The 70,103-nt window shown below is 38.3% G+C and overlaps 1 long non-coding RNA gene across 1 annotated transcript; it reads left to right on the top strand.

The window, feature by feature from the left end:
• Positions 1-9,612: 9,612 nt before the first annotated feature.
• On the top strand, positions 9,613-17,820 carry LOC310889514. Its single transcript, XR_014576596.1, has 3 exons — positions 9,613-10,346; positions 16,173-16,252; positions 16,768-17,820. It is a non-coding gene; the product is annotated as an uncharacterized lncRNA (long non-coding RNA).
• Positions 17,821-70,103: the final 52,283 nt, after the last annotated feature.

Genomic DNA, 70,103 nt, shown 5'->3' with positions numbered 1-70,103 from the left:
TTTCTTTCTTTCTTTCTTTCTTTCTTTTTCTCTCTTTCTTTCTCTCTCTCTTTCTCTCTTTCTTTCTCTCTTTCTCTTTCTCTCTTTTTTCTCTCTTTCTTTCTTTTCCTTCCTTCCTTCCATCCTTCCTTCCTTCCTTCCTTCCTTCCTTCCTTCCTTCCTTCCTTCCTTCCTTCCTTCCTTCCTTCCTTCCTTCCTTCCTTCCTTCCCACCCTCCCACCCTCCCTCCCTCCCTCCATCTCTCCCTCCCTTCCTTCCTTCCTTCCTTCCTTCCTTCCTTCCTTCCTTCCTTCCCTCCTTCTTTCCTTCCTTCCTTCCTTCCTTCCTTCCTTCCTTCCTTCCTTCCTTCCTTCCTTCCTTCCTTCCTTCCTTCCTTCCTTCCTTCCTTCCTTCCTTCCTTCCTTCCTTCCTTCCTTCCTTCCTTCCTTCCTTCCTTCCTTCCTTCCTTCCTTCCTTCTTCCTTCTTTCTTTCTTTCTTTCTTTCTTTCTTTCTTTCTTTCTTTCTTTCTTTCTTTCTTTCTTTCTTTCTTTCTCTCTCTCTCTCTCTCTCTCTTTCTCTCCTTTCTTTCTCTTTCTCTTTCTTTCTCTTTCTTTCTCTCTCTCTCTTTCTTTCTCTCTTTTTCTCTCTTTCCCTCTTTCTCTCTCTCTTTCTCTTTCTTCCTTTCTTCTTTCTTTCTCTTTCTTTCTGTTTTCTTTCTTTCCTTTCTTTCTTTCTTTCTTTCTTTGTCTTTCTTTGTTTCGTTTGTTCGTTCTTTGTTTCGTTCGTTCGTTCGTTCGTTCTTTTGTTCATTCTTTTGTTATTTCGTTCTTTTCTTTCTTTTCTTTCTTTTCTTTCTTTCTGTCTTTCAGAATGCCTTCTGAAGAGATTCCAATGTAGGCATTTTGTTTCATTAGTAATAAAATTTAATCTTTTGTTCCCAGTCCTTAATTTTCCTCATTTTTATTTACTCTGAAATCTTGTAACTCTTTTTTTTTTTTTTTACGTATCTTTTACACTGTTATTTTATGGGATCTTCTTTGCAAGACTTTTTTTGTGTTGAAATACACCAAATATACAAGTAAAAAGTATAGATTATGCACAGAAAATGCATTTTAAATAAAATCATTATATGCTCTTTGGCACACACATCATAGGAATATGCGGGCAGATAGTCACACTTTAGATTTTATCATAGAGCAGATGAAAAAGTCTTTTTGTTTTTTTTTTGGTCTTATTTTGTGCTTCGTTTTATTTTTATGTGTTTCTGAATAGAAAAATAGTGAAAATAGAATATTTATGATTAGAATATTTTCTCCACACCTTTTGGACTTTGTTTTAATGCAGTGTTACTAAGAACAGCTACGTTTTCAGCATACTGTAGCTCAAAAAATGCACCCATACTTGGATGGCAATATTTTTCATGTTACACAATGAAAGTTAATGGGACTTTTATCCAAAAACAAACAAACAAACAAACAAATAAAAAACAACAAACTAACCAAACAGAAAACCTTTATATACAAAAATTTCACTCAGATAGTGAAATTTGGCACCAGACGATGATAATAGAAAAATTTGTATTGAAGTAGGTTTTAGATTTCTGTTACAATGTTTTCCTACTCTGAATGGAATTCTAATATGTATTCATGAATACTTATAATATAAGCGTGGTTTTGAGTCTAGAAGTTCTTAATTGACAGAGAAATAAATAAATAAATAAATCTATTTCATTTTCACCTTTGTTGGCAATTTCACTTGTGTTCTCCCGTTATGGAACAGTATACTTTTTTACAGCAGTTAGCATAGACACTGGTCAGCATTACTTCTCTTTCCAGACAAATAGGCAGTGTACTCTATACTTAACATTACATCAGAATTTATATTAAAATACAGCTGGTAGCCAATGGCTGGTGAATTTGAACATCAGTTTGTGGGTTTTTAATGTTCCACTCTCTAACTGAAAGCTAGAACCTTGCTCTACTAGTAGACTCGGCTTATATTTTTACTACTTTAGATAATCTTTTAAAAATAAATCATTCTAGGTTACCAATTCAGTGTAAAAGATGATATACTTATGAAAAGAACATTAGTAACTCAATCAGGAGATTTTTATCAGTGTTTATTTATTTATTTATTTTGATCCTTTTTAACATTATTCCAAGGAGTTTGTTATAATTTCAGTTTTCTGTGTGACAGAAGAAAAATAGTATTTTAAAGACTCGTCTTTTTTCCATTCCCTAATTCTCAGTAGTGGCATCTTCTGCAGGTCTTACTTACTATTTTTCCATAGATGGAGATTTTTGAAATAGCCTGAATAAATGCAGTTTGACATATTGTTCCTAAGTAACTTGCAAAGACACTTGATCTTATTTCCCATAGATAAAACAACCTTGTGATAAAGGGCGTGAAAAACAAGATATCAGCCACCATAACACTGTTCATCAAGAATAGCGTGTACAGTGTAAGTTTTTGAGCATTGTGTACAGTGCTGGGTGCCACAATAGAAGAAGAATATAAAACTAGTACAGAGTGTCTAAAGGAGCACAACAAAGATGCTGAAGGGCCTGGAGGGAAAGACATATGAAGAGCAGCTGAAGTCACTTGGTTTGCTCACCCCAGAGAAGAGGAGGATGAGGGGAGGCCTCATGGCGGCCTACAGCTCCCTCACGAGGGGAGCGGAGGGGCAGGCACTGAGCTCTGCTCTCTAGGCACAGCAACAGGACCTGAGGGAACAGCATGGAGCTGGGACAGGGGAGGGTCAGGCTGTGTGTTAGGAAAAGGTTCTTCACCAAGAAGGTGGTCAGGCACTAGAACATGCTCCCCAGGGCATTGGTCAAGCCACTGAGCATGATGGAATTGAAGAAGCATTTGGACAATGTTCTGAGACATATGATTTGATTTTTGAGTGATCCTGTGTGGTGCCAGGAGTCAGATTTGATGATACCTCCAATGTGGGTTATTCTATTCTATAATTCTATGGTTCTATAAGAAGATAGCAAAAAGCAAAATTAGCTTCATCAGCAGGTTCTTTCTCAAGACGTGCATCATATTGAGGCCTATATACCTACTCAAAGATGGATCTTGAAACAACTCTAGAAATCATCTAAAGAAGAGAGGAAGAAAATTCTGAAATCTATTAACCTTTCTGTAGATCTATGGCCTTTCACATAACCAAAGTAATTTTTTTGTCATGTTTTCAACACCAACGAGAAAAGATGAAGCAGGAGATAGCTAAGGCTATATTATGCTTTATACATTGGAGCTAAATTTAATTTTACATCTTAGAACAACCCTAAAATATTCTTCTTTTGTTCATAAATGTTGAATCTTTTGAATCATGTTGGAGAGGAAAATGGGACTGATTCAGAGCAGGTGTAAGTTAGAGGAAGTTCAGATATTATCTAGGTAATGAAGACCATATATTCCCTGAACAGACCCTTGTGTCAACTTGAGATCACTGTATGTTTTTGAGTTTTGGAAGCATTCCTGACTACCAGAGGGTGATGAAGCTATGCTATCCTAATGCTGAATATTCTTATACACTACTGAAATTCAGTTTTAAAGGTCTAGCCTGAAAAAATCGAACCTGGTAGAGATGGCGTTTAACAAAATCAAGTGAAATGTTTGTCTGACACATGCATATGTACTTTTGGGTTAATTTTACACACTTCCCAGGAATGATTCTGGATTTGGATCAGCACAACTGACAGTTAAACACATCCTTAAATCTCTCTGATGTTTAATGTTGTGGCAAATGAATGCTCAAAGCAGATGATTAACAACATATTCAGCAATCATTTGAACGCTATTTTGAGAACAGTGATGACAAAAATGACAGGACATGCACATCCATTGCAAAGCATTCTGATGTGAGTTACAGTGGTGAATACACTGATATCTCCAAAGTCAGTAAGGAAAACCAGAAATGTCAAATCAGTCTACCCCAGAACTGCTTTGCTGATGTTCTTATCTTTATTTGTGTGACAGATAGCAAGACCTGGGAACTGACCATGGTTTTTAAACTTGACTTCTGAATCAGCTATGAAGAGCAGTACCTTTAATAACTGAACTTCAACATTCTGAATACACAGATATTAGAAATAATTTTATAGAATATGAAACAGTGACAATTTTTGAGAGTATTATTACCCAAAATCTGAATGCAGATTCTTACAATTAATCTTTTTAAATGAAGAACTACTTTAAAATATTACTTTGATTGTTGTCAATAAGCCTGTGGATAGGCCTGTGTAGCTAATTGTCTCATATCACTAAGGGTGCTGTTAAAATCTCTTCCACGTATTGCCTACTGAGTTGTATTAGTGTAACTCTGAAAGACTCATTTTGGATACATAACTTATAAATGTAGTTAACAAGTGAAGAATGAGTCCAAAATGGGGTTATGGAGTTGTATTATTCCGAAATGAGTGTGATTCCTTTTTTTTTTTTTTTTTTTTTCTTTTTCTCCTCCATAAGCTACATTCCAAATCCAGGCTCTGATTTCACTGAAGACCAACAGAGTGATGTCTGTTTCTGGCTGGTTCTTGTCTAAGACTTCTGTATTCCATACAGAGTATGTTAGATTTATTGCTAGTGTATTGTATTGTCACAGAGTAGACTGAAATACAGCAGGAAGGAAATGTAGTCCATTTTGGTTTCACATGCAAAATCTTAATTAAATGAAAATATTGGCACATGCAGTTCTCACATAGACCTGAATAAATATGAAATAAGCCAGTGATTTTGATAATGTTAAATGAAATGTATGCTAGACAGAAAAAAGCTTTCAAAGTCACATGATTTTTTTTTTGTAAGTACTCCCATAACACCAAAAACTATTTGAGAACTTATCTGATATCCTGTATACAAGTAGACTGCATTTGAACAATACATATTTTATTGTATTGCACAAGTATTCTACTGCAGTATGTTTTCAGCACATTAAAATAAATTACATATAAATTGAAGAGACACCATGCTAACAAAAGAGTTAAAAAAAAAAAATAGGAGGAGAAGAAAAGGCAAAATGAAAGATATGTGCAAAGTTAAGAGGAGAGAGAAGAGAAAACAGCTGTAGAAGTGAGCAATACTTAAGTGAGGGGTTATAATATGTATCTTTCATTCTAAACAATGCCTTTTTCTCCACTTTTTTTTTTTAGATGAATGGGCTGGAAATATCACACCTAAGTCAATTAAGAGTAAGATACCCCTTTACTTTGTTCATCCTGAATCAAAGCTCCTAAGCAAGTATAAATGTATTGTATAGTGAATACAGAGGTCAGTGAGGAAGGCATAAAGTCTTTTCATCAGAGAAAAATGGTGATTTAAAGCTTAAGCTCTTTCAAAGGCTCTTGGGGAAAAAAAAATAACACTCCACTAAAGGTAGAACAGAATGAATACCCAAACAGTCTCCCTCTCATTATTCATCACAATTAAATAATCAGAGATACACTGTCTTGACTGGCTAGAGCATATTTTCTATGTTGTTTTGGTTTTGGAAGAGCTAGTTAATCAGAGCTTTTTATCTTTCAGTTCCAGAAGCTTATAGACTCTTATCGACCATGTGAATTCACAATGAAATAAGATGAAAAATCTGGTTTAAACCTACAGTTAAAGACAATATTGATTATTTAGTCTAATGTCAGGATTTTCAATCTTCTATCTAAATTTTCTTGACCTGAGACAGTATAGGTAACTTCTTAATCTAGTTTTCACATGCAGTGGAATGACAATGTTTAGATTTTTACAGCAATGAGAAATCAAATTAAAATATTGAACCCTAATACGCAAATGGGAGACTATTTGGGGAAACAAAGTGGTGTCAGACAAACCTACTTTTCCATTTTGTTACTAGATACTAGATACCTTGTTAGGTCATTGCTGTTTTTCTTATATTCTGGTGTTGCATTAAAAAACATTCACTTTCAATATCTCAGAGCCTTTTCCTCTCACATTTAATCACCTTCCAGAAGTCTGGTAACAAAATTAGGCATCATATTTGGTCACATGACAGCTGTTCTATAGTGGGGGATGCTGACAGATGGATCACAGCTCCCATTAACTGGAAATACTTCTCCCTTGGTGTTCCAGGCATGTGTTCCTCAAAAAACATTAATAATAGAGAGGAAAGGTCATTCCTCACTGTACCTTCTCCTGCTACTAGGGACACATCTGGGTTAGCTGGAGATGGGAAAAAGGAGTAAATCCAACTGAATACTTAGTTATTCTACCTGTCCACTTATTTCTGTAGCTGATGGTGGAAACCAAGAGATGGGGCTTAGATGCTTAGCCATCATTAAGCTTAGATGCTTAAGTTCCTCTGACATGCTCATGTTGATTCAAATTCAGGACTGCTTTTTCCTTTCTAGTTTTCCGACTACAACCTCTTTTTTTTTCAATAACATATTTCTTTCTTTTCTATTATTTCTATTCTGGAGGTAGGAATGGTCTTCCCTCATAGCTCCAGATACTTGTAAATAGTCAGACCCCTCACTGGTATTTGCTCAACCATTTTTCATAGAACCATAGAATGGTTATTTTCCATCAAGGTTCTTCTAAAGCATAGAATCATAGCATCATAAAGGTTGGAAAAGACCTCCAAGATCGTCTGGTCCAACCCCCTACCACTCTCTACCATCCCTCTACCACCAATATTACCCACTAAACCATGTCCCTAAGCACCATGTAAAGCTGGTAAGTGAACTACTTCAGGTTCTTTCTTCTCTTTGTATCTTATAGTTGTTGAAGGTTTTCAGGCATTAACCTCTAGACTTTTACTAGGACTTTCCCACCTATTTTTCAAAGACCTCATATCATTGATGTGTGTATAGTACAATAAGTACCAGCCTTATAGTTAAAACACAAAACAAATATTAAATTATGAGGGAACTCATAATTTCAGTATGTCAGTGATGTCAAATTGCTCATCTCCTTCACAAAAAAGTGAATAATTTTATCTTCCAGGTTTTCCATGCTTAGCTGGCAGCAAACATATTTAAACAGATTCTCTGCACTGGGTTGTCTATAAAAATTAATTTTTGTACCTGTTATATATGAAATCCACCAGATAAGTGTCTTGGAGAGATAACCTTTCTGTTCTGTTATTTAAGTCTGCAGGGGAAGAACTTTATTATTTTGTCAAAAAAATTTACTGAAAACTTTTCAACTCTAATTTCATATGTATATATAAATGTGTGTGTGCATATGCATACATGCATGCAGACTGGTCTTCACAGGGGGATTCAATGAGTTTATTTTAATAATTTATTAATTTGATAGTTGTCTGGGTCATCATAAGATTTCAAGCTACATATTATTCTTTTACTGCATTTGTGGCACTATTTCAGCCATTAGAGACAATGTCTTCACTACAGAGTTCTACTTTTGAATCATTTCCTTTCAGATAAACCTTTATAAATAATGGAGTTTTTGGATGAGTACCAAACCATTACCTTTTTTTTTTTTCTTCCCAATTATTATTATTATTATTATTAACTGAACTTGAATTATTCCTGCATATGCAAAATAAATGAAAAGTCAGTTCACAGGAAAGGGAGGATATAGCCACCACTGCTACTGAAGTCTCTCTACACATTAGCTTTGCAGCCATACAAAAAAACATGTTTAGGACACAAACTTTGCTACTTTTACTGTATGTAAAATGTTTAGTTATTGGGATAGAGGGAAAGAGAATGATTTGAAAATCACATTACTCAAAACATCCCTAAATAACATCCTAAGTGTACTAATACTTCATTTGTAGTTGACAAATGTGATGGGTTATCCCAGGTAGGCAGCTAAGCCTCACACAAGTGTTCACTCACTCCACACCCAGTAGGATGGTGGAGAGAATCAGGCAAAATCAAGGAAACTTGTTAAATGGGATAAAGACAGTTTAATACATGAAGAAAAGAAAAAGAAAAAAAAGTACCCAAATGATGCAAAAGCAATCACCACCAGCAGACCAATACTCAGCAACTGGTCCTCAAGCAAAGGCAACTTTCGGACACCCTGTCAATCTTTTTCACTGAGTATGACTTTATATGATATGGAATATGTCTTTGTTCACTTTAGTTCAGGTGTCCTGTCAGACCCTCCTCCCAGGTTTTTGCCCATGCCCTGCCTAATTGCAGGTAGGGACAGAATGAGAAACAGAGATGGCCCTGGTGTTGTGCAAGCAACACCTGTGCTGTTTTGTTCAGCAACGGCCAAAACATTGGTGAGTTACAACACTGTTTTGGTCACAAATATAAAACACAATAGCATCTTACAACTCAAATCATGGGTTATTTTCAGCCAAGGTTAAATCTCCTTGAGGTAGACATTGGATTTCCCCATCCATTTTATCCAGCAAGTGACAGTTTCTAGAACAAAAGCAATCATGACCAGTTTGACTTTTCCCAAAGAAGGTGTAAACACATTGATTTTCCTCAACAGTTGCTTATGCATGCTATAGGGACTTCATTTTCTTCCACAGTATGTAAGGCTTTTGTCTGGGCAGGTCCAGGTCAGTTAGCAGATTCTCTAATGTTAACTAGCCAAATAACTTCTGCTGAATTTGCATTCCAATGCTTTAATATCCCAGAACATATTGCTATCTGTATATTTTTTAACAGTCCATTGTATCTTCAGTCTTCCCAGATACTGTTGTGTGATGAGTGCAGTGACACACATAATCAAGACCATGTTCCTTGCCTCAGATGTCTATGAGATTATTTCTGAAATGAGTTCCATTGTCTGACTCAATTATTTTGGGGTGTCATGTTGCCACAAAACTTGTTTTTCAAGGCCCAAGATGATGTTTTAGACAGTGGTATGAATCACAGGTAGTCCATGCAGTATTCACTTTCACTATTGTGAGCAAATGATTTTGCCTTGGCATGTTTGTGGTAGTGAAATGTAGGTAGTCTGTCAAGCCTCCCCATACTGATATCTCAGTCATCATCCTCCGTGCCAAAGAGACTTTACCCACTTGGCTTGATTGATGGTCAAGTCCACCACTTGAACATTATGTAGCATCTCTTCTTAGGAGTCTTGATTTGTCATGGACCCACTGAGCTATGAATAAACATTGGTGTGTTATCAAGACTGCTTTAGTCACCAGACTAAAACAGCACTATGCAAGTTGATTAAGAAGAATATCTCTGTCCCAGCTAAACCTAGTAAAACAATGCTTTGATATGAGCTGTAGTATATTTCTTATGCCTAACAATAACAACTCAGTTGCTAAGAACACCAAAAGACAAATGTTAAAACTTTTTCCATGAAGACTTAATTCAGGGACAGTATTCAAATTATATGCCCAGTTCAATTTTCTATAACTAGACCACATCAGCAGTAGATTTGTTACGCTTTGTCTTGACATTATTTTCTTGTACCATGGCGTGGAGTATTCTGTAGTATTTTTTACATCACTGTAGATTATTATGACATAATTTATTAAAGCTCCTGAAGAAATAAAACTATTTTTAAAGGGTTGTATGCAATTTTTGCCCATATAAGTTACTGCTTGAGTACTGTGTTCAGTTTGGGGACCCTCACCACAAGAAAGACATTGAGGCCCTGGAGCATGTCCAGAGAAGCACGATGGAGCCGGTGAAGGGCCTGGAACACAAGTCCTATGAGAAGTGGCTGAGGGAACTAGGGTTGTTTAGTCTGGAGAAGAGGAGGCTCAGGGAAGACTTTATGGCTCTCTACAATGACCTGAAAGGAGGTTGTGGCCACATGGAGGTTGGCCTCCCAGGTAGAAAGAGAGATTGGCCTCAAGTTGCACTGGGAGATGTTCAGGTTGGAAATTAGGAAAAAAAAATCCCAGAAAGAGCGTTTAGGCATTGGAACAGGATGCCCAGGGAAGTGGTGGAGTCACCATCACTGGAGGTGGTTAAGAATAGGGTAGATGTGTTACTCAGGGACATGGTTTTGTGGGCAATATCAGTGGTAAGTGGACGGCTGGACTAGGTGACCTTTGAGGTCTTTTCCGACATTAATGATTCTATGATTCTATGATTCTGTGGTCTCAGCTGATATATTCATGTATATTTCCTCCCTGACTGTTCTTCATTACAAGAATCTGGACTCCCAGCTGTAGCTTCAAACCTCACTATTTTTATTAGACATCCAATTAGTACTGCATTAGAATGTATAAGAGATTCAGCAGGGCATTAGTTGCAATGACCTCACATGCTCATGAACACATTTAACAAGGGACACAGGCTCTGGAGAATTGAGGCAGCATCCCACGAGATTCATTGTTCTCTTCCTGACCTTTCAGAACCCCAACTTATTTGCCACAGCATGCAAGGAAGACCTTCCAATGCAGATACCACGGAAAGGATGAGCCCTTTGCATCTGACATGTCTACTCCTAGGTAAAAGAGAAATTGCTTCAGTCACTATATTTGTTCGTCTTGATGCAAGAACAGGCAGAGTTTACCTTGAGGCAAAATAAGATGTCCTGACTGATAACAGCACATGTATGTGGTGAAGTTACACATGCAAAGCCAGTTGTCTTTTGTCACTGAAGTATGTGAGCTACACTCACGCCTGCTTTATCTACTGCCCTGAAATCTGAAATTCAAAAACAAACAAAAAAAAAGTAGAAAAAAGTCACCTCTGAGAAAAAGAAGGAAATTTTGATTGTAAATGTAAATTATAACAGCAATGGATTTAAGTAATTGATTTGAGATCTTAATTGATGAATTGTGTGTGTGAAATAGAGAACTTTAAAAGTAGTGAGAAAAATGAGGACCTAATGGTAAAAGAAGTAAGAAGGCATCTTTTCAGGGTTTAATTATTATTTTTAAAAATTTTTATTTTACCTTTTTTTTTTTTTCTGACTACAGTAAAGGAAAAGCCACTTTGATTTCAGAGATTCATAACATGTTATTTTAATAACTACTCATAAATGATTTTTCTTCTTTAATGAAAAAAAAAAACACACCACCATATGTTTTCTTCATAACCATTTGTTCCAAATTGTCCCAGGGAATACACACTTACAAAACCAGAGAATTTTCTATAGTTTAAAAGAAAAATTGAAATGACCTTTTCAATTTTGATAATTTTGATAATTTCAAAAATACTAACTTTATCAGCATTTCTACATTACAAAAGGCATTGCACAACACAATATTCAAAGACACATTTCAAAAATTCTGTGTATATAACCGGAATAGTTGCTTGGTCACTGCAGACGATGTTTTGTGATGACTCTATCATGAATCAGACAGTGATGATGATGATTATTTTTTTGATAATTAGGGTGAGAACTGTGCCCTTTTATGTTCATACAATATCTAAGCCATTTTGGGTGCTACAGAAATAGATTCAGATAGAAATCATTAATAATGTGTGAATACAGACAGATCAGAACTGTAGCCAGAGGCAAAGGAAGATGCAACAGGAGATGATTCCATTCTCCCTACCTCTAACCATTTCCTACTATAGACTTGGTATGCAAGTGAAAAAGTCAGGTTAAATGAAAGAAAAAGCAAAAGAAGCAAAAGCAAAAGCAAAAAAGCAAAAGCAAAAAAGCAAAAGCAAAAGCAGAAAAGCAGAAAAAGGAAAGGAAAGGAAAGGAAAGGAAAGGAAAGGAAAGGAAAGGAAAGGAAAGGAAAGGAAAGGAAAGGAAAGGAAAGGAAAGGAAAGGAAAGGAAAGGAAAGGAAAGGAAAGGAAAGGAAAGGAAAGGAAAGGAAAGGAAAGGAAAGGAAAGGAAAGGAAAGGAAAGGAAAGGAAAGGAAAGGAAAGGAAAGGAAAGGAAAGGAAAGGAAAGGAAAGGAAAGGAAAGGAAAGGAAAGGAAAGGAAAGGAAAGGAAAGGAATAGTGATTGATCTAACATAAGAAAAACTGTGCAAACTTCTTGCTGATCTCTGCTCCTGGGTTCTAACTCTGGTCTTATTATCAGCTGACAATGGGATCAATTCTCTAAACGTATCTGTAAAGTTGAACTTCACTTCCATGCAGAAACTAGATTTAAATCATTATGTCTGCGTGAAAGAATAGGGGTTTACACCTGTCATATTTTGTAAATGTATGTGTCCACTCCCTTCCCTAACTTCAAATTATCATTATTATCTATTATTAATAGTAATAAAAATGTGGGCTGAAGTTTCTTTTGAAGTGCTATAAATTCAGAAAGTTCTGAAATTAGTAGTCACACTGTATATTCTTCCCAAACACATTCTGGTCTTTTTACTTTCCTTGGCATGAAGTCCAAGCTACAAACTTTTAGAGTTTGTTAGCTCTGCTTATTTAACAACAGAAAAAAATTCCTCTTGGAAAGTTCTTGTTTGAACATTATGTTTCATCAGCTATTAAATAATGGATTGACTAATCTGCATTATTAAATGTAAAAAGCCAAATATGAGTGAACAGTAGTCCTAAATGATAGAAATAGACAAAAATGATTCATCTCCTATTGATACTGAAATATTGTTTTGAATGTCCTTTGGAAACAAACAAATAAACATTTCCTTCTATCATGCATTCTTTAGTGAAAAATAAGTACTACTATAACAGAGATAAAGCTGTAATGGAGCTTTTAGCAGCATATAGGCTAGGAGTGCTAAAAATATGAAAAATTTTCAACTTCCAATATGTGGTATCTTTTCAGAAGAGACTCTTTGAGATTATGGCAGCAAAGAGCATCATGAATAACTCATCATTGTTGGTGATATTTTATTTATTATTTAATAGTCCTTGGGGTATTTCCAGTCTTGAATTGACTGAAAATGTCAATTGTATTCCTGTAGGAATGTGTGTCTTGTGTATCACATTGAGTCAGGAACTTCATCTGTCTATTTCTATCTGTATTTCATAAAAAGTGTATTACACATCCACTTGTCTGGTGATAACATTTTTTGCATTGCTTGCAAAATTCCTCTTTCAGGTGTCAAAGTAAGTAGCTTTAGAAAAAGCAGCCAATCTGCTCTGTATTGACCATGTTCTCAAGCTAAGACTATGTTGTTATGTTTGTGTCTGTGTGTGCATGTGCGTTAAAAAAGTTCATTATTATTTTACACACATACTCTTGCTAGATTGTTTCTTGTCTCTCTCCAGTCTACTTAAGCTGACTCTGTGATAATGCAGTGAAATCCTTACACTGAATGAGAAGAGTAAACATTATTAATGTGAAACTAATAGTGGTCAAAATAAACAGAATCTTTGTCATAAAATGACATTTTGTTTAATCTCCCTGAGAATACTTTGTAGTCACATAAACTGTTTGCTTGGCAGACCTGTGTACTAAGACTGAGCATTTCAATGGAGTTAAGGACCTACCACTAGGATTTTATATTCTTTCAGAGAATTTCTGGGGTCTCTCTACAAAAAGTAGGTAGGAATCATTCTAGGAACACATCTCTTTGAGATCCATGTTACTCTGAAGTCATAGAAGAGCTTTCACTTAAGGTACAAGGACAGAACCAATAATCCTTACCTCTGGTACAGTTACAGAATCAGACACTTTAGTCAAAAACAAACAAACAAACAAACAAACAAACAAAAAAATGACAGTGCTGCACAAAACACGAGTTACCTGTACTTTTAAGAGCTGGAATAGTGTTCAGACCTTTCATCAAGGATCTTAATGAAGTAGTATCTTCAGATCACAAAGAAAATGTATCAGCTGGGAAATCAATATACACTGCATATAAAATAACAGAGAGATTTGACATATAAACAGTGAACAATATTCCAACACAATTTATGATAGTTCACATTACTCAGTGAAAAAAAAAAAGACTTACCAAATTAAAAAAGAAAAAAAAGTACAACACATGCTAAGAAAACTAAAAGTTTTAAATTCCATGTTACAATAAATAAATATATTTCCACTGAAACAATATAGAAACTAAGGAGTAGAAATATTGTGGCAAATTGTCCTGGTTCCAGTTAGGACAAAGTTAATTTTTCCTCATAGTAGCTGGTAGGGTGCTATGTTTTGGATTAGGATGAGAAGAGCGCTGATAACATGCTGATGTTTTAATTGTTGCAGAGCAGTGTTTACACCAGGCCAAGGACTTTTCGGCTTCTTGCTCTGTCCTGCCAGCGAGCAGGCTGGGGGTGCAGCAGGAGCTGGGAGGGGACAGACCCAGGACAGCTGACCCAAACTGGCCAAAGGGGTATTCCATACCATCTGACGTCATGCTAAACAATATATAGAGGTGGCTGGCCGGGGTGGGGCGCCAGCTGCTCGGGGATAGGCTGGGCATTGGTCAGCGGGTGGTGAGCAATTGCATTGTGCATCACTTGTTTCTTACACATTATTATTATTGATACTATTATCATTATCACTATTATTATTATTGTTATTATTATATTCCTGTCTTAATAAACTGTCTTTATCTCAACTCACAGGCTTCACTTTCCCGTTTTTCTCCCCCATCCCAGAGAGGGAGGGGGGAGGGTGAGCGAACGGCTGTGTGGTTTTTAGCTGCCAGCCGGGTTAAACCACAAGACAAATACACCAAAATTTGTTCAAATCATGCATCTTCTTCCTCAACCCATCTTCAAACTTTGAACTGCAAGTTCAAATAAAATATAGTTGCCTAGCTGTGCCTGTTTCTAACTTAGTTCCTCTAACATTATTGAAGTACTATAAATCAAAACTAAACATCACCATAATTAATTACAAATAAAATATTTAATTTCATTTAATTTCATTAATTTCATGTATTCTACATTCACTTGTATTTAATCTCAATTCTCTGTGTTTTGTTTCATACTGTAATAGCAGTATGAAAATTCTTGCCTTACTAAAACAAAATGAAGATGAACTCTTATTTACAAATGGGATTCCAATGGAGCTGATTTTCATTTGGTTTGATCATTCCCACCATGGACTTGCTAGTGGTTGAAATACAGAGGATGGAAAAGAGGAAAGACTGCTGCTTTGCAGTGCCCTGCAAACTTACAAATACTAATTGTAGCAGATGTATTTCCAGCTGGAATGAGTCAAGAAGATGCCTCCATTTCTTAATCCTAACCCACTTCAGGATGAAGTCTTCCAGTTTCAGGCTCGGTTTAAAGTAACCCATCTAAATTTATGTTATTAGAGACAAAGAGTACACCCAGCCAATGGGAGCGTGATGTCAATATTGTGAGGGTGATGTCTACCCTCTCAGAGCACAAAAACATTCACAGTCTTCATGGTTTTTTAAGTGGCAGAACCCTGAAAGCAGTTGGGTTTGTAACTGGGGATTTCAGGAACATCAATCCTGCTCTTTGAATTCCTTGAACTTCACTGCAAATTTAGTTGCTTGAGTTTTAGACACAAGAAGCTGTATTTCAGATCTAAATGAAGAAACATTTCTGACCACAGTGAAACTTAGGGAAATTCGAACCTTGATGCTTACCAACTCACAGTCATAACAACAATATCGTCACAAAGATATTTGCAGTCTGCTTCATACTATATTATTTAAATCTTTATCACTGTCTTTTATTACTTATTTTCTGCTTGATCTTGCTTCACAGATACAATGTTGGGAAACATTTTGGTGTATTCTCTTTTACTGCTAAACCATAAAATACCTTCATTCTTTACAACTCTCTCTCTCTGAATACCAAAATCAGCCATTATGGCCATTAGTCAAAATTCGAAGTGTTTTCCTTACATTTTGTGAATATATATATATATATTTGTATGCTGAAGAATGAAAAAGGATATTTCAAACCTTTTGAATATTTACAGAAAATTCTTAAGCTTGTATGTAAAGTATCTGAAAAAAAAATATATTCCGTGGAAGGTGATTTGTAATTGCAGGTTATATGATTTTAGAGTGAAGAAAACATTTTTTTTTTTTTTTTCATGAAAGTTCAAATCAGGGGACTATATGAAGACCTGAAATTTAGCACTTATTTAAGTGCTATTTCAAATTCAATTCACACCTTATTTTGTGTCTGTTTTTCTACCAGTTTTCATTTAAGTGATGATATTTCATTTAGCTATTTATTTCATTTATTTATTTACTTATTGTCTGCCTGTCAAATGGTCTATCTATAAGCCTAACAGTACAGACCTATGAAGAACCCGTTGTTACTGTCTACTCTCCACAATTATATATATATATTTAAATATATGTGCATCTTCAAACTAATATATGCTATTGATTTATATGAATATTGCACTATTACCCATATGTAAAAAAATACTTGTTGGTGCTGTTATCCATTTCCTAATCTTTATTTGCAGGAGTAATTCTCTTTTTGGGCAATTGTATTCACCTCTATTGGATTACACATCTTCTGCAAGATATTTTCTCATTCTAGACTGTAAGTAATTGGGTTCCTCTGACTTTCTGCAGTTTTTTGCACATTCACATTCATGACACGATATTCCACAATAGTTTGCTAGTTTTAGTTGCTGGGATTTTCTTGCTTTCTTTTCACTTAATATTTTCATTATTCATAGATGATTTCAAATCAAGATGTATGTCTGAATTCAAAGAAGTTAAAGAATATTACTCTTGATGAAGAATCCCACAGTTGGAGGAGATCATTCTAAATAAAATAAATACCACTTACACAGTGTTTTATTTTCTTTTACTTAGAATTGCTGGAGTTACCCGTAGTGATAGGAGCTCTCTACAAGATATTCTAGGTTATGCGAAGCACTGCAGCAAGGCATAATATAGTCTTCGTGACATAATTGTCTTTCTGGAAGTCTTTGAACTAAATCTGAAATGAAATCATACTTGCATCGCTTTGTACCTGCATATTGTAATGTCTTATTATAAACACAAATCTCACATATATTCTGTTTCTTTTTTTTTTTTTTTTTTTTCCAGAACAATCTAAGGAACTAGAAACCTATCATAAATTTCTTCTGGAAATGCAACATGAAGATGAGATCAGTCACATCTATATCATATAGTGATCAGTATTAAATGTAATCACACAGACATAATTTTAACAGAATGGTGCTCAATATTTCTCTTATTATGTTAAGGATGTGCCATTACTCTCATGAAAAAGCAATAATAAGTACATTAGTAATGAGTTGTACTGCCAATTGATAAAGATGTTAATTGTTATAATATGTATAAAAGTTCTCTTTCAGTAAGAAAAATATTATTTTTCAAGATAACAAAAACAAAACTTTAAAACCAAGAAATGTGAGCTGGAGCATTAAGCTCAAATACACATTTCTCTGAATGTGATAAATGTAACATTTTTTTATGTCTTTAAGTGTACATTGTCATGTGATTGAGTATACATTTTCTTGTTTGTAAGTACTGGGCTTCTTAATGTTATTTTACATATATATATATATAATTTTTTTTTTTTTGAAGGAAGGGGAAGGGGAGATACACATCCTTCAGAGATAAAAATGATCAATCATATTACCTTCAGCAGAGCAAGTTTAACATAAATATTCAGATATGACCTTCAGATATTTATACCACATAAGCATATATGTATTTGGGCATGTAGGTGCGTTGCCAATTTTAAGATACAACCATACCAGTCAGAAGTACAATAAATAAATGAATGAATAAATAAACAAACAAATAAATATTTAGCAAAAGAAAGTACTCCTGATTAGTTATATGTGCTATTAACAGAACTATCTCAACATCCCTGTTTTATCCTTCTTTATTCCTCCTTCCCCTCAACCTTAGGAACTGTAAAATCAAGATGTTTCATCTTACTTTTGTTATCATTTAAACTTGTTTTCCTTACAGTAAACTTTGTGTGCTTAAGAATGTATTGCTATGTGGAAATGACTACATTAATAGAGTAATGTAGTGTAATAGCTATGTCTATAATCAAAGTCATTAGCGAAAATAGTTTTCCTGTAGACGTGTGCCAGTTTTCCTACAGATTTATGTCCTTTCCCCCTTCAATCCCCTCTTTCTAGCACAGTGCTTCAATATTTTCCAGACTTCCATCTGTCAGTCCTAGTGGTCAAGGCAGGTTACATGATGGGCAAGGCCAGAACTATGTCTGTATTGCCTGGATGGCCATAAAGTAAAGTGAAAAACAAACATGGATTTTCACTCAACTTTCTCTCAAGTAGGGGCATTTCTCTGCAAGTAGGGGTATTGCACTGATTTCCAGTGTGCTGAGAGAGAGAGAGAGAGAGAGAGAGAGAGAGAAATATTTATTAACTTTAAGGCTTCTGCTCCTCTGTCAGTGTTAATTAGCCAGTAGATCAAAAAAAACTCTTCTCACTTTCATTGTATTAAATGGGAATCCCTCTATCATTGCTTTCAGTCTGATATAATTCCACATGTCAGTGAGATGACAATTGATGACAATTGACTTTTTAACTTTAGTTCTTGACTAAGTCTGAAACTCATCTTTTGACATTTGAATACTTTAGGTCTTAACAAATTTTCATCAGCTCTATCAGTGCAGAATAATGTCAATGTTTTCCCTGCCTTTTAGATACCTGTTATAACAACATGGCATAAAAGCTTGTACTGCTACACAAAATTCAAAGACAGCACTAGTCCTGACAATCCATTAGGACTACTAGAGCAGGCATAATAAGGCACTAGGTAAAAGATCAGCCTTATGACTTAAGCCTTTTGCAACCATTTGGTTTATCTTTCTCCTCAGAAATAATACTTAAAATACCAAAAGCCAAGAAAAAAAAACACACACTCATTGATGGGTGGTATTTCTGGTAACTTAAAATGCATAACATGTCTGTAAGTACCAATCCACACAAATAACAGAATTAGAGAATTCCTAAGTTCTGAAATACTGTTGAGCAACTCTTCATTTTCACAAGCGGGGTGTGTGTGTGTGTTTCTCCTTCCTTCCTTCCTTCCTTCCTTCCTTCCTTCCTTCCTTCCTTCCTTCCTTCCTTCCTTCCTTCCTTCCTTCCTTCCTTCCTTCCTTCCTTCCTTCCTTCCTTCCTTCCTTCTCTGTCTCTCTCCAAATCTCCACTACTCAGACAAGAAACTCTTGGCATTTTTCAAAAATTTTGTTCTTAAAAGTATTGGGGGAATATATTTTTAATCGTTAAGAGTCAACCAGAATTAAAGGAAAAAATGTCATATTCATTCTATAAAAGTGACATTTCTACTATTTTACAAAATGAAATGACTTCAAATGAGACTTCGGAAGCTTTTCAAGGCAAATAGTAACCATCTCAGAGCCTAAATACGATGTTGAAAGCCTTTGCTTCTGATGTATAGGAAAAAGTAAAAATTTGTCTCCTTTTTCTTCCACATGGCTCCCTCTAATCTCCTCATCTGGACACAAAGCTTAGGTCACTTAGTCAACGTTTTTATGAAAAAAAAAAAGTAAAAAAGAACATTCATCTCTAATTAAACTTCAAATCTGTTTTCTCTCTTATACGGTGAATGAACCAACACATCATTAATGTGTGTAAAAGGAAACAGCAGGAGGTATGCATATAACCACTTTCTCATCTGATCATGCTATTTACCTATTTTTTTTTTTAACATTAATTTTAATGATAATTCTGTTGTTCCTTATCTTTATTTGGCTCTCTTTGGTTGTCTTTGGCTCTAAGCACAAGCAAATACCTGTCTACAGTAACAAGCAGTATAGTGCTATTATGAAGTGATTTTTACTGAGTGTGGAAAAAGGATGTTGGTACAGAGGAAACCAAAGTTCACACCCATGGGTCTGAATCAATGTTGAGACGAACTACTTTAATATCCAAAGCTCAATAATATAGCTCTTTTTTATTTATTTTTATTTATTTATTTTTATTTTTATTTATTTATTTTTATTTATTTATTTATTATTTATTTATTTTCTGTTATATGTCACTTATGGCCAATCACAATTTACTGGTGTGGCTGGAAATAAAATTCATAGTTTGCTCTCAAATAGTCGTGTTGTCTATAAAAGAGATCACTGGTACAACACAGTACCAAAAAGGCATGTCTTGTACTCTATTAGCCAGTGAGGAATGCATATGTAGACACACACATTTACTGTACTAATTCAATGTCATCAAATCAAGTGCCAATATTTAGTGAATATATTTTATGCAGTGAGAAACATTTTCTTGGTGTTTCTGTAGAGATAACAAGGTTTTCAAGCTGTTAGCAGCTCTCTTTTTTGGTCAATTTAGCATAGGAGAAGTGTTTCCATTTCCTGTATATACATTGTAAGATCAGAAAATAACCACATATGTATGTGCCAAAACTCAGCAAGCAGTTCTGAATTTGTTCTGCCACAGTTACAATAAATCTCAGCAGTTTCTAACAGACTCAGTAATATATTGGGATGGCTGCTTCCCCAAACATTTAATTCATGGCTAAATATTTACTTAACACCTTGCACAAGAAAAAGAGGAAAAAATAAGAAAAAAATAATCCTTGAACTTTCTGAAAATGTTTACAGTATCATTTGCCAGGTTTGTTGCCTTTATAACTCAAGTCCATTTACATGGAAAAGCCCAGTTGGTACAACAAAAGTATGAAACAAAAGCTGGACCATTTGAGAGAGCTTTTCGAAATAGGGTCAAAACCATAAATTGAAAATATACTCTATGGCATGGAGATATGGAGATGAACATACTGTACATGGCTTTTGCAGTGTCTCCAAGGTGGATGGAACATCCTAGAATTAATTACCCACCAGCTAGGTAGCAGTCCTGCTTGAAAACATCTATGAAAATTTATACCTCTTTGTTTTTTTTCTTTTTTCTTTTTTTCTTTCTTTACACAAGAAAAAAATAATTTCTGCTTTCTTCTTACCATGTACTTTCTGATCGTCTATTTGATCAGATTTATGATAATAAATATTTTCTCCATATTGTTATTTGATTTATTATTTGAATATTGCATTTGAATCATTGTTTCTCTAACAAAAACTGTCTTATGTAGTCGTCTTGCCTATGTAGCAAAAGTGTTTAATTCTGGATATATTTTTAAAATTTTTTGTTTATTTTTATTTTTATTTTTTGGTGTTCAGATATATTCAATATCTAAGAGAAAAAAAAATCTTTTTCATTATCATACCTGTTGCATAATTTCGTATTTGGTGTTGGAGGTAGAGAGAGGTTGTTTCTATATGTTATAATTAATAGAGAGAGTACTTCAGCCTAAGCTTTGTACTTATCTTGTCCCTTTGTAGACAAGATCCTGTTACAGAACACAAAGACTGTTATTTGCTGGAAAGTCTGGCATTAACTGATGTTTCTTAATGACAAAACAAATTGCTGACATATAAACTAATCAAATATTTAGCCTCACTACAAAGCAGTAGAAAGTTTGCTTTTACTGAACGCTGGATGGACTATTATTCATTTCTGTACAACAAATTTTTTATGCAACCAAAAAGGTGAAAGAAACAGATGCAGTCACCTCAAAGCAGAAAAAGAAGTCTTTAAATGTTTTTCATTTAGGAGACACATATAACACATACATGAGGAAAAACTCTGTCCACAATAGGAAATGAATAAATTGAAGGGTTCATCAGCTGTTATCATCTTGCACTACTTTGTCTCTCTATGTGATGGAAATGACTAAGTACTGAACTGGAGGATATCTTCTCTTACTCTTGCCTGTAGGTCTCTTGTCTGTTTCTAAAAACGTTGACATTATTAGAAACAGAAATACTACATTTTCCATCCCAGGTTCCTGTAAGCATTATACTCTGTGACTTTTGACTTCAGCAAAGATCTCTTCCTTTTGGTTTACTGGTGAAATACATCACCAGTGCTAGCAGCAAAACAGAACAAATGAAGTACAACAGTAGGCTCAATTTTCTGAGCTTTCTTAGCTGGATGAAATGGCAAACATGACAGTGTGACCCTCCCAATAGCCATAGCAGCAGAAGGAACAGGGGGAGTTCAAATTTATTTGTAATTTTCGTACAATTTTGAACACACAGTATGCCCCATTCCTATCATATTCCTGTCACTCATGGTTTTAACATTGGAGGTCTTATTATGAACACTTTCAGATGACTTGCTGTCTTGATAGAGCAGTGATCAAAGAGATGAACAGACTGTAGCTTGGTAGTGTATTAATAACAGGGAGCTCCAGTCATATGAAGACATGAGAGGACCATTGGGAGCATGGAGGACACTAAAATTTGTCTTTAATTTAGAAAAGTGAATTCATAGAATCAGAGAATCATAGAATCATAGAATATTCCTAGTTGGAAGGGACCAATAAGGATCATCTAGTCCAACTCCTGGCACCACACAGGTCTACACAAAATTTTAGACCATGTGACTAAGTGCACAGTCCAATCGCTTCTTAAATTCAGACAGGCTTGGTGCAGTGACCACTTTCCTGGGGAGCCAGTTGCAGTGTGCGACCACCCTCTCAGTGAAGAACCTCTTCCTGATGTCTAGCCTAAACCTCTCCTGCCTCAGCTTAACACCATTCCCGCGGGTCCTATCACTGGTGATTAAGGAGAATAGGTTGGCGCCTACCCCTCCACTCCCCCTTGCGAGGAAGCTGTAGACCACGATGAGGTCTCCCCTCAGCCTCCTCTTTTCCAGGCTGAACAGGCAAAGTGACCTCAGCCGCTCCTCACACATCTTCCCTTCTAGGCCCTTTACCATCTTTGTCGCCCTCCTCTGGACACTCTCCAACAGTTTTACATCTTTTTTGTACTGTGGTGCCCAGAACTGCACACAGTACTCGAGGTGAGGCCGCACCAGCGCAGAGTAGAGCGGGACAATCACTTCCCTTGACTGACTAGCAATGCCATGCTTGATGCACCCCAGGATACGGTTGGCCCTCCTGGCTGTCAGGGCACACTGCTGGCTCATATTCAACTTGCTGTCAACCACAACCCCCAGAACCGTCTCTGTGGGGCTGCTCTCCAGAATTTCGTCCCCCAGACTGTACGTATAGCCAGGGATGCCCTGTCCCAGGTGCAGGACCGGGCACACATAATTCCTCTCTAAAGAGAGCTTAATTCTCTCTCTGTGTAACCAACACTTTGCCCCACCAGCTTTTGGTGTAATGTTCTTCATTTCCAGTTATATAGAAATGGTAGTGCTTGGAAAGGTAAGCTGCAACACAGAAAGTCTGTAAACCACTGATAAAAGGCCAAAGAAAGTAAACTTGTTCTTCAGCAAACTGCAGAGCCAGAGCTATATGCTAGCACATGATAGGGAAAATAAGTGCCTTTTCAGTAAAAGGCCTGCCACAGTTTACTAGAGATCAAATACTTACCCTTATAGAATCATAGAATCATAGAATATCCTGAGTTGGAAGGGACCCTTAAGGATCATCAAGTCCAACTCTTGATACCGCACAGGTCTACCCAAAAGTTCAGACCATGTGACTAAGTGCACAGTCCAATCGCTTCTTAAATTCAGACAGGCTTGGTGCAGTGACCACTTCCCTGGGGAGCCTGTTCCAGTGTGCAACCACCCTCTCTGTGAAGAACCCCCTCCTGATGTCGAGCCTAAATTTCCCCTGCCTCAGCTTAACCCTGTTCCCGCGGGTCCTGTCACTGGTGTTAATGGAGAAAAGGTCTCCTGCTTCTCGACACCCCCTTACGAGGAAGTTGTAGACTGTGATGAGGTCTCCCCTCAGCCTCCTCTTCTCCAGGCTGAACAGGCCCAGTGACCTCAGCCGTTCCTCGTACGTCTTCCCCTCCAGGCCTTTCACCATCTTCGTAGCCCTCCTCTGTACACTCTCCAACAGTTTCATGTCCTTTTTATACTGTGGTGCCCAGAACTGCACACAGTACTCGAGGTGAGGCCGCACCAGCGCAGAGTAGAGCGGGACAATCACCTCCCTTGACCTACTAGCGATGCCGTGCTTGATGCACCCCAGGACACGGTTGGCCCTCCTGGCCGCCAGGGCACACTGCTGGCTCATATTCAACTTGCTGTCTACCACGACCCCCAGATCCCTCTCTTCTAGGCTGCTCTCCAGCGTCTCATCGCCCAGTCTGTACGTGCAGCCAGGGTTTCCCCGTCCCAGGTGCAGGACCCGGCACTTGCTCTTATTGAACTTCATGCGGTTGGTGATCGCCCAGCTCTCCAACCTATCCAGATCCCTCTGCAAGGCCTTTCCACCCTCATTCGAGTCCACAACTCCTCCAAGTTTGGTGTCATCAGCAAACTTGCTCAAAATACATTCTATTCCTACATCCAGATCGTTTATAAAAATATTGAAAAGTACCGGCCCTAAAATGGAGCCTTGAGGGACCCCACTGGTGACCGCCCGCCAGCCTGACGCAGCCCCATTTACCATAACCCTTTGGGCCCTGCCCGTTAGCCAATTGCTCACCCATCGTATGATGTTTTTATTTAGCTGTATGGTGGACATTTTGTCCAGTAGGATCATATGGGAAACCGTGTCAAAAGCCTTGCTGAAGTCCAAAAAAATCACATCAGCTGGTTTCCCTTGATCCATCATACGGGTGATCTTATCATAAAAGGAAATCAGGTTAGTTAGGCAGGACCTACCCTTCACAAACCCATGCTGGCTGGGACCAATGACTGCTTTGTCCCCCAGGTGAGCCTCAATAAGTTCGAGAACCATCTTCTCCATGATTTTACCAGGCACTGACGTGAGACTGACAGGCCTGTAATTGCTAGGGTCTTCTTTCTGACCCTCCTTGTAAATCGGCACAACATTTGCCAGCTTCCAGTCTACCGGGACCTCTCCAAATTCCCAGGATCGTTGAAAAATAATTGAGAGAGGTTCCGCGATGACGTCCGCCAGCTCTTTCAGCACCCGGGGATGAATCCCATCCGGACCCATGGACTTGTAGGGATCCAGGTGGAGTAGCAAATCCCGCACACGTTCAGGGTCGGTTGGGAGTTTGTCATCCCCACCGTCCCGGTCCTCCAGCTCAGGGCACCCTGGGTCCCGAAGCCCATCATCGGCATTGAAGACAGAGGCAAAGAAGGCGTTAAGCGCCTCTGCTTTGCCTATGTCATTGTCTGTGAGGAGACCTTCCCTATCAAGGAGCGGCCCTATGTATTCTTTAGTTCTCCTTTTTCCATTCACATATCTGAAAAAGCCCTTTTTATTTTCTCTCACAGACCCAGCCAGCTTCAACTCTAGGTGTGTTTTGGCCACACGAATTTTCTGCCTACAAACACGAACAGCATCCCTGTATTCTTTCCATGACACCTGGCCCTCCTTCCAGTAGCGAAACACTCTCTGTTTCCGCCTAATCTCCATTAGAATGTTCCTGGTCAGCCACGCCGGCCTCCTGCCCCGCCTGCCTGACTTGCGATATTTAGGAATTGCCTGATCTTGTGCTTCTAGGAGGCATCGCTTAAAGAATGACCAGCACTGGTGGACATCGAGGCCTTCAAGAGCAGTTTCCCAGGGGACCTTGCTGACTAGTTCCCTGAGCAGCCTGAAGTCCGCTTTCCCCATATCTAGGGATGAGGTTTTGGTGGCACTTTTCCTTCTGTCACCGTAAATTTTGAACTCAACCACTTCATGGTCGCTTTGACCAAGGCGGCCACCAATCACCACATCTCCCACCAGACCCTCTCTGTTTTCTAGCAACAGGTCTAGGAGGGCACCTTTCCTAGTTGGCTCCGTTAGCACCTGCACCAAGAAGTTATCATCTAGGTGCTTCATGAACCTCCTGGACTTGCTCGTGTCAGCCGTGTGGCACTCCCAGTTAACGTCTGGCAAGTTGAAGTCCCCCATAAGGACAAGGGGAGTTAATCTCGAGGCCTCTCTTAGTTCTGTAAAGAATAATTTATCGGCGCTATCGTCCTGGCCAGGCGGTCTGTAATAGACTCCCACAACGACATCCCCTTTATTCGTTCGTCCCTTGATCCTTACCCAGAGGCTCTCAACTTTGCCATTGCCGACCTGAAGTTCCACACAGTCCAGCCCCTGCTTCACATATATCGCCACCCCACCACCTCGCCTACCCTGCCTGTCCCTCCTGAAGAGCCTGTAACCATCTATCGCAACACCCCAGTCACAGGACTCATCCCACCAGGTTTCGCTTATGCCGATGATGTCGTAGTTGCGGGACTGGGCCAGGACTTCTAGCTCATCCATTTTATTCCTCATACTGCGTGCGTTCGTGTAGAAGCACTTCAGGTGCATCTCCTTACACTCAGCACCTTGTGGATCTGCCCGAAGGACCTCACTGGCACCCAGCCCCTCTGATTCTAGCGTACCTTCCCTTAGGTTTTCACCGGCGTGCCTGGTTTTAGCCCCTTCCCCCTTCGACTCTAGTTTAAAGCCCTATCTATCAGCCCTGCCAACTCCTGACCAAAGATCCTTACCCCTCTCCGAGAGAGGCACATCCCATCTGGTGCCATCAGGCCCTGTGTAGCATAGACCTTCCCGTGATCAAAGAACCCAAAGTTCTGCCGGTCACACCAGTCTCGAAGCCACGAGTTTATGTGAACAGCACGCCTTTCAGCTTCGATGCCCCCTATCGGAAGGACAGAGGCAAACACAACCTGCGCCCCTGATCCTCTAAGTAGTCGCCCCAAATCCCTAAAGTCTCTTTTGATCGCCTTCGGACTTCTCGTTGCTACTTCATCGCTACCAGCCTGAAAGACCAGTAGCGGGTAGTAGTCAGTGGGCCGTACCAGGCGCTGGACTTTCTTGGCGAAGTCTCTCACCCGAGCCCCAGGGAGGCAACAGACTTCTCTGCGGGTTGGGTCCGGTCGGCATATCGGTCCCTCTGTCCCTTTCAGAAGGGAGCCCCCCATAACAATAGCCCTTCTTTCTTTTTTGAAGGATGATGTGGCAATGCGATGTGTAGGTCACCTTGTCTTAGGCGCCCCCTCCAGCTGGGACGGGTTTTTATCTACTTTGTCATTCAGATTGTCTTGTTCTGGTCCTTCATATCGATTATTTAAGGGTAGATGAGAAGGTGAGGTGGGCAGAGAGAGGGCCCGCCTACCACCCCGAATAGGCACCTGCCTCCATTCCTCCCCTTGATCTAGGTCTCCTCCCGCTGCCTGGCAGGAGGAGGGAACCTCCGTTTTCTGCATAACAGGAGACGCCTGTGCTGTGGCAGGTTCGTGAGCCTGCCTCAGAGAGGGTAGAGTGCACCTCCACCAGTCAATTTCCATCTCCGATTCCCTGATGCTTCTGAGCCTGTTCACCTCCTCCCGGAGCACTGCTACCTGGCTGAGCAGTTCTTCAACCTGGGCACACCTCCCACAGGCATACCCACCACTGCTGTCGGAGACCGACAGAAGGCTGGGGCACACTCTGCAGCCCAGGACCTGGATGGCTGCGTTTTTCCCGGATCCCTCCGTCTGAGTAGCCACCGTGGTGACCGTGGCTGGAGATGCCGCACGAGATGCGGAGGCCACGGTTTTCTGCCTGGTTGATACCATGGTCAGGTTCTACGCAAGCAGGTTACAAGCACGGAAGGGAGAGGTAGCTGCAACAGAGCGACGATGGGTCCCCGCCCTTCTTGCCCGCCCTTCCTGCCCGCGCTAACTGCCTCGCTAACTGCCGCGTCACTCCCTGTTTGCCGGCCCTGTTCGCCGCGCTCCTGGTCGCTCGCGCTCCCTAAGGGCTGCCTTTGAACAGCCGGGGGGAGGAGCTGTCGCTGACGCTGCTGGCTCCGCCTACGCCTCGTCAGCCTCCCTCACGAGGGATGTTATAAATCACATGATACTGTTATAAAGGTATTTTCATTCTCACTAGGGATTTTGTTGTCACAATATCAGCAACTTAGTCTCACAAAACCAAAAAAAAAAAAAAAAGTTCAGTGTCCTGTATACTTCCAGTGCTGACATTGTCAAGAAGTCTGTGTTAGGCAAACATAGGATCACAGAAATTCTAAGGAAAATGGCATGAAACAAGACCACATGTGATACTAGCAATTTTTGGCAGAAAATTTATTTGTTGTGATTTCAAAAAGAAATGCAGAAAAGCCATAAAAGATATGCTTTATCTTGTGGAAAATATTTCCATTAAAAAAATAAAAAATAATATATATATTATATATATAATATTATATATATATGTAAAGAAATATATATATAATATATATTATATATATATAAAGAAAAGAAAAAAAGAAAGAAAGAAAGAAAGAAAGAAAGAAAGAAAGAAAGAAAGAAAGAAAGAAAGAGAGAAAGAAAAAGAAAAAAATAAGAATCATTACCTGACTACAAACTGTCATTTGTATCATTTGAAGTGAGGTCATTATTTGCTTTAAGTATTCTTTGAAGTGCAAGCAAAGAACCAGGGATGGACCAGAACTTTTCTGGATGAGAAACAGCCTCTCAAATTGCTTTCATTTGTAAACTTCCCATTACCAACAGAACACTTTAAAGCACTACAGCAAACACTTTGCTGTTCCTCGTTAGGATAGTGGTGAGTATCCCTGCCTGTCACATGGGAGACTGGGGTTCGATTCTCTGATGGGGAAGGCCATTTGGCATTGGAATAGGCTGCCAAGGGAAATGGTTGGTTCACCATCCCTGGAGGTCTTTACAAGACATTTAGATGTAGAGCTTAGTGATATGGTTTAGTGGAGGACTCGTTAGTGTTAGGTCAGAGGTTGGACTGGGTGATCTTGGAGGTCTCTTCCAACCTAGATGATTCTGTGATATATAGAAGGGCACGCTGATTAACCTGGGCAATTACATACTCCAACGTCTTTATTGTTGAGATATAGAATAGCCAGGACATTTTCAGTCATAAGCAAATGAAGAAGTTTCTTGCTAATTTACTGTCATTAATAAAGGAATAAGGGAAATGATACTAAAAATCTGTTACTATGCTTACTAAAATTGCTTTCACCTGAATGTGCATAAAAGATAAGTTTGTATTTCCAAAATCAAAAATCAAAGGAAACCCTCAATAAGAACTCCTTGGAGAGATATTTGAGGCTGTTCCGGGAGTACCTAAGCCTGCTGCAGAAGTATTATGTAAAGGGTGCCCCGATTTACAGTCACAAACATCTGACTTTGTTATTAACGTTGGTGTCTGGCCTGGAGTTCATCTACTTTGACTTGGATCTGTATGCTCCACACCTGAATCTGGCCCCATACATGCAAGATTACTGAAAGCCTTGTTACCTGATAGACTATAGATATACCACTATCCATAATCATAGCAGAAAGTGAGCAGCAGATCTCTACTTTAGTGCTGCAAAAAGAATCTGGAGATATGACTTGTGAAACAATCTTCCAAGGGACACAACAAAACTCTTAGGTACCATGTAGGGAACCGTCTCAGAACGCAGTTTACATTACTTACTACTACAGCCTTATCTGCTGTATTATAAATGATCTATCCAGCTATTGTAAGACAATATCAGAATTATTCCTCGTTTGAATGGTAGATTGCATTACAAAAGATAAAGGCTGGAGGGGGAATCATGTTTGTCACTTATATAGTACTGTTCTGAGCCAAAGCTGAGTAAATAAAGCATTGGTTTTGAGAACTTACCAAACCTGAAAGTTTCTAATTTTCCTTCTTCCAGTTTAAAAGGCAAAAGAAAAATGTGATCCAAACCCAACAAATCCTGGCTAGGTCTGAGACTACCAGACCACAGAAGGAACTGTGAAGGTCACCTTTCCAAAGACTGGGATGTGTGTGGTGGGAAATATTTGTGTAAAGGATAGGATATTCCTTTCATCTTCATATAAAGGTCCTAAGCTGTGATACTTAAAGAAAACAGATATTTTTCATGAGCTGGGACGATGTGTTGTCACTCTTAACAAGATGATTTCCTCTATCAGGGAGAATCTCCAAACTGAAATAAATATCAGTGAGGTCCCTAGTTAGAGATTCTTGAATTCCTGGTCAGTCTGCCCTTCCTGTTCGATATCTTTGGTTCTTTCTGGTGTTTTTCATGTTGACTATGTTCTCCATGTTCTCCATGTTCACCTTTCTGTTGTTCTCTGTGTTCGAGAACACATTTTTGTTGTTCTCCATGTTAACCCATCAATAGCTCCTGATCTTCAGAGAGAGAAAGACATGGCTAAAAACTTAGGCAAAACAGCATTAGAAAGGCTATGCTTATAGAATTGTTACAAAAAATGTTGCTGCCATATACTCCCTGAAAAGCGATCCCCTTGCCTGCAATACTGATACTCTGTATTTACGCTGGTGTGATGGAGATCAACTGGCCTGCTCTCTATAGGAAAGGTATACAAACCAAGGCTTGAGAAAATAAATCCCACTCATATCCTGTAACACTGAGCCGTTAAATTAAGTATTCTAGCAAAATACCTTGTCAGATAATTACATTTTCCTACCTGAATTTCCCAGCTAGTTTTAGCTGAATACTGTGTCCTTCCTCATTTCTTGTCAGAAGCTTTCTTACCAAGGCATTGCATGCTTGCATGCTAGCAAAGTCTGTGACTGCCTATATAGTTTCTCTAGGATGACTAGCTGGATGGAAGATTTTCCTTTATTAAATCTACGCATATTTAATCTTTAAAAAGACTTTCTTATAAGGATTTCTTCAGGCTATGTATAATTTTCTCTTTACAGTCTTTTATTGAAAGTTTTTCCATGGACCTGTCACTCTACACTTTAGTCTTTTTACAGGTTCTCTGTGCCACTGGCTGCAATTATCAAGTTCAGAGCAAATGGTTCCCTTTTAAGTCAAATCCAATGCTACTTAATGAACTAGTTGGCAACAAGGCATGCGAAGAACATCGCAGCTACTTGACCTGTCCATGTAACCTGTGTTTCATTCCAATTTTATACTTAGTCTCAAGAACAGAGCTGGTAGGAGTGAGTACAAAGGTCATAGGCCTCCTGCCAAGGTCTTCCTCATTACTTTCCTGCTGTCATCCTATGCCACCACATTTGTTTAGGTGTTTGTTTCAAGGATGCCAACAATCAGCTTTTGTTTGGCAAATATCAGTATTTCACTGTCTTACAGTAGAGAAATACTCTGAACACTCCCAAAACAGACTTCTTTCCTTTCCCCCTTTTAGTCAGACATAGGTTATAACCTATGCCTCCTCCCCACAGCAGCTCTCAAGCACACGAAAACAAATTCAAAAGCCTCAAGCATCCTGTATGAACTTTATCTGACCATCAACAACTGGCATTGCTTCTCCATTCTGAAATAAATCAATTCTCCATTGTGACTTGAAAAATGTACTGCATTTGCCTGTTCTGTCAATTATACATTTCTTTTGGCACTTAAAGTCAGATACCAATCTGAGAGCATGAGATTACTCTACTGATGCTGTTGAGTCACATTAGTAAAACTCATGGCAGACATTTCTGTAAAAAACTTTCCATTGACCTATGTTCATCAGCAGAGAAGAAATAACAGGAACAATACTATCTTGCTGAACTTTAAAGGGATACAGACACAGTATTTTTTGTAATAATTTTATGCCATTGATTTGCTCTCCATCACACATGATACTTTGTAGAATTCCTAAGCACTACATTATGTTTTTGTTTTAATCATTTTTTTTCCACAAAATCAGACATATTGTAAATGTGACTTGTCCTTATATTTTGCATGGGGCATATAACACTTCAAGGGCACCTGCTGGCCCTTGCTGGAACAGACAAAAAACTTGAAGAGCTGCAGAGAATTATGACAGAATGGAGAAAAATACTGCAGTGAACCTGTACAACAAACTAGTTACTTAAGTTGGAATTGATGCTCTCACCACAAAGTTACTTTACAATTTCATGCTGTAGGACACATCAACAACATAGTTTCTGTGGTTAGATTTTGACTGTGTGGTCACCAGCAGCATCAAATACGTAAACTTATTTCTGAGAACAATTGCAAATTGACTTTTTCTTTAGCTGGCCGCAAAGTTTTTTGCATTTATACAGGAAATAATTAAATAAATAAACCCTCTTTTTTAGTACTTCTGAAATGAGAAATATTATAAACTTAACATTAATTAAACAAGAATATCTTAAAGAGAACAAAAAATCTATTTTCTTTCCTTTCTCCATCATCAACATGGGTTTTATTTATCTCTCTGCAGGAGTACACCACTAAGTCATAAATGTGCTTTTATTAATAGAAGTTACATATTTCTTATGCTTATCTGACAAGCATTATTTCTGTTACTTTGCATGGAAGACTTATGACTTATTTAGGTAGGTAAAAAGTCCAGAAATTTTCAGAACCCAGGGAAAGTCCAAGTATGTCTTAAATATTTGCTACAGAGAAAAAAAAAAAAAAAAAAAGGAAAATTAAGGTGTTTCAATAATACAGTACTTAATAAAAAAATCTCATGTCTCTTAACCCCAGAAGCCTAGAACAGTTAAGGTTTGAAGCGACCTTTGGAGATCATGTGGTCTAACCCCTCTTCTCAGTCTGGGACACTTAGAGCAGGTTGCCCAGGATCATGTCCAAGTGGCTTTTGAAGATGTCCATGGAGGTGGAATCCACAAACTCTCCAGGCAACCTGTGCCGGTGCTTTGTCACCCACACATTAAAGAAGTGCTTCCTTATGTTTAGTCAGAACCTCTCGTGTTCTAATTTATGCTCTTTGCCTCTTGTTCTGTCACTGGATACCACTGAGAAGAGCCTGGCTCTATCCTCATTGCACCCTCTCTTCCTGTATTTATATTTATACCATGGTCACCATGATCATTCAAAGGTTATTGACAGTGGCCTCACAATAACATCTGCTAGCTCCCTCAGCACTTGTGGATGCATTCTTCTAGGGCCAATGGACTTCCAAATGTCTAGTTTTGCTAAAATATTTCCTGATCTGATCCTCTTCCACCAAGAGTATGTCTTTCTTGCTCCAGAGTTTCCACCTGTTCTCTGGGACCATGGATTCCTGAAGGCTGGTTTTGCTGGTAAAGACTGATGAAAAAAAGGCATTCAGTACCTTGGTCTTTCTACTCTCCTGTGTAACCAGGTCTCCTGTTTCGTTGAGCTTTGGGCCCACAGTTTTCCAAGACTTTCTTTTGTAACCAGTGTAATTGTAGAAGACCTCCTTGTTGTGTTTGACATCCCTGGTCAGATTCAATTTAGTTTGGACTGTAGCTTTCCTAACTTCATCCCTGTGTGCTTGGGCAATCCCACATTGATTCTTTCCTTCGGTTTTTCTCCTTGTGTTCAAGCATGCTGTTGTAGGAACTCAGAGATGCTCAAAATGGCTCACAGAAAAGAAGAGGCAGAGTTAAAAGCCCACGAGAAGAACAAGGGTTGAAGTACATTGAATTATATAGCAAAGAACTTACACAGTTCCTGCTAAAGCCTCTCATTTATTTCTGTGGCTTTGAACCAGTCTTCACAAACTGCATAAAATAATATTTACTTATGCTAGTCTTTTAGCTTTTGGATTAGGTGTTCAAAAGGGACTCTTAAAAATGAACTCTTCTTAAACTTGTTCAAAACCCTTGGTTTCAATCTTTATTAGTTCAACTTGTGGTAGGCTCACCGGGGTTAAAGGGTTTAAATAACTAAATGATATTTCAAAACTACTGAGGAAAGTATCTTTCACTCTTCAAAAAGATAGACTTCCTGATTATTTTTATTTATTTATTTATAAACCTGATGTAAAAGAAAAACATTTTATTGGGCAGATCTTTGTGGGAAATATATATAGACTAAAATACAAGCTAATAGCTTTGTAACACTGTAATCCTTAGGGGAAATTACATTTAGTTTTGTGTTTTAATGGAAACTTTGCTTTGAAGATACAATTTAGTCAGTCAAACACCAACAACATCTGTCACTGTTGCTAGCAACTGATCTCTTAATCATGAGCAATTCATTTCAAAATGGCTACAGGCTTTAGAACAACATGAATCTTCTCAGAAGTCCCTTTGTAATACTACCATTTGAACCCCCCACCCCCCCCACCCCACCCCCCAACCTCTCCCTGAAAAACTGCAGACTGCAGAGATCAGGCCCAGGAAAATCAAATCACACTGTGCTTTACAGCCAATAACACACTCCACCAAGAGGAGGGTGACAGACTGGTTTCAGCTACTCTGTCTCTGTTGGAGTTCTGGCATCTTTTGATATCTTTGTCTTCCAGTGTAGATTTACTACATTGTTGGAACTAATTTCTGCCTCCCCCCACACCTTTTTTTTTTTTTTTTAAATGCAGTTTGTCTTGAGGCTCTTGCTCCATGTGTTTTATTATTATAATTCTTGGATTGCTGGCACCTGCTTTCTGCCCATAGTTTTAAAGCTGTGTATTCTGGCCTCAGTTTCCTCTGGAGGCTGGATTATCAGCTGCTTGGCAGAGGTGGCTCTATCTAGGCATGTGGCACAGGTACTGTTTTTGCTGCATGGGGATCTGTACTTTTGATAGCTCTGCTTTGTCAGTAATCCCTGGCAGTGCCCGTTCACTTCAGTGACATGTTAGGAAGACATCTTCAATGGTTAAATGAAAGAACCTCTCTGTTTTACCTGCCAAAGCCTGCCTGCACCCCTGGTCACATTGCTTTGTTTCTTCAGTTCTTCTTGGCATATAAAAACAAACCAGGCTTTCAGTAAATAATTTGCTTCTCTTCAGTGGAGACTAGAGTGCTGACTCCCCAGCTCTCCTTAGCTAAAATCTTTCCCTTTCTCAGTTTGGAAGTGCCCAACTGTCATCTCCCTCCACCCCTACGTATCCTGTGTGGTTACAGAAGCTTGCCTCAGGCACAACATGCCTTACAATGCTAAGTATTGCAGGGCCACCAGCATTGCAAAACTGCTGAGAGGTGGGACAATTGGCACTATACTGTGTGTCTCCTCAAGGACACCAAAATGAACATCGATTCATGAGTCCTCTGTCTCCTGTACAGGCTACCAGAAACATCTGAGATAACTTACTATGAAAAGCAGTCTGCTTTTCTCTTTTGAAACACTTAGGAAGATCCATTTTTCAATAGAAGCTATCAGAGCTCTCATTAACACTATACAGGTAAAGAAAATAAAGGTGAAAAGAATTACTATCATTTTCACAAAAATGTAGAACGAATGCGGTAAAGCAATAATTAGCAGTGGCAGAAACTAGACTCACACAAAATTATTATTATTATTATAAATGTATTGCATTAAATTGAAATCTTCTTTCACTTTGGAAGCTTACAGTTTTTATATATGATGAGGTTAGGCTTTGCTGGTTCATTTTTTCTTATTGAGCACAATTTTTTTTAATTTTTTTTTTTTGTTAAATGTCAAGAAAGGCAAGTCCAACAGTTTGCTAAGTTGCAAATGTGCAAGTGAAGGAGGCATCAAAGTCTGCAAAGGAGCCTGAGAAAAAATATGCTTCCAGTTCTCCAGCAAATGGTAAATACTGTGGTTGTTTTACTTGGGTGAGCAGCGGAGTTCCACCACGGCCGCTCTCTCACTACCCCTGCTGAAAGGGGAAGAGGGAGAAAATACAGCAAAAAGGGCTCAAGGGTTGAGATAAGGATGATTTAATTAAAGGGAAAAGGAAGAGGAATAATAAAAAAAAAAGGCCATGCAGAAGCACAGACAGAGCAAAGCAGTTACTCTACTTCCCGTCAATGAGTTATGTTCGGCCACATCCTGGGAAGCAGGGACTCAATATGCTTAGTGGTTGTTTGGGAGGAGAGATGCTTCCACAACCAGAGCCCCCACTCCCCCTTTCCCACCTTTTATAGATGAGTGTGACACCACATGGTATGAAATATCCCTTTGGTCAGTTTGGGTCAGCTGCCTTGGTGATGTCCCCTCCCCATCTCTTGCTCACCCCTAGCCTGCTGGCTCTTGGGGGGTTAGAGGGAGTCCTGATGCGGTGCCAGTATTGTGCAGCAATAGACACAACACTGGTATGATACCAGTGCTGTTCCAGCTAAAAGTGTACAACACAGCACTGTATGGGCTGCAGGGAAAGTTAACTCCATCCCAGCGAGACCCAGCACAGAGGAAGGAGCGATCTACCAAGTAAAATGCTTCTTATTTTACAGCTTTTTTTTTTTTTTTGTTAACCAACAGAAGTGCCTCGGAAGTATATATTACAACTACTTATGGTTTCCATACATTCTCAGTATATCTAAAGCAAATTTATAGAAAAACAGAACAGCCTTCATATTTGGAAGTAAATTTGGAAGAGATCACTAGGAAAGATTATTGTCATATACATAGTACATTTTTTTTTTTTTTCAAAAAAAGTTTGCTACCTAGACATGTACAGGATGAATTGTTATATTATTATATATTATTATTATATATTATTATTATATTAATTTTATATCCATAGGTGTGCCATATATGCCTAGTGCATACAAAAGAAGTGTCAGAAACACATGCTCCTCAGGAACATGCGATGGCTAATACAAACTCCAACGTCTTTAGATTCACTCATGTTTTGCCAGACTGAACTTGTGTCCTTTGTTTAAACCCGTATCAACTATCTATTTGTCATCACGATTTTGTTCTTCTTAGAGCCTTTTGAAGATATTTATGACGGCCACAGTATTTTCAAGAAGATCAAAGAGAATGCTATTTTGCCAAAAGACAAGTAAAACAAAGTTAAATTAGTAGTCTGCTCCTACTTCCATCTGAATCAATGCTGAATCTGAGTATCAATATGCAGAAATTGGGATTGTGATCACATGGGATGTCTGCAGCAGCTGAGAGAGGGAGCCCAAGTCTCCCGACTACTAGTCCTGTGTTTTAACCACAAAACTACTCTTTGCCTAGAATTGCTCTTTCCTCTCCAGCACAGAAAATAATACAAGAGTTTCTCTAGATCCATGACAAAAATTCACACAACTCTATTTCCCCTCTGGTTTTGTTTATTTAGTAAGCTGGTTGAAAGAAGCAAGCTGGTGGTCAAGATAAATGAGTGAAAAAGACTAGGCCAGAGGAATCATAAAATTCTGTGTTCAAGCTGTCCTACAGAAAGGATGTTAAATCTTTGCAACCATCCAAATTCACTGCATCTGAGAGGTCATTAATACACTGAACTTGGTGGACTGTGAAAATTTAACCCATTTGGTCCAATGTGTTTACCAAAATATATTTCAAAAGAGTATGTAAGGAAGGAAGCTATGTGAGTGTGAGAGATAGAAAAGTATTCTGGAGTGCCTGTTATAGGGGTTTCCTAGTTTGTCGAGTGTCCATTTCTTTTCCTCTGTTTTGAGGAAGAATTATGAGTTACTTCCTCATTTTTAAAAAATATCCTTTCCCTGTCTTGTGGTAACAGGTTCAAAGATTTTTGTTGGCAGATACTTTATGACACCTATGTACCTCCACCAAAAGAAAGCTCGCTTATATTTCTAAATAAGCTGTATTCTTCCCTAACTATTCATATTTGGAGTTGTGTTCTTTTTTTTTTTTCTCTACATATTGCAGAGAATAAGATTACAAGACACATCTTTTCTTTCAGTTAAAAAACCCATAACATTTCCTCCAATAGTTCCTAGTAAATCAAATCTGCTTAGACTTGTTTAAAATACAGGTGACTTGATCATATTTTTTTTGCAACTCATTATTTTCTTGCTTCCCTAGTGCTGCTCAAAAGAGTAACTATGTAACAAGTTATATATATATTAGTAATAATATTAGTCTAATTTCATTACATTCTTTGAAGTCACTGAAGTTTTATCAAAATATGCTGAGATCAAATTGAGGACTGAATTCAAATTATGTAATCTTTGCAGCAGTCAGATTCCGTGCATCATTCTTCTTTTTGAGAGCATTCAGAATTCCAGGCTAACTAAGGTTGATAAAGTTCAGTTCCACAATACCTACATATGCAATTTTATTTTGTTTCGTTTGAATTTGGAGCTTTTGTTATGATATGGTATCATACACGAAGAAGGGATAGAATGATAGACCAGTTTCTTTCATTTCAATGACATGGAATTATAGAATCATAGAATGGCCTGGGCTGGAAGAGATCTCAAAGATCATGTAGTTCCAACTAGATCAGGTTGCCCAAAGCCCCATCCACCCTGGCCACACTTCCAGGGATGGGACATCTACAAATTCTCTGGGCAACCTATTCCACTGCCTCACCACCCTCATAGTAAAGTGTTTCTTCCTTGTATCTAATATAAATCTACCCTCTTTTAGTGCAAAATCATTACTCCTTGTCCTATCACCACAACCCCTAATAGAGAGTTCCTCTGGTGCTTTCTTGTAGGCCTCCTTTAGGTACTGGAATGATGCAAAGAGGTCTCGCTAGAGCCTTCTCTTCTCCAGGATGAACAACCCCCAACTGCCTCAGCCTGTCCTCACAGGAGAAGATATATACTTCTCATGGGATGTTATAGACTTTAGTTATTGTGTAGTGTCACTATAGCATTTCAAGTCCTGTTCCACATTAAAAGTAGAAATGAAGACAGTGCTTCCTCTGTTTCCTTCTTCTCACTTTATTAAAAGCTTGATCCGTTTAAAAAGCATGTAAAGTATTTAATTATTGAGTGCAAAATTGAAAAACAAACAAAACAAAACAAAACAAAAAGAATATCAGGAGTTCAGTTTGTAAGAGTTCTGAGATTTTGGTCCTATTCACACACTGTTCTAGTGCATATATGTATTATTTTGAGAGCTATAACAAACTTTTATTATTATTGTTGTTATTGTTATTGTTATTGTTATTATTAGAAGGTAAAACTTGATGGAAGACCTTTAGCATTGAGAAACAGATTTTGAGTTGCATTGTAGATGCCACAAGTAGCCGGTGAAGGTGACAAAACCCTGGAACAATGCTCTCTTGACAGGTCCTGATATACCAGCTGAAAGTACATCAGGTTAAAAGTTGCAAGTCAAGAAGGTCATGAGAATATAGAACATTATGGGTAGACAGTGTCAGCCAAGATAGCGTTATATCTTTTGACAGTTAGCAAGTAATTTTAGCTTCTCCCCCCAGAAAAAGTGAGATTGAGTGAGAAATTTATTTTAAAAGTCTCAATATTTCATTTTGGTATTTTCAAAATAAAATGTTTTGACTTTCTATTTCAAAATGGATTTTCATTCAGGGATTTACCTCATGGAAAACAAACAAACAAACAAACAAAAAAAACAACCAACCAAACAAACCAGACAACCAACCAACTAACAAACCCCTCCAAAATTCCCATGCTTGGCAAAAAAAGTGAAACTAAAAATGAACTGACTGATGGTTGTTCAGTTTAATTATCAATGAATTAATAATGACCAATTATTGGTAGATCTATCTTCAAAAGGCAGCAGAACCTCTGGTAAGGTACTGCCAGTACTGTGTTGCTCTAGGACAGCTAAAATTATCAACTAATAGCTACTGAAAAAAAAAATAATTAAATTTTATGGAAATGTAACTAATTTAAGTGAAAATTACTAATATCACACCTTTCTGAGCAGTTCATATCTGTAAACCAACAGGCAATACATTTACTTATGAAGCTTTTACTTTCTCAAAACATATTATTGAGGATCAATATGATATTTTATTCTAGTATAAAGTGACTACTCAAACATGACAGCTAAGCTCTAAGTGAGTCAAGTTCAAGTAAGGTAAGTCTGAGCACTTTTACCCTATCATGAACCTAAGTGTTTCATATTGTAATTGACAAAATTCACATCTTTGAGCTTTTCATTTAGACTTTGATAAAATCTGCTCACAAAGGCAGATGGCAGGCTGTTATTTTTAATTCACAAGCCATGTTAAATATATGCCATATGTTATAGAACTTTTCAAGTGCAGCCTTTTGAATGCTATCACAATAAACTTATGAAATTACATAAAAGGGAAATCTGACAGAGAACACCAACACTTCAGGTTACGTGGTTGAAAAAGGAAGTGAAGATGGCCTGACGTTCTGCTTTATAAAATACAGTTATCAAAAATACCAAATAATCATTGAAACATCAAAGTCAGTGTAGAAGGGAAGTATTTAGGGGCTTCTGTAGTTTTGTTTTCTGCATCTAGAAAAAATTCCCTGAATGCACTATATGCACTAACCCATCTGTTTGCTCGTAAACAAAAGGCTTGTGATGTTGCTCCCTATATCTAGGGAGCTTCATGTGTAGGTTAATAACAGCAATGAAAAAAAACACATACGGTCTGAAGCAAAAGTATTTCAGATAACATTGAAGTCACAGTTGTTGTAGAAGGAGTCCTTCAAGTTGCAGCTATCCTAGAACAGAAGTGATGAAAGCTGCAAGAGCAACTGCAAAACAATTCTGTTGTTGTTGTTGTTGTTGTTGTTGTTGTTGTTATTATTATTACTATTATTCCCCCTCAAAAGGATACAGCTAATGAATGAAGTTCACAGCCTACAAAGAACAATTGATAGGGTTATACAGGGCTTTAGTGAGTGGAAGATGTATCTTTAAAATGACTATATGCAACATGTTACTCAGCTTCTGGCTTCTGGATGTTCACAGGCAGCTCAGAGAGACACAAGAGATGGGGAGTACAACAATGAGCCACTTCAGTTAAACCTAATGCAGGAAGAGACATTACTCCCAGGGAGGGAAATAAATGTCCTGGCAGAAAAAGATGGGAAGGAGAAAAGCATTTGAAAAAATTCTGCATGCAAAGAGGGTCAGTAATCTTGTGACCAGCTGTGGCTGAGGCTTGTTTATGTAGACTCCAACAACAACCATTAGAAAGGCAGTTCATTCGACAGCTCTTGTGCACTACTGATCAGACTGAATGAGAACAGTGAGAGTGTGAATTGGGCTGCCATGAGCAAATGTTGTTTATTTGGTCCTCTGGTTTGCATGGGCATGTTGCTGTGGTCATGGATTTATTCAGCTGCCTAACACAGCCTGGAGCCACTGGAACAGAAACTTTAAAGAAATTGTATAAATGTATGTGCAGAACAGCAAGAACATTTCTATATAGTGCAGAGATAGATGAATTATTCATTATGAATTATTCATAATACAACTTTTGGCATTTTTTCCTGAATACATTTTTTTTTTTTTAATTATTCAGCATTTTGATCGAATAATTGCTACACTTTTTATTACCATTCATCAGAATACTTTCAAAGGTTCTTGGTTTCTTTATTCAGTATTCGTCTTAACATATTCAATGACACCTGATTAATCCAGCCATTTCTGGAATTCTTCACTATCTTAGATTGCTGAAATCAGTAAGCTAATGAGATCCATCATTGTTAGGAAGACTGTTAAAGAAAATGGGTAACACTGCCTTTTTTTTTTTTTTTAATAAATCTATTTTAAGGATTTATTTAATTTTTAATTTGTGAACACTGTTTTCTATTTTACAGGACTAAGTATATTCAGAAAAAAATCATTTGTTAATAATACATAGATTTGTAACACTTGTAATAATATTGTGCTTGGGCAGCTTCAGTATTTTCATTGCAGAGACAACCAAGTGGTGCATTACAATGGTTTCTGAAGTAGTTACTCACATTCACATTCATTAAGTGGAGTTGGACTGGATTTAATTTTAAGGTAAATCCAAGATGTGTTAATTCAGCTCAGTGAAGGTGCATGATTGTATGAACTAAACAAGGAGGAAATGAAATTATGAGAACCCGTGTCTTTAGTGGTGGTACTTCAGCTTCAAACCAGAATGAACAAGAACAGATTCAAAGTCTAAGAAAGTGCAGGTTCTCTTTTTGATGACATGAAGCTGTGAATTGAATAACTACCATATCTATACTTATACATTTTCAATAATATATATAGTGGCTGTAGTCTTGAGAACAGATATAAAACTCCACCTAAGTAATCAACAACTTCCTATTAGCCCTCTCTTTAGCATTCCTCTAGGGAGTAAAATTGCAACTAAAACCCCAAAGCTCTTGAGACTTACTAGAAAATAAACCAAAAAGAATACAAATGTCACTATGGGGAGCTCCAGCCAATGAACTTTAGATATTGTGGCAGCATTAGACCCACTGTTAAAAACGCCAGTCCTATTTGAATTCCCCTGGGTGCTGTAGGCTAATTCTCATCTTTGCACACTGAGTGGTTGGGTGAATATAATGAGAAATAAATAAATAAATAAATAAATAAAAACTTTTTACAAACTTTCCTTACCCAGTTTCCATGGAAATGAAAGTGGAAAGACTGCTGGCAGTCAGTAGCTGAGTGTGAGAACTCTTGCTTGCAGATGTCAGTTCCTGACTGTTCACTGAAAACTGCAAAGTGTTGGTTTAAAAAATCAGCTGCAAACGATGTCTTCAAAACTGCAGCCTTTAGAAAGAAGTTGAAGTTGATAAACCATTTTTAAAATGGGATTTTTTAAAATGCAAAAATCTTTACATTTCCACCTGGCTGCCAAGACAAATCACTTTTGCAAGCAACTGGACTGGTGACTTCATTTCCAGTCAGTATCCTCTATGTCTAGATTTCCTTTTGGTCCAGAAGTTTGAGTTGATTACTTTGCAGAGTATGCGGAAAGGCTTACCCATTTAAAGAGAGTACAAGGTTTCTCGTTTTTTTGGTAAAGCTCTTGTGGATTCTGTTTAGATTTTGACTGCAAAGATTTGCATAAATATAACATAACAAAGAAGATTAAGGTATCTAATATTAAGTTGTGAAATGACTGTTTTGTGGACAATAAACAATAAATATAAAGTTTAGTCATATGCTTCAAATAATGATTGAGAAGATTTTTCATATTTTGATAGAGTCACACAGTTTGAATCTAAACTTAGGGCAGCTGCAACAAACTTCTTACTGTAATAAAGGTCTATCCTTCTCTCCATATTACAAAACAAAACAAAACAAAAACAAAACCAACAACAACAACAAAAAAAAGAGCTGGAGACATATATGCCAGTTATATCCAATCCATATTCTCTACATTCTACTAAAACTTTCACCAATGCATTTAGTCTACTGTATATTTTTCGTCACTTTATTGTGTTTAAGTAACAGACTATGGAGTAGTGAGTATGAGGTGTTTTTCCTAAGATTACAGTCTTGAAGGCAGATAAGCATTATTTTATGGTATGCATTAATTAACACAGTAATGCATTATTTTCCCTGGATTAAGTGTTTGTTAGTAGTTTAATTCAGGTAGCAGTAACTCATTCACAAACAGAATTGTCAGGAGTGTGATAAATAAGTGGCTGATGTGACATGTAAAGTACGCTGAACACTTAAGACTCCTTTTCCCTTTTTCCCCTACTTATTAATTTAATTTTCATGACTGCTGCAGCAGGTGGAGTATTTTGTCTTCTTTTGTTACTGAGGAAACTCTATTAATAACTGGTCAAGAGATAGAGACAGTATAATCCATAACTGCTAGCAATAGCACAGCCAGCTGTGGCGCCAACAATCTGTAATATTACCAAGAATGATGTAATTTATGCCAACTAACATGAGGCACCTGTAAAGCAATTCAGTATCACTTATGCAATGAACGACATTTTTGACTAAACTGTGTGAACATACAAGAATAGAAGACAAGACTGTCGTAAAACTTTTTGATTGGATGATAAATAGGATTGAAGATTTTGACTTTGTTGATCTCCTTCCTCTTCACCGTTTGTCTGAGAGCAACCACTGGTTTAACTCTCTGAACTGATGTAACATACAATTATTAAATTGTCTTTTGTTCTGAGATGTAAAAGAGAAATTGAAGGCACCTTTCTACAAGCTTTTATTCTTTCATTCTGCCACCACCATTTATGTATGTATGTATGTATGTATGTATGTATGTATTTATTTATTTATTTATTTATTTATTCATTTATTTTGGCTAACTCCAGGCTTCCAAGATTCATCAATAATTACGCAGCAAAGGTATTTAGTTAATCCCTGTATGTATTATTTGGTTGTAGGTTTATGCACTCAGGAACACTAGAAAGAAGAAAAGTACTTCAGAGAAAAGAGATTCTCTGAGACTCTCTACCTGAGCAAAGACACTTTGAGAGCACACAGAATAGCATATTATTTTAGCTGTTGTTTTGCAAAACAGCCATGCAAGTCCCAACAAGGTATTTTTCCTGGAGGTAAATGAGCCTTCAGAGATGAGAATGAAACCATTAGGTTATCTGACTACTCACAAGTGGTAGTTTTAGCCAGGTGCCTAGCTTGTGCCCAAATAATAGGTTTCAGAAGAAATCTCATTCATCTTTTGTTCGCTATACATGGCCAAACTGGCTACCTGGAGCTCATTACCCAACTCTTGCTATAGCTGTATGCTATGTATATACATATTATAAAAGGACAGACTTTATAATTGTAAGGACTGCAGACATGTTCTGTTGAAAAAGACCACAGTCTTGAAGCATGTGTTGAGATGGATCAGAATGTCTGTTCCTGCTAGGATTTTTGAAGAAGGTGGTAATTAATACCGGTCTACCACATTGTTCTGCTGAATTGTTTAGTCTTGCAGTGGGTAAATACTTACCTCTCCTTTACTGGATAGTGAGCAATCAGGAACTGTAAGTGATTCAGTTCCTTATTTTCCTTCCTGAGGCTTGTTCAAACTCTTGAAAGACAGGATTTCCAACCAAAACAACTTCTTTTTTTTTTTTTTTTTTTCATCTCTTGCCAGTGTGATCTCAAGCCATTTGTTATTTTTTATTTTTTTCTCTCCTCTAGATCATTTGTATTCCTCATTCCCTTGTATATATATATATATATATATATACACACACACATATATATATTCACATATATATATACACATATATGTATATATATATAATCAGGAGTATTCCATAAATGAAATATTATTTTTAAATATCCATCAGTAGACTTCCAAAAGACTTTTTCCCACCCTGAACACAACATTGAGGAAGATAAGCAAATAAAGTTATCCAATTCTACTCTGTGAGGTATGAAATTACTCCTTGCTAGTGGTAGGGAGTAGTTCCCTAGGAACACCACACACTGTACATTTCTTATTTAACAAAATAAAGCATTTGAGTAAGGAAGCAACTAAAGACTATACAGGCAGATGCGACATGTCTAGTCCACATTTATTTAGTTTTGGCTTCGTTGTGATCAGGGAGCTTATACAGCACAGTTAGCTATAATAGGAATGTCACATCTTCTAGAGCTTTTTCTATCCTTCCCATGGCTTTCTATTTGCCTGGCTGTCCCAATTCCTTCTGTATAATCAGCTGTTTGCAGAGGTGGTATTGCCAGCTAATTACACAGACGCTAGGCTGATGTAAACTAATTTACAATACTTAAGAGTCTGACTCTTAGCAGTCCGTCTCACTCAGAACACTGATATTAAACTAAGAGATTAAAAAAGTGATCTGAGACCTACAGCAACAAAAGAGTAGCATAGTTTCTGTTCTGCCTAAGAGCATGATTTCCCTCTCTGTACATAAACTAGCATATCACTTTGACCATGAATTACATCTAATTTATGCATCTGTAAAAGATAAATAAATATGTGCAAAGTAAATTTTAAAGGTATTTACATGACACATTTGACAATTTCAGTTTTCAGCTAACTTCTTATTGCTGCTATAAACACAATGCTAGCATGACAGAGTTCCCTAAAAATGTAATGATAGGCACTATGGGAATCATATAGTGTCTGAAATCAGGAAATATCATACACCCAAGCTCAAACTTCTTAAGACCTAAGACACAACACCAAGATCAAGAAAAGATTTCAACTGATTTCAGTGATCTTCAAATCAGAAGCTAACAAGTATGCCAGTAAATAGTTAATATTTAAATTTTTTAAGAAGAAATGGCAAGAAAAAAACCACTCCGTTTTGCTTCCTAATACCTACTGCCATGAGATAGATAACCTGAAATATTTTTCCTACTCAGGTGGACGAGGGAGGAAAAGGAGACAGAAAAGCACTCTGAAAATGCACTTATAGAATCTTGCAGACCACTACCAGACTATTAGTCAATACAAACTCCTTTGCTGAAACTTCGTATAAGAAGTGTTATTCTGAAATCAGGACCTGTTTAATTTACAGCTGCAACCACTGCCATTTTGAGAAGTTTAGAGGTACACTTTGCTAAATATAGCTTCAGGTTTTCTGCAAAGTAGTTTCTGATTTCCTAAGGGATTCACAGTTATCTGAGTTTTGGAAGAAACCTGGATCCATCTTCTTAAGAGAAGAGCTTTAAAAGAGCACTTTTATTGACTGTCTATATCCTATATCTGCAAGTCTTTTTCAGTTAAATGTTCCATTATAAGCCTTCTGTAGTGTATGCTTGTGATCAAATGTCCCATTAGAAACTTCTTTAGACAAGCAGGATCAAAACTTTGTCTACTGAACCAATGCACCCAACCAGAATTCATACTGACCTTCCCCCAGGAAATGAAGAACTTTTCCTGTCATTAGCATACAGCTGCTAAGTGTCACACAGTGCAGACAGAACTGAAGTTTTCCCTACCAGCTCCTCATAGTGCTTGTATCACAAATGTCTAATGGCAAATGACAACAGCCAGAAAGGCCACCCTGCTAACTCTAGGAATATCACAAAAATTGAGAAACAAACAAGAAATATTCCAAGCTTTCCAATGGATATTCCATGGCATACTGTATGTGATAGACCACTAATCACTCTTGATTCTATGATAAATTTGAATACTAATCCCTTCTGAATAGGGATTAAGCTTCAGCATGTAGAGAAGGGATTCATTAGAATTCATCTCATCAAGACACAGCTTGAACAAAGTTCCACAGCCCTTTCTGCACTGCAGCCTTTTTAGTGATGACAACAATTGCCAAAAGCAGCAGAATTAACAGTGAGTGGCTAAAATCAACAAACTGTAACCTATGAATGTCTGAAATTTCTCAGTCAGAAGTTTCAGTTTATGTGGTGTGTTGTAGTCTGGAGAGGATTATTTTCAGCCAAAACACTTTCTGGGTAATAACAACAGGCAAACCTTCACATAATTCTGAAAGGGATGACAGTAAGTAAGGGAAAGGCAATGGTGATCATGTTGACAGAGTACAAGCATGAGTGTTGTGAGGCTCCATCTTTTGATATGTGCATCATTGGCCACAGGCTCACACAGTTAAATTACTTCATTGATTCAGCGTGAATCAGACTAGATATTAATGCATCATCGGGATGCCCTTTCTCAGGGAGCAAACACTCTGGTATAGCTTTGACCTCCTCCAAATGGTATTCATATAAAGGCATAGAATGGTGCCTAATGCAAGATGTAATATGTGCTTAACAGTAGTTTTTGTTTCTACTGGCTAGAATCAATGAGTATTTTGACCACCAAATTAAAAGCAAAACCTCCAAACTTTTAGGACTCCATTCTCAGTTTTGACTAAATTGGCATAGGTTTTATGAACACATGGAGCTTTGCTGCACATAAGCTGAAGATTTGGAATAGTCTATGATACATCCTGCTGTTGCAAGGAGAAATGGCCTCAGGCATTCTGAACTAAAATACTTTGTCTACAGTAAATCATGCACAGCTATACAGCAATACAGTTCTACATGCTCTGCAAGTGGAATACGGCTGTGCTAAAAGATGACAACCTCTCACAAACAACTCTACTTTACCATGTGGCCAATGACAGCCCAGCAAAACGGGACATAGAAAATCACGGGCCCTTCATGTAGCACAAAATTAACCTTGAGACATATCATTAATCACAAGTTTCAGCTTCATACAGAATATTTAGCAGTCCAAGTCTCATACATTATAAGCAGCTGTTTAGCTAATTGTTTTGAAACGTGTTAAAAAATCAAAAATTCAGGTGCAGAGACCTAGTATTCTATGACACCAGCTGTTGTTGCTTGGTTATTATAAATAAATATAATATAATATAATATAATATAATATAATATAATATAATATAATATAATAAATATAATATAATATAATATAATATAATATAATATAATATAATATAATATAATATAATATAATATAATATAATATATATAAATAATATAAGATATAAATATTAAATTATATATCCTTTGGCTATAAAGATACTATGCTGATGTGAGCATCTGGAGGTTATGGCTCACTACATTTTGTTTGTCTAAATTAGCACTACTTTATCATTGCTTTCTATTAATATCCTTAGCTGTGCAAGGTATGTCCATGCAAACAATGAACATGCTATGATTTAGACAAACATGCAAATTCATAATTCAGAGTATCTGAAGTAAGTAGTTAAATCTGAAAATTAACGTTTTTCAACACACATAAAAACCAGTATCATGCAACTTTCAGATTTCATATCTAGGGTAACAGAAATTACTAATAAACTCTGTACATAAATCACAAAATCAGGAATTAGTCATATTAATTATTTAATAAAAGGGTTGAATTTAAAAAAAAAAAAAAATTGCTCTCACAAATCTTCATAATAGAAATAGTCTCATATAAATAGAAGAAAAAAAAAAGAAAACAATTTGCCATTAACTTAGGATAAATTCCATGGAATTTTCATATGACATAAATTAGGATATGAAAACTAAAAATTCTTTTCTATGTGTATTCCATATATTCCACTAAGCATTTAGGGTGAATGCAGCAGCTTGAATTGAGTCAAATATTATTTTTCGTGTGCAATAATTATAATTACATTTGCTATTTGAAGCCAGCATGGCTTCACCGAGGCCAGAGAATCATAGAATATTCCAAGTTGGAAGGGACCCATAAGGATCATTGAGTCCAAGTCCTGGCACCACACAGGTCTACACAAAAATTCAGACCATATGACTAAGAACACAGTCCAAATGCTTTTTAAACTCCGACAGGCTTGGTGCCATGACTATGTCCCTGGGGAGCCTGTTCCAGTGCTCGACAACCCTCTCAGTGAAGAACCTTTTCCTGATATCCAGCCTGAACCTCCCCTGTCACAGCTTGACCCCATTCCTTTGCGTCATGTCACTGGTCACTTGAGAGAACAGATTGGTGCCTGCCCCTCCACTCCCCTTCCTGAGGAAGCTGTAGACCACGATGAGGTCTCCCCTCAGCCACCTCTTTTCCAGGCTGAACAAACCAAATAACCTCAGCCACTCCTTGTACACCTTGTCCTCTAGGCCCTTCACCATCTTACTAGCCCTTCTCTAGACACCCTCCAATACTTGCACATCTTTTTTTACTGTGGTGTCCAGAACTGCACACAGTACTCGAGGTGAGCCTGCACCAGCACAGAGCAGAGCAGGACAATCACATCCCTTGACTAACTACCAATGATGTGCTTGATGCATCCCAAGATATGGTTGGCCCTCCTGGCTGTCAGGCCACACTGATGGCTCATATTCAGCTTGCTGTAGACCAAAACCCCCAGATCCCTCTCTGTGGGGCTGGTGTCCAGCATCTTGTCCCTCAGCCTGTACGTATAGTCAGGGTTTCCTCTTCCCAGGTGCAGGACCCAGCATTTGCTCTTGTTAAACTTCATGCAGTTGGTGATTGCCCAGCTCTCCAATATGTCTAGATCTCTCTGCAAGGCCTTTCCACCCTCAAGAGAGTCAACAACTCCTTCCAGTTTAGGATCATCAGCAAATTTGCTCAAAACACTTTCTAGTGCAACATCCATATTGTTTATGAAAACATTGAAGAGAACTGGCCCTAAAATGGACCTGGTGAACCCAACTGGTTACCACCCACCAACTTGTTGTGGACCCATTTACCAAAGCGCTTTGAGTCCTACCCATCAGCCAGTTATTCACCCATCGTATTATGTTCTTTTTTTTTTTTTTTTTTCTAGCCGTATGCTGGACATTTTGTCCAGTAGGATCCTGTAGGAAACTGTATTTAAATATTTACTGAAATCCAAACAGGTCACATCAGCTGGTTTCCCTTGATCGACTAGATGGGTGATCTTATCATAAAAGGAAATCAAATTTGTCAAACATGGCATATAAACCCCTTTTGAACCCATGTTTGCTGCGACCAGTGACTGCATTGTCCCCCAGGTGTGTGGCATAAAGACCACACGGACACCAGGGTTCTTTTAGGATCAGTAACTGCTACTACTTTATTGATGATATAACTTCAACTTCTCTCTTATTGAGGACAGGCTCCCTCCTTATACCATTCACTCTACAGCAGTACTTTTCCACTAACTATTTATTGGTCAAACAACTTTGCCCGGCAACCGCAAACACCCAGCAACCTCCATGTCTTAACGACTGGAGAACAAGCAGTCCAGACAGCAAGGCGTCTCCTGAATCACCCTTCTTTTTTTCTTCTGCTTTACATTCTACACTTTACATTCCTCCTGGCCTCATTGTTAAGAGTCCGATGTTATCGCCAACCATGGGGCTTGTTGACCCCCACGGCCACACTCCCACACAGGTGTGCTTCAGTAAATTCAAGGATAATCTTCTCTATAATTTTACCAGGCACTGACATGAGACTGACAGGTCTGTAGTTGCCAGGATCCTCTTTCTTGACCTTCTTTAAAATTGGTACAAAATTTGCCAGCTTCCAGTCAACTGGGACCTCTGCAGGTTCCCAAGACCATTGAAAAATAATTGAGAGAGGTCCCACGATGATATCAGCCAGCTCTCTGGGCACCCTGGGATGAATCCCATCCAGACCCACGGACTTGTGTGGATCCAGGTGGAGCAGCAAATCCCTCACACATATTCAGGGTCAGTTGGGCGTCTATCGTTCCCACCATCATGGTCATCCAGCTCAGGGCACCCTGTGTCCCGAAGCCCATCATCAGCATTGAAGACAAAGGCAAAGAATTAAACATCTCTGCTTTTCCTATGTCCTTGTCTGTGAAGTGACCATCCCCATCAAGTAGAGGTTCTATGTTTCCTCTGGTCCCCCTTTTTTTTTCACATATTTTATAAAGCCCTTTTTATTGTCTCCCACAGACATGGCCAGCTTCAACTCTAATTGAGCTTTGGCTGAACAAATTTTCTCCCTACAAAGGTGAACAGCATCCCTGCAGTCCTTCCACATTGCCTGACCCTGCTTCCAGCAGCCATGCACTTTCTTTTTATGCCTAAGCTCCAGAAGAAGATCCCTGGTCAGCCAAGCTGGTCTTCTGCCCCACCTGCTTGACTTCCTGAGCACAAGAAGGATGTCAATTTGTTAAGGAGGTTTCAGAGGAGGACCATGGAGCTGATCAGAGGGTTGGAGCACCTTGCCTATGAAGAAAGACTGAAAGAGCTGGGGATGTTCAACCTGAAGAAGAGAAGACTCCAGGGAGACATCATCGTGGCCTTTCAGTACATAAAGGAGGCTTATAGAAAAGATGGAGAATGACTTTTCACTTGGGCAGATAAAAGACAAGAGGGAATGATTATAAACTTAAAAAAAAAAAAAAAAAAAAAAAGTAGATTTAGATTAGATGTTGAGAGGAAATTCTTCATTCAGAGGGAGGTAAGCCACTGGAACGAGTTTCCCAGAGAAGCTGTGGATGCCCCTTCACTGGAATTGTTCAAAACCAGGTTGGATGGGGCTTTGAGCAACCAGATCTCATGGAAGGTGTCCCTGCCCATGGCAGAGGAGTTGGAGCCAGGTGATCTTTATGGTCCCTTCCAACTCAAGTCATCATATGATTCTATGATTTTGATCTTCTGTGAATTATGACTGGAAATTGATGAGTTTCGGGTTGGTAAAAAGCATGACAGCACTGGGTGAAATAAAAGGTGTTAAAATTAAACAAAAACACTGACAAAATTGCAAGTGTGGAAATCTGGACTTGATGTGTCCTAAGAGATCTGTGGACTTTTAAAAGTAGATGGTTCTCTGTTTTGGGTGTCCTAGCAAGACAGCCTCTTTCACCCAGTAATATCTTCATACCATGAAGCTTTATATGATTTTTGAAAGAGTTCCACCAAACTTGTATTGCAGAGTTTTCTCATAAACTATTAAAATTGAAAATCTAAAAAACCCTACCTTGAGAAAACATCTTACAAAACAGGTTAGTGTTGAATAAAATGTTGATTTAACATGACAAATCTGTCCAAGGAAACTTGCAAAATTTTTCTTATTCCATTGGAATCACCACTCCATTCAGGGTTTTTATGCTAATCCAATCTTTTCACAGAAAAGCTGTTACAAAACAGTGCAGGGCCCTTGACAGATTATTTGTTCTGTAAAATGTTACAGCACTTTTTTCACTTTTTTTTTTTTTTTTTTTCCTTACCGATGCAGTAAGAATTGGTGCCCACTGGAGGGCACAAAGAAAGTCCTATAAAAGTGTGTGAAATGACACATGAAGATTAAAGGGGTTGCTCTGTCTTAGCAGAGAAGTTTGACTGCCATTAACTTGTGGTGTTCAGGTCTTGTGGTCCGTTCATACTGTGGCTAGTTGCACGAGAGACTGGAAAAGTAATTTCTTATGTGGTAAACTTGAGCTTTATTTTGCTGTTAGAGATCAAAGTAATAATACTGTTCTGCTCAATGAGCTCAAAGAAGCATTATCATCCTTCTGTTTCCTACTCTCTTCATGCAATTCTACCAGTATCTTTCAGAAAGCATGCATACAAAATCTCAGAGGCTATATAAGTTTTACTTAAAGCCTTGAAAGCTTTAATTTGCTAGAATATATTGATGTCACAACATAGGAGAAATATATGAATATAAATATATGGATAATACATGACTGCTTTTTATTTGATTCTTATTTACAAAGAGATTGGTTCATTAGAAGAGTCATACAGTCATAACTTCCTAGGAAAGTTTTCCATACATCCATTTCAAGGTGAATCTGATAAATACCTTTCTGTAAGATGAAAAGGAATCCCACATTTGCATACTGAGGAAACCTCTGTAAGATGATGCAGCCTTTCTCTGTGCTAAGACAAAATGACTGAGAATATTCCCAGCAACTTTGACAGTTCAACATTAAATAATTTATATCTTGAAACCTTTCCCACATACTTGTAACGCTTGCAGCCCACCTGACATCACCCTTAGAGTATTGTCCTGATCCTGCAACTAATTCCTATTCCTTTTCTCAGATTTGTTCTATTATCCTTAAATGAATTATGTTCCACCACTTGTAAAGGATAATTTCAGTTCCATGACAGTAATTGCAAGTATCAAGTGCTCATAAGTTTATTTTTTGTTATTTTCGTTTGTTTCTTTGTTTTCCTCACTATTTGACACTTGTTTAGTCAAGTTATACATAATTAGATGGTCTAACTTTCATTGTAATTCTCTTCTTGCTTTCCTGATAATCTTCAATCAGGTTTTCTCAAAATTCTTTTCATAAAGCCAATACCTATCTCAAAATGTCTGTAACTAGAGAGCTAGAGCCACTACAAGGTACTGAGAATGCCTTGGATTCCATGGAATCTGCATATATTTTTATATTTGGTAAGAAGTTCAATAGATTTACTGCCCTACCAAAAAAAGTTTTATGGCCAATTCAGCCTGATTTCCAGTAGATTATTATCATACAGCTGGAAGTGATGCTGGAAATGCTGCCAAAATTATGTTTATAACCCTTGTTTTATGACTGGTTTGCAGAAGCTTCTGATTTGTTAAATGTTAACAATTCAGGCTGAAGGTTTCACCATTAAAAAAAATAATAATAAAAAAAATAGGTTCTTTAGTAAGAAATCACTTTTTCTTCTGGATGATCTGTCACAAGAGAAATAGGTAGAGCCACTCAGGTTAAGAACAGATTGTCAGCTCTTGAAAGAACAGTAGGACTTCCATCTTTAAGATTTGGACAAGAAAGGATTTAGACAGAGCGGGATACCATTTGTAACTGAGAGTCATGTTTTCAGATTCATGGGGAAAACATGCTTTCACATACACTGAAAGCAGAGCATATAAAAAAAAATCTCAGTTTGATTACAGTCATTAGAGACTTGGCAGGTGAGCCACCAGCACTGAATGAAACTGGCATCCTGGGGAAAAAATGATAACGTGACCATGTAATTAAGGCACACACACGAGGGATGAATTAAGAGTGCATATGCCTTTCTAATTCTGTCACTTCTTAACTTTTCTGTGCTTTACTTTGCAGTCTTAATTTTCCTTTATGTGGTTGTGCCTGTAATTAATAAATATGCTTAATGAGTCCAAGGCTGGCGTCCTTCCCTTAGCAGTTGTCAGAAGAGCTCCCTGACTTTCTATTTGCCACCTATCATTTCTCTTTGTACTAAGCAATTATGTAACAAAACATGTCTTAACATAGTTAAGGCTTGCTTTTACCTTTGATATCTGCAGCATTCACCTTAGTTTCTATAGTAGTACTACAGAACTATTGGGAAGCACTTTATATTTAGAGAGCACTTTTTCAGTTTGTCTCAAAAAGACACTGGAAAACTTCTCTAAAGACTGAGGAATGAAGAGTATTTGAATCATTCTGTAGTTTGCACAGCGCTATCTCATCCAACGTAAATGATTTTCTCAGACATACGGAGACTCATTTTCAACAGCTTCACTGAAATTTGGACACATTTCTAGAATAGATTCTTCTGCAGCTTAAGAACATAAGAACATAACACCTGGAAGAGGTTGCTTGCTTCGTGACCTGCCCCCCCCCCCCCTTTTTTTTTTTTTCCCTTTGTATATATTACTATTGTATTCAAAATTCTATGGGCTTTCTGCTACCTGTTTAACAAATATCTTGAGCATATTCAGTATTATTTCTGTGATCTTCTGTTTTAGAATAGTGATCTTTCTCATTCATTCTATTCTTCAGCCAATATCAAGCCATGGCAGGGCATCTATGTATTTGCAAGCAAGATTATCCGTCTACACTCAGTAAGAAATAAACACACAGTGTTATGGGCAAGTGTGTACAATACCATCCTTCAGAAGATTTATCGTCTTTAAAGAAAACAGTGAAAATAACACAATATGTTACAAAAGTATGTAGTATTTGGACATTTTTTTTTTCCCCAGGAATGGATGTTGTTTCTCATCACAGTGGGAAAGAGCTGACTGTGGAGAAGAAACACTGTCCACTACTGAAGATAAAGCATGTAACTGACAACATTTATTTCACCTATATTATAGCATACTGTTATACAAGAGGGACATATAACGACTGGATTGAGTTCAGAGGAGGGCTACTAAGATGATTAGAAGACAGAAGCACCTGTTGTATGAGGACAGGCTGAAAGAACTTGGCTTGTTTAGCCTGGAAAAGAGAAGACTAACCTCATTAATGTATATAAATATCTGAGGGAAGGGTGTTGAGAGGACACTCAAGAGAGGTGGACTCTTTTCAGTTATGCCCAGCGACAGGACGAGAGGCAACAGGCACAAACTGAAGCACAGGAAGTTCCAGCTCAGTATGAGGGGGCACTTGAGGGTGACAGAGCACTGGAACATGTTGCCCAGAGAGGCTGTAGAGTCTCCTTCTCTGGATATATTAAAAATCCACCTGCCTGCCATCCTGCGCAACATGCTCTAGGTGACCTTGCTCAGCAGGAGGGACGGACTAGATGATCTTCAGAGGTCCCTTCCAACCTCGGCCATTCTGTGATTCTGTGATATTAATAAGAAAGTTGATCAAATATATATATTTTTTATTGCCTCAGCTTTATTGTTGAGGATAGAGTACTGAAATTGTGCCACTCACAGAACACTGACACTCATCTTTAAAGGTATTGTTACAGAACTGAATTTTGTTAAATAATTCAAAGAGTTATTATTAGATATTTTATTCATTATATCTCCTTGATCCTCAGCTATGTGGTGCCAAATACATGTTTAATATAGCTCTATCAAAGTGATAGATTCATGGATGAAATTAGCTCTGTTTTCATGTCACTCCAATACTTTGTATACCATCTCCTATATAATTAATGTTTTATATTTATAATCAATGTTTTAATCTTCTTAAACCATTTACAAGACTTAAAAATGATCCTTAAAGAAGAGCCAAAGAAAACCTCCACTACATTGGGTTGAAATAATGATTAACGTCAAAAAATGGAACTCCAGGATGGACCTATAAATTTCAGACTTTGATATGCACATCTACACTTGCGGAGAGATATGACCATACATTCAAATTGCTCCTTTATTCACAATATGCTTTCAGTTATGGCTTTCAACAGGCATTTTCCTCATTCAGTCTGAAATAACTGAAAGGACAATTAGTCGAACCGTTTCTGTCCCCTTGCAACCATACAATATAGTGGCCAGAAATTCACTGGTGTAAGGAGAGACAGGCTAGGGTTATTTGATTTTGCAAGGTGCAAACTACCCAAAGAACACCCTAACTCCTTGAAAATGTACTGTGTGGAACTCCCTTTGCTTGATGGGAATTAAAGGCATTTGTATCATGTCTCCAACTGCTCAGACAAATACCTTGACTTTACTAGTTAATATTTTCTACTCAACAGACTCTTCAAAATGGAAAAGCTGTCAGTTTGCTTTAGCAGGATCCAAGTTGATTTTATCTCTTATACTTAGAAATCCTTGTCACTGTTATCGGGCAAACTTGGAATTTCAAGTATCACAAAAGAACCCCTAGAAAATGATTTAAAGTGAATTTATTACTTAGTTTAAAAAGGAGTTATAAATTTCTGTAAGAAGATTAATACTTTCCTCATTAACTTTCTGGTTGTGATTTCAATGGCCATGAGCTCTGTCTCACTCAGAATACAAGCAGTCAAATTCAAGAGAAAAAATATATCTCAAAATCCTGCATGGGGTTAATAAAACCTATTATGACATTTTGGACTGGATTGGGGTTGGGGGGAAAGATGTGGAATTCATAACAGATTAATTCTGTAGCACAGATAACCACTTCCCAATTTAACATCTCAATTAAGTTGCACTGTATGTGGTTAGAGTTTGCGAATACAGATGATGAGATCTGATTAACTTTAGCCTAGCTGCAGTGCAACATTTTGTTAGATATGAGATTCAAAACAGAAATACCCTTAGAACTCAAGGTTTTATTTTCAGAATATGCTGTCCCTTTATCCCCAATTTTTGATTACTAATACTACCACAGTTTTGAAATTTCTAATGAAAGATCTATGTGACTGGAAGGCATGCTAATGGAAGAGCTTACAATGAAGTCAGCCATTTTAAAATGGGAAATGGGCATTTATTTCTCAAAAATGATTGGGGTTATAAACACTTTCAGATGATGGATTTCTCTACAAAAGTGTTTGACATCAATTGCTGAATATACTTATGGCATCCTGTGGCCTAGAGGCATGACTTACTATGTGATGATCATCTGTCTAGCAAGCTGTGGCAGTTGCAAGTTGACAATGGCATCATACAAATACAACAATCTGCTAATACACACTCTTTGTTACACTGGTAGAATAGTTTGATAATGTACAGATAGCATCTGATCCTCTACAGTCATAGTCCTGCCTTTGAAGAAAGCCTTAACAGGGAATGCACTGCACAATTATATAACAAATGATAAGAACAGAAAAGCAAAAATTATGGAGAACTTTAATGAAAAGCATATAAAATAAAACCAAAATGAGAATAATGCTTTTTGACAGTTATATGATATCTTAAAGGTTGTTAAATACCTCCAGATAGTCCTTTGCACAAGTTTTGGCTAAACACTTGACTTTTATTTATTTATTTTTTCTTTCAGCTCTCTTTATCTTTTCATTCAGTTTACTTACATTGAGCACTGAACAGTTTCCATTCTCTGACATTCTCCCTTCCCACTTTTTTATAAGAGGAGCCTATTATAAAGATCTATGTTGCTCCATTTCAGATGAGAATATCTCTATTCAGTTTAAGTATTATCCAACGTTAGGTTTACTTGGCTGCATGCAAACCATTGCCACCTCACTCTTCTTTCTTTGAGTCAACTTAGAGGTGACTCTCATTTGGAGACTCTGTAGGAACGCAGACATATGAAGAGACCTGAGCATATCTGTGTGTTTATATATCAAAATGAAACGTCCTTTAGGAGACTTGCGAGTGAGGGATAGGCAGCTAATGAAAAATGGTTACAGTGAAAGACTAAAGCCATTTCTCATGCATGATCACCTACTCCCATTGAATTCAGTACGAGGCTGTTCAAATGGGAAGCTGTAGGCACATAGCTAAGTGAATTGAGCAAGGTGATACAGAAAATCTGTGGCATGGTAGGGTGTCTTCCTACCTGTGGGTTAAAACTTTCCAAACATGGTACCATGCTTCCTCTACGTCATCCTGGTTTTCCAAAATCAGCAAGAGGCTATCCCCGAAGTGACACTGATGAAATCAATGGAGTTCCACAGACATGAAATTATAAAGAAACTAACTGTAGGAGATGGGAAAGTCATATATTTTCTTTCTTCCTCTCTACATGTGAAGCAATAATACAATAATGTGGGTTATTGTAACTGTTGTATCTGAAATCCTGTAGATTACTACCATTAGCAAAATACTGGTGTCTTAAAAGAATTAAAATTCAATAACAAAAACACTAGTTCCACCAAAAACAAAAAGCAAAAACAAACAAGCAAAACCCTCACCTATGCAAACAAACAAAGGCTGCGATATTATTGTTAGATTAATTTTAAGTAAAAAGAGTAGTTAAAGCAACATGTCTAGGTTCACATCTCCGTTTGTGTCCATATTGCAAACATTGCTAAAGTCAGGCTATATATAAAAATGAGAGGTGTCAGCCACCTTGGGTGACAATTTTAATGATATCAGACAGAAAGTAATTATGGAAATTAATGGAGATTATTTTAAATAGGAATTGAGGGTAACATCATGGTCCTGCTAAAATCATCTGGTGATTTGCCCTGGGTAAAGAGCTCATGTTTTCCACTGTGAAGGCACATCAAAGAGATGGGACAGCCAACATAGGCCATGACAAATGTCAGGACTATCACAGAATCTTTAAGGTTGGAAAAGACCTCTAAGATCATCTGGTCCAACCATCCCCCTATCACCAACACCGCCCACTAAACCATGTCCCTAAGCACCAGGTCCAACCTTTCCTTAAACACCCCCAGGGATGGTGACTTCACCACCTCCCTGGGCAATCTATTCCAATGCCTAACCACTCTTTCTGAGAAGAAATGTCTCCTGATTTCCAACTTAAACCCACCCTGGTGCAACTTGAGGCCATTCCCTCTAGTCCTATAGATAGTCCTCTAGTTCTAGATAACTAGTCCTGTTGTTAGTTACAAATGAGAATAGGCTAAACCCCAGCTCCCCACAACTTCCTTTCAGGTAGCTGTAGAGAGCAATAAGGTCTCCCCTGAGCCTTCTCTTCTCCAGACTAAACAACCCCAGTTCCCTCAGCCACTCCTCATAGGACTTATGCTCCAGGCCTTAACCAGCTTCGTAGCCCTTCTCTGGACATGCTCCAGGGCCTCAATGTCTTTCTTGCAGTGAGGGACCCAAAGCTGAACACAGTACTTGAGGTGCAGCCTCATGAAAGCAGAGTACAGGGGGACGATCACCTCTCTGGTCCTGCTGGCTACACTATTCCTGATACAAGCCAGGATACTGCTGGCCTTCTTGGCCACCTGTCACACTGCCTGCTCATGTTCAGGTGAGCATTGACCAACAAGCCTAGATCCTTCTGCACAGCTTTCCAGCCACTCTGCCCCAGTCCTGTAGTGTTACATGGGGTTGTTGTGGCTAAAGTACAGGACCCATCACTTAGCCATGTTGAATCTCATCCCATTGGCCTGTGCCCATTGATCCAACCTGTCCAGGTCCCTCTGCAGGGCCTTCCTACCCTCTGGCAGATCAACACTTCCCCCCAGCTCGGTGTCATCTACAAACTTACTGAGGGTGCACTCAAACCTTATTATCATGAGAATAAGCTTCGTATTTGTCTGCATAAGTATGATATTCATTGTAAAGTTTTACATGTGTCTGTACAGAACTTATGGTGTCTTGTAACAGGGTAGATCATGACAGAGAAGGCAAATTTTTCATATAGGTCACAAATGTCTTATGATAAAAATATGGGCTTGAAGGAACAATATGTGTATTTGTTCATCCCCATGCCAAAGGAGACAAAAGAGATTTTTCTACAGTGTATTCATTTTGTTGGTAGTACAGAACATTTTGAAAGATTCATCTTGACATTTCCATCTTCCACTCTACCTGGAAACAAGGAGATCATTTTATATTGCATCTGGTCATCCTTTGCTTCGGAATAGTTCTCTACCTCTTTCATGTAATGCCTTAACAGGTTTCTATCGCAATCTTTTTTTAAGTAGTTAAATGCATTTGATCTCCAACAAATTTATCACTCAGTACCTCTGATTAAAAAATAAAATAAAATCTGGACACCTGTGAAGAATTGTTCTGCTTTGGTGGAGAGTAAATGGATTTTATTTATTTATTTATTTATTTTTAAATTAAAGCTCTAGCAGTTTCCTGTTATATGCATGTGTGCATGTGTAAGTGCACAGGGGAAGCGAGCTTTATATTTATTACACCAGGAGATCTCACTTGTTAGGATACAAAAGATAGCTTGGAAAGACTTAGTGTTTAATGGGCTATACTTTTCCCACTTTTCTACCAATGTATTAAAATTATTGCACAGTATAAAATCCACAAATTCTAGATAGAAATTCACCTGATTATCATGCCAGCAATGGTCAGGAGACTAATTAGCTCTATTAACTTTTCTAATCCAGGAGGATATGAGAGGTGAAGGAGGATGCGTATGTGAGGCAGGAGTTCTTATATATATTTTTTCCTCTCACTTTTTAATATTTTCCATTTATATATATTAAAAAGATAAATCCTTGCAAAAGAAATACCTGCAGATTTAATTTCAGTGACTCTGTATTTTACAACCTCATTTTCACTTGTGACCAGGCACCTGAGTTATAGTGAAAGATAGGTGACTGACATTTTTTTTTTGAAAAATCTATATAGTGTACCGAATGCACAGATACCATAGGTAGCTCTAATTAAACTTGTTTACACACAGAGACAACACAGCCATACGTGCATTGCTTTAATATGATCAATCTGATATTCATTTAGGGATTTCAGAGGCAAACCTTATTTAAATGTAAATGGCCAGTCACTCCTGTCAATTCTTTAAAAGCTGCTTTTGGAAACCCTAACAACTAACACAAACTCTTAGGTTTACATCTAGTAGTAAGGTAATCAGCATACTGAAACATCAATCGTGTTTCAATCATAGTTGGACTGGGACACTCATCAGACACAGGGAGAGTTCCACCATTGAAACTATACAACAAGCTAGATATGACATTCCTTGAAAATACGGAATATATTGTATATTATTATTATTATTATTTTCAATATGAAAAACATTTCCTCACCTTCTTTTTCTGACAATTTGGAAAAGCAAGCAGGAAGGTCTAGTTGTTGCGGAAGAAATTGTTACAGTTGGAATATGCTGCTGATCCAGAAAGCCAGTCAGTAAATGAGAGGGGTAAATATAGATGACATCTCAGCAGCCTATTCTACACTCAGTACTCAGCCTTATGGCTCGTGGGCAGCATGAACTATTCTGGAAATTCCCAGCTCACGTTCCTTAGTTCATTCACTAAGCAATGCACAAAGTAGCATCACCCATTCGATGCAGCACAGTGCAACTGAACCACCCATGTCCAACAAATCCAGTTATGTGAAAGATGGAGCCACTGCAACACATACCTATTTCCAGTGCAAGTGGAAGCAGTTTTGAGGCTCAGCAGCTCATTATAATACAAAGGCTGTATACCCCTAAAGTACACGTGTCCAAACATACAGACTGCTTTGGCATTGTAATTGAGACTAAGTACAAAAATTATTGCAGCTTTAATACTGCGCAGTGGAAAAACACCAGTGAACACGATGCTGCTTTGCTGTTTTAGGGACTGACTCTTCTTTTATGTGTCCTATTTACATCTACAGAAGCACAAGAGCTAAAACACTGCTGCAAAAATGTGAAAGTACAATTGGACCTATATAGCACTTATCTTTTAATTTAAGGTCTGCCAAGCCTATGATAAACATGACAGAATCCTCCAAAAAGGATGATTCATCATATCCTAGAAATTCAAATATTACCTCATCTAGTCCAGAAGGATGCAGACAGAGAAAAAGAATGGCTTTGTAAAAAGAGATATTTGATTTATTCAAGGTCATACCCTGACTTTGAAAATACTCCATTGGCAATAACTGGAAGACCCATATTCAACCATATAGCCAGACTTATCATGGCTTTGTGCTCAGTTGTGGCTTTCTTTAGAGGGAATTTCTATGCAACTTGTTTTGCATGTGGGTAAACAACATAACTCTACGTAGGAGCTATTGGAATGTTTTTTATTTTATTTTTTAAATAGTTAAGTTTTGGGTTGTATATATATATATACATTATATATATATATATATGGTTTTTTTTCTGGTTCTCCTTCCTCGTTTTTGAGCGTTTTGCTTGGCAGTAGTTTGTGTACAATGCATGTTAGTCTGTAGGTATCTAATCTATATTTTTGTAGTCTGTCAGCTTGATGTAGTTAAATTATGGAATGATAGGATCATAGAATGGCTCGGGTTGGAAGGGACCTTAAATATCATGTAGTTCCAACCCCCCTGCCATGGGCAGGGATGTCACCCACTAGATTAGGTTTCCCAGGGCCTCATTTAACCTGGTTCTGAACACCTCCAGGGATGTGGCACCCACAACCTCTTTGGGCAACCTGTTCCAGCGCCTCACGAGCATTTGAGTGAAATATTTCCTTCTAATCTCTAAATTTCCTCTCTTTTAGTTTAATCCATTCCTCCTTGTCCTATCATTATTTGATTAAGAGTCACTTTCCATCTTTTATATAAGTCCCCTATAAGTACTGAACAGCCGCAATGAGGTCAGCCCAGAACTTTCTCTTCTGTAGGCTGAACAGCCCCAGCTCTCTCAGCCTTTATTCATAGGTGAGGTGCTCCAGCCTCTTGATCATCTTCATGGCCCTCCTTCGGACCTGTTCTAACAGATCAGAAATATTCTTGTGCTGGGGGCCTCAGACCTGGATGCAGCACTCCAAATGGGGCCTCACAAGGGCAGAGTAGATGGGGACAATCACCTCTCTTTACCTGCTGGCCACTCCTGTGTTGATGCAGCCCAGGATGAAGTTGTCCTTCTGGGCTGAAAGCGCATACTGCTGGCTCATGTCAAGATTTTCATCCACCAGAACCCCCAAGTCATTCTCTACAGGGCTGCTCTCAGTGTGTTCGTCTCTCAGTCTGTACTCATGTCCAGTATTGCCCCAACCAAGGTGCTGCACCTTGCACTTTGACATGTTGAACCTCATTAGGTTCACATGGGCCCAATTTTCAAGCTTGTTCAGGTCCCTTTGGATGGCATCCCTTCCCTCTGTTGTATCAACTGCACTACTCAGCTTAGTGTCATCTGCAAACTTGCTGAGGGTGCACTTGATCCCACCGTCTATGTCACTGATAAAGATATTAAACCGTACTGGCCCCAGGACAGAACCCTGAGGGACACCACTCATCACCAGCCTCCACCCGGACATGGAGCCACTGACCACCACTCTCTCTGGGTGCAACCTTCAAGCCAACTCCCTATCCACAAAATGGTCCACCCATCAAAACCATCTCTCTCCAATTTGGAGACCAGGATATCATGTGGGGCCATGTCAAAGGCCTTGCAGAAGTCCTGGTAGATGACATCATTTGGTCTTCCCTTGTCAACTGATGCAGTCACTCCATCGTAGAAGGCCACCAGATTGGTCATGCAGGATTTGCCCTTCGTAAAGCCGTGCTGGCTGTCTTGGATCATCTCTTTGTCTTATGCCCTTGTTCAATGCCAGTAGAAATCAGTGAGAACATTGTCTTCAGAGGGCTAAGAATAGGGTACAGAGACATTTATTAACCAAACATTTAGTTGCTGATCTTTTTCACTAAAGCATATAATAAAAGATTGTTGTCAAAACTCTGATCTCATTTAAATAGCTGTGAAAACTCACTAAGATTAAGATTTGACCCAATGTAAATCAGAAATGGAAAGAGAGAATAAAAGAGAGGGAAAAGAACAGCAACAAACATCGTTGTATATAGCATTGGTGCAGGCAACCATTTCAAAGCAGAAGCCAAGCTCTTATCTCACTTCTTCACAGGAAAAAAGAAAAGGGAAAAAAAAAAAAGTACTAAGAATTTGTTTCTCTCAGTGTTTAAGAAGATTCTACAAAGTTTGTTTCTGTCTTTAGCAGACATAATTTGCAATCCTAACATTTTTGAAACTTCTTCAAGCCTTAAAAAAGTCTTGTAAAGTAGTTGCTGACTATGCCTCTTTTTTTTTTTTTTTTTTTTTTTTCAATTGTACAGCCTTGAGGTGTGTTACTGAGGCTGTGAAGTTGGATATGTTAGGTGTAGGGTTTAAGAATACGAAAAACAGTAAATTTGCATGATTGTAGTGTATCAGTCATTGAAATTCACTCCTATTTGAGCAGAAATGATGTATCAGTGCATAAAAAAATTAATGAACGCTAAATTTTTAAAACAAAACCTACAGTAAAAAATGAAAGAAAGAAGAAAGAAAAAGACAGATTTAACTTCTAAATGCATTTCATTTTTGAGAATCTTTCAAGATCATCTCTGAAGATCTAGTGTCAACACCATTGCGACTTCAAAACTCATATCTTCTGCCTATTGCACAATTTTAACCTTTTATTTCTAAAATCAAAACAAGGGAATGTAACCTCTCATTTGTAGTTTCTCTTTTAAAAAATGAAAGGCTTCAAATGGCACAAGGGCAGCAATTATGCCATCCAAACCCATCATGACAGAGTTACAGGGATAACACTGAACCAGGCTAGAAAACGGTAAAAGATAACAAAAGTAGACATGATGGACATGATCTTACTCCATTTTTTCCTGCATTATTTTATGATTTCTTGTGACCTTCAGATTAATAAAATTGACTCATTATTACCTTCCATTTGAGTATTACCTTAATACTCAATTAAGGTAAGACATGCATTTTCGTCTTATAGAAACAAAATATTCAATACCAGCTATGCTACATGATCATAGTCACGTTTTCAGTGTAGCTTGAAACAGGTGGAATATTCTTTTGAAACTGGCTTATTAGAATTTACCTTTGCTAAAAGCCTACCTTTTAATTTATTCTGGCAAAATTAATCATAAATATTTTGGAGTATGTTGGCCGGAATCAACAGTAGCTGTCATACTAATTTTAGAGGAAACGTATTACAACACTTATGGTAAGTTAAAAATACACTGCTGTCTTCTTCAAAGATGACATGCAAACTGACTCTCTTTAGGCAATTAATCTGACACCTTTCAATGTCTCCTGAACAAAAAGCGTAAGTTATGAAAATGGAAGCTACAAACAGTCAGTGAGCCTAGGATACTGGCCAGCCAGGTTAGGGCCCACAAAATGTACCATCTACCATTCCTATTTCCTGTCCTACATAAAAATTCACTGCAGCCTTACAAGGTAATCATGCAATTATTTTCTCTGTCTCTACAAAATTTCAGGAAACAAGACTTCAGGTCAGAATCCAATGATGAGGCACCATGGACACACATGAAACCCACACGTGGAAGCTTAACTCATTAGCTGTAAGAAAGATGTGATTATAAGAAACATGTTAAGACAGCTGAACAGGATGAGTAGTCATAATTCAAACAGAGTTTCAGATCTCAAAAGTTTGCTAAACTATTTGCTTTGTTCATATCAATGTATTCAATAAATAAATAAATAAATACAATAGCCTAAGAGGTGACATCATTATTTCCTACAACTTCATGAAGAGGGGAAATGGACAGGGAGGTGCTGATCTGTTCTCCCTGGTAGCCAGTGATGACAGGAAGTATGGGAACAGCACAAAGCTGCTCCAAGGGAGGTTCAGACAGTTCTATTCTATTCTATTCTATTCTATTCTATTCTATTCTATTCTATTCTATTCTATTCTATTCTATTCTATTCTATTCTATTCTATTCTATTCTATTCTATTCTATTCTATTCTATTCTATTCTATTCCATTCTATTCCATTCTATTCCATTCCATTCCATTCCATTCCATTCCATTCCATTCCATTCCATTCCATTCCATTCCATTCCATTCCATTCCATTCCATTCCATTCCAGAGAGAGAGAGAGAGAGACAGAGACACACACAGAGAGAGAGAGAGAGAGAGAGAGACAGAGAGAGAGAGAGAGAGAGAGAGAGAGAGAGAGAGAAAGGGAGAAATCATGAGGAGTTCCTTCATGGGCTGCAGCGTGGAGATCTGCTCTGTCGTGGGACCCATGCGCTGCAGCGGGACAGCCTGCTCCACCAGGGGCCTCTCCACGGGCCCCAGGGTAACTTCTGCTGCATGCCTGAAGCACCTCCTGCCCTCCTTCTGCACTGACTTTGGGGTCTGCAGGGCTGTTTCCCACTCCTCTCTCTCCCACCTGCTGTTGTGCAGTGTTTTTTCTCCCCATTCTTGTGCTCTCACAGAGGCACAGACAACATCGCTTACTGGCTCAGGTCTGACCAGTTTTGGACCCTTTTGGAGCTGGCTGGAGCCAGGGCTCTTATCTGACATGGGGCAGCTTCTAGTCTCTACTCACAGAGGCCACCCCTGCAGCCCCTCTGCTACCAGGCCCTTGCTGTGCAAACCTAATACATATCCCCAAACATATATGTTGGTGCATAGGGTTATTCCTTTCCACCTGCAGGACTCGGCATTTGCCTTACTGGACTGTGTGAAGTTCCTGTCAGCCCATTTCTCCAGACTGTTAAGGTCCCCCTGGATGGCAGTGTGACCTTGTGCTGTATCAGATACACCTTGTAGTTTTGTACTGCCAGCAAACTCACTAAAGGTACATTTTGCCCCATCATCCAGTTCATTAATGAGGATGTTGAGCCTAATGGAGCCCAGTATTGAACCCTTGGTACAGCAGTGGCCTCCAACTAGACTTCATAGCACTTGTCAGCACATTCTGGGCCAAGTTGTTTGGCTAATTTGCAATCCACCTCACTGCCTGCTCGTCCAGCCTGTATGACATAAGCTTCTCTATCAGGATCTGCTGGGATACAGTGTTGAAATCCTGTCTGAAGTTGAGGCAGATTAATACCAGCTTCTCTGATCTCAGGTACCAAGCAATCTATTCCATTTTAAGAAGTTACTGAACTGGTCAGGCAACCAACTAACTTTGTGAATCTATGCTGAATACACCTAATCACTTTCTTGTCTTTCATTTACCTAGCAATAATTTCTGGGATTGATTATTCCATCACATTCTCATGGAATGAGGTGGAGCTGACTGACTTGCAGTTTCCTGGGCTCTCCTTCTTGCTCTACTTGAAGACAGGCATGACACTCAACAATCCATGGCCTGTCTACCTCTAAAATAAAGGTTTTTGAACATCATTTGGCTTTAAAATGCCATGAAAAATAATCTTTTTTTTTCTGTGTTTTGAGTACAACTCTGACAAACCTTAATATTTTCAGGTATATTTAGATCCATAATCAGGGCATGTGAAGCACCACATATACAAAATAGACCATGAATTCCTGAATAAACAATATCACTTGTCCTCCTGGACTGGTGTCTGCTGTTTAAAAATGTAGCAAAATTGTAGTCTGAGCATAGTGTTATCTTTTTTTTTTTTTTTTTTTTTGTGACATATATTGAGTGCACCCTCAGCAAGTTTGTCTATGACACCAAGCTTTGTGGTGTGGTTGACAGGCTGGAGAGAAGGGATGCCATTCAGAGGAACCTGGACAGGCTTGAGAGGTGGACATGTGTTAACCTCATGAAGTTCAACAAGGCCAAGTGCATGGTGTTGCATCTGGACAGGGTCAATCAGAAATACAAGTACAGGCTGGGTGAAGAATGGATTGAAGGCATCTCTAAGGAAAAGGACATGGGGGTGTTGTTTGATGAGAAGCTTGACATGAGTCAACAATGTGAGCTTGCAGCCCAGAAAGCCAACTGTATCCTGGGTTGCATCAAAAGATGAGTGGACAGCAGGTCGAGGGAGGTGATTGTTCCTTCTTATTCCACTCCCATGAGACCCCACCTGGAGTACTGCATTCAGCTCTGGGCCCTACAGCACAAGGACACAGAATTAATAGTATGAGTCCAGAGGAGGGCCATAAAGATGATTAAGGGGCTGGAGCACCTCTCCTAAAAAGACGGACTGTGTGAGTTGGGGTTATTCAGCCTGGAGAAGAGAAGGCTCTGGGGAGACCTTCTAGCAGCCTTCCAATACCTAATAACGGGGCCTACAGAAAAGCTGGGGAGGGACCCTTTGTCAGAGACTGTAGAGATAGGACAAGGGATAATGGCTTTAAACTAAGAAGGATAGATTAAAATTAGATATAAAGAAGTTCTTTACTCTGAGGGTAGTGAGGCACTCATACAGGTTGCCCAGAGAAGTTGTGGATGTCCTTTCCCTCGAGATGTTCAAGGCCAGGTTGAATGGGTCTTTGAGCAATGTGATCTAGTAGGTGGCATCCCTGCCCATGGCAGGGGGGGTTGGAACTAGATGATCTTTAAAGTCCCTTCCAACCCAAACCATTCTATGATTCTATGATTTAACTGATTTGTTGCTATGCAAGCACCAACATATATGTATGTCTGGCAGACTAGTACAGTAATAAATAAATAAATAAATAAATAAATAAATAAGATACCGTAATCTCTACAGTAGTCAAAGTTTAGCAAACCACTAAAATAAACGAGCTCAATGAACTGAGCAGCAGCAACAACATAAAACTAAACTGAAAACATGCCTAAGACAACAACATTTATTTTACTTCCATCTCTAATACTGACTCTAATAAATGACAAAAGGGTCCAGTAATTTCTTTCTTACCCTTCCTGCCTGGACTTCCAAGACTTCCAGGCATATTTGCAGTATGACTTCTTGATTTGATAGACTCCATCATTTGACCAGAGTTTTATGCAGAACTGCTGACTGCTTTCTTTTCTGGTTTGCCAGAATGTGTATTGAAGATGAGTAGCTGTCTCTGATAACGCTGCTCGTGTGTGTGTGTGCGTGCATGAGTATAAGGTATTAGGCTACACACTATGAAGAAGTGAGTACTGTCCAGTACATTATTATTACCAGAGTGGAAGTCCCTTTTGTGTGACTTCAGAAAGCTACCATTTACAGGTCACTGAGCTTATAACCTTCAATCTTAGGGCTTTTTTACCCGTTTAGTCCAAGTCTAACCAGACTGCAGCAGGAACAGAGTACCCCTTGCTATGATGTATGTAATTCTCTTCTTTGAACTCAACAGGAAGTGACAACAGTTATTAGTGTCATCTAGAACCAGCTGAACTCAAAGACATTCGTCAGTATGAGATTCCATATATTTTCTGTGAGCTTGTTGTCACCAGTGCTACAGGTTGGAGGAGTGTGTGTATGTGCGTGCATTTTTGCTGAGGTACCCCAATTGAAAATCAAAAGGTCATGTTACTTCATCTGCCAACTTAATTAGAAGTTCTTTGAGATCTTTGGTTCTGTGTCCTCAACCATGCTTGAGAAAAATGGGTTTGGATTTCACTGAAACGTTCAAGTAACAGGACTAAACTAATGAAATATGAATTGTGTATTATCAAAATCTCTGAAAGGACCTTGGTTGTCAGGTGGTTGACCTCCACCTCCTTCACACAGGCTCATTTTGCACTTCCCGTTAGCCACACTTGAGTACCAAGAGTGGCCACCAGTGAGGGTACCAAACAGGTGTTCAGGATCTAAGTTGCCTATCAGAGGTGTCTGCAACTGTCTGAACTTTACTTTCCAAAGTTCTGTGGCCAACTGGGACTTGAATTACACTATTTCATAAAATAGTGAAGTTAGGGGAGCGAGTTCCTTCTTTCTTCTGGGAGGTTCAGTGACTACATGGTGGAAACTAAGCTTACTGAGGTATTTTCCACGTCTACAGTAAACCCTTGATGTAATTTGGAAAATCTTTGCATCAATCAGTTTTAACTTTAAAAACTTTTCCCACCCTTCAATAAGATTTCCTCTGAAAACGTTGCTTCCATTTCACAGAATCACAGAATGACAGAATCATGGAATTACAGAATGGCTGAAATGGGAAGGGACATCTGGAGGTCAGCTGGTCCAACCCCCATGCTCAGGCAGGGATGCCTACAGCAGGCTGCTCAGGTTGCTCATTTATGCATTTTATGGTAAGTATAATAAACAAATAACTTATTTTAACAGCAAATATACAGATACCTGTATGGGTATTTTGCTAATCATGTGATGTGTGCAGGAGAGTCTGAAGAGTTGGAAAATGATGCAGAGAAGGACAAGACAGTTTTATCTGTTCAAGTTTCAGAATGATATATTTTCTGTGAAAATGTAGAGCAGGTAGATTCCATTTGCTCCAAAATCAGATGACAAATATCAGGAAGTTGAATTCGCTATAATTTTAAAAGCTGCCTTATTTTGAGCTCACTTTCAGATGTGAGAGGAAGCATGGAATAGGAAGTGCTGTCTCTGTGCTGTGCTCTCATCTCTAGGACTTCACATATGAGGCAGTGGCATCTGGTATGAAGATGCACAATTGTTGTCATTATTGATTATGTCTGCACTATCAGACAGATCAATAAGCTAATTGGCTAATGCCCA

This window comes from Anser anser (assembly GCF_964211835.1).
Source record: "Anser anser genome assembly, chromosome: Z".
Classification (NCBI taxonomy): domain Eukaryota; kingdom Metazoa; phylum Chordata; class Aves; order Anseriformes; family Anatidae; genus Anser; species Anser anser.
This window is presented reverse-complemented; position numbering and strand designations above follow the sequence as displayed.